This window comes from Impatiens glandulifera, chromosome 3 (assembly GCF_907164915.1).
Source record: "Impatiens glandulifera chromosome 3, dImpGla2.1, whole genome shotgun sequence".
Lineage (NCBI taxonomy): Eukaryota > Viridiplantae > Streptophyta > Magnoliopsida > Ericales > Balsaminaceae > Impatiens > Impatiens glandulifera.
This window is the reverse complement of record NC_061864.1, coordinates 25,892,599-25,964,687: the sequence shown is the minus strand read 5'-3', so window position 1 is coordinate 25,964,687 and position 72,089 is coordinate 25,892,599. Positions and strand designations below refer to the sequence as shown.

Genomic DNA, 72,089 nt, shown 5'->3' with positions numbered 1-72,089 from the left:
CACCGTTTATACTTACAATTGTAGATGACTACTCTAGATGCACTTGACTTTTCTAATTTCTGTTAAAACTGTTATATTTTACAAGATTCAAAATTTTATATAATGATCAAAACTCAATATTCAAAAAACATTAAAATCATTAGTGATAATTGAACTGAATTTGTGAATTCAAAATGCAATATGTTCTTTGAAGAAATGGGCATAATACATCAAAAGACTTGTGTATATTCTCCACAATAAAATGGAGTTGTAGAAAAAAAAATAGATATATAATTGAAGTAGCAATATCTCTTTTAAAATATTCTAACCTACCGATCAAATTTTGGCATGTTTTCTATCATTTCTACAACATATCTAATAAATAGAATGCCAACAAAAGTTTTGAATTGGAAGTCACCATTCTTCATGCTTAATGAGCGTGAAGCTAAATATAATGATTTAAAAAATTTTGGTTTCTTATGTTACATGACAAATATTTTCCCACAAAATCAAAATTTGAAGATAGAGTCATAAAATGTGTCTTTATTGGATATCCTTCAAATCAAAAAGGATATATATATTCTTTATTAGATTGAATCAAATGAAATTGTAGTTTCAAGAGATGTTGTTTTCTTTGAGAATATTCTACCTTTTAAATAAGATATCAATGATCAACCAAAACTCAATAATATTATAGAAATTATAAAAACAAATATCAACCTTGACAAAAATGATCAAAATAATGATTCATCTGAAACAATTCAAAGGAAATGTATAATAACTAAATATGCTCCAAATTGGATGCAACACTTTAGTGCAAATCATGTTAAATCAAAAGAAAAATCTGATCTAGATTATACTCCACAAACTTATCATTTTCATTCTTTGTACAAAGATCAAGAGTATATAAATTTTTTTATCTAACTTTGATCTAACCACAACTCCACTTGATTTTAAACATGCATCTCAAGATCCAGAGTGGATAAAAATAATGAATGATGAACTAAATGCGCTTGAATTAAATCAAACAATGGAAATAACTAAATACCAAAAGGCATGAAAACTATTGGTTGCAAATTGATCTATAAAAGCAAATTAATTTTGATTGGACTTTAAACAAATGCAAAGCGCATTTAGTTGCAAAGGGTTTTAATCAAAAGAATGATATTAATTTCCATCATTATTTTGCACTAGTGGCTAAGAGTGTAACTGTAAGATTGTTAATTTCCTTAGTAGTCTCAAATAGATGGATCTTGAATCACATTGACATAAATAATGCATTTCTTCATGGAAACTAAGAAGAATATATTTTTATAAAACTTCTGCAAGGTCTAAACAATGTTGATAACACAAACATGGTCTGTAAAATAAGAAAAAGTCTTTATGGTTTGAAACAAGCATCAAGACAATGGTATAATGAAATATTTAATTTTTTGATTAATATTGGCTTCAAAAAATCACAACATGATAATTGTTTATATTTTAAAAAAATGGTGTAAATATGATTGGTCTATTAATATATGTTGATGACTTGTTAATAACAGGCGTGACTATAAAGAGATCAAAAAGATCAAACATATGATTGATACTAAATTTCCTATAAAAGATCTTGAAAATGCAAAGTTTTTTTTGTCTTAAAATTGTACAAAATGATCTTTGTATTTATGTAAACCAAAGAAAATATATTCTAGATTTCTTACATGATACGGGTCTAATGGGTTTTAAACCCACAAACACGCCAATGATTAAAAGTATAAAAATTGAAGATGAAACTAAAGATATATTATGTGATTCTTTTAAGTATAGAAGGATAATTGAGAGACTTTTATGTTTTTTTTGGGAAAATAAAAAAAATAATAATATTTTTTAAAAAAAATTAATATTTAAAAAAAATGGGATAATTGAGAGACTTTTATATTTAAACTATACTAGATCAGATATTGCATATATTGTTCAACAATTATCTCAATTAATGTAAAAACCTCTCTTATGTTATTGGAATGTAGCTTTGTACTTAGTTAAATACTTAAAAGGTGTAACATCATTAGGTATTTTTTATCCATATAAAAATGATTCTTCCATAATTGCATATTCTGATTGTGATTGGGATTCTTGTGTTGAAAGAAGAAAATCTATATAACAGATTATTATATATATTTTGGTAAATCAATTATATCTTGGAAAGCCAAGAAATAAGCAACTATTTCTAGATCTTCTGCAGAATCTGAATATCGTAGTTTTGTTGCTACAGTTTGTGAATTTCAATGGTTTTCCTATATTCTTAATGATCTGAATTTTAAATTATAGTTACCAATATCTTTATATTGTGATAATAAAATTGTCATAAACATATCTAAGAATCCAATTTTTCACGAAAGAACGAAATATATCGACATAGATTATCATTTAGTTAGAAATCAATATTTGGCTGGTTTATTCAACTTTTTCATATACAAACAAAGAAACAACTGAACAAGTTACAAATATTTTCACGAAAGCATTAATAATTTTTATTTTCTTATAATTACATATTTAACCGTTATAATTTCAAACAAGACTTTATAAAGTTTATTCACTTTTTTAAGTTGTAATATTAGTTTAAGGACCAATTTGTAATTTTACAATATAGGGATCATGATATGTCCCGATCCCCAATTCTCATATAAGTAATGAAACAGAGACATTGGGTTTTCATTGATCAATAGACACAATTGTTCTTCATATTTATTTCTTGGATTCTTATTTTGATTTCTTGATTAAAGTTCAACCGTTCTTATGGGCTACAATTGATAAATCTTTTGGGATAGTTTGTATGATTTGAAGAACCACTCAATAGTCTATGAAAACAATTTGGGCAATTTATATGGTTTGAAGAGCCACCAGGTGTTTGGGAATTTTAGTTGAACCTTCGTCCATTGTTGCTCGTGAACGGACGAATTGAATGAGAGAGTAATGATACAAGGGGAATTGATATTAGGGTTAAATACAGTGGCGGGAATAAGTGACAGTTATAATATAATAGTATAAATAGAACAGTTAGTTGTGAAGACTGAGAAATGAAATGATTTAGTTAAAAATTCTTGTTCTCTCTCTCATCTTCATTATATTTTTGGGGGAAAATGGTTAATACCATTTCATTAAAAAATTTAAAAGTGGGAGGGTCAAGAATCAAAACTAGATAAACTATAGTTATGATTAAATGTTGATAATCAAAAGACCTTATAGAAACTGATTAGTAGTTTTAGCAAAAACAAACAACAAAAATTACAAATGAAAATAATACAATAAAAAACAGATCATAAGTACCACAATCAGGGTGTTTATTTCCATATAAACATGTTGTTTCATAAGATCTTCTTCCCTTTCCCCTTCTTCTTGCGATGTAAGGAGATTGAATTGAAAAAGATGATAAGGCTTGCTTATTCGCATTATGTAATATTTATTTGTACGAAACCGTGCTAATCTGATAGAAAAAGTTCTTTTTCAGGACTTCAAGATTCTTATGTTTGTTGTCCTCTACTTGAATTTCAGGATTTTGCCTTTGTTTCCTTCAGCATCAACTTTGGTATCCTCTACATCATCTTTGGTATCCTCTGCTTCAACTTGATTAGTTTGAGTATCTTCCTCTTTGGTTTCCTCTACTACAGTTTGACTTATTTGAAAATCAAATTCTTTTTTTTTTCTTAAACATCTGTATCATTACAACATTTATCTTCTTCTTAATGAAAATCTCCTCTACCTTATTTTCTTCAATCACACTGTTTCTTCTTTTTTAGAGTCCTTATTGGCTTCAATTTTCTGCTCTCCCTCCACATTTTGCTCTTTGTTGTTAGACTCCTTTGTTTTATTTTTTTACATTTTTTTTCCTGGTCTTTCAGTATTCCTTTTAGTATTCTCTACTCTTCTTCCTTAGCTTAATGACATTTTGTACTAACACGTTGGAAAATATTACAGAATGAACACATGTATGGCCTCCACTCATAAGTGATTCTCATTATAGTAGATTTTACTTTCCTGTCAACCACTGTCATTTTATCTGGTAATGTGTTTCGAATATGCACCGCAATACTAATTCTAGCAAAGGAAAAATGTTCTCCTCATGCAATAAATTGAGTCCATATATAATGGTATACCCAATAAATCTATAAAATGACTAAGAACTTCTACATTATACATGTGTATAATACATTATTTATCTCTATTATATTCATCTTAGCAGTTATCTATCTCCTTCTTTTGATTTTCACTTCTCGTCTCAATATAATTCTTTTATTTTTAAAATTTATACATAATTCTACTTTAAGGTATAACTAGGTTCATAACCGTACTAATTAAATAATTTAATAAAAATCACAAATTTGACATATTATTTAAAATAAATTAAAATTTTATAAAACTCCATAAAATCCTATGTAAATAAATATATTTATTGTTATTAATTGCATCAATTTCAAAAAAAAAATATAAAGAAGATGAAGAATTGTTATATTATTTATCTTTTTGTTAATGAGTAACATATAATCAAAATGTTCAATTGTAATAATTGAAATGAGAGACCCATGAATTTTGTTTAAATATTTTTTAAATTAATATGGAAATGAATTTTGTTTAAGAGGGTACAACTCCACTTCAATGATGTTCTAAATGAAAATTAAATCGGTGATCTTTATATTCTTAAAATATTTGATTAATTCTATTTAAATATTTTGTTATAAAATAATTAATACTAATTTCGAATTGAAACAAGTAAAATGAACTAAACTAACGCCTTTCAACCAAAGATTTAAAATTCAATTCTCATTTAAAATAAAAGTAACTCAATTCCATCCATATTTAATACAATGATAAAAAATTGTGGCAAAGATAAGTTAAAAATATGAGAGAAACAAACACTACACACTGTATATATGAAATCATCTATTTGTGTTGCAAAAAATACCAAAATTTACCTCTCTATGTACAAGTAGCAATCCCTCGGGTTGTTTTCAATTTGAAGATCTTTCAAATAAATGTCGAGAAATCTTCAAGAAGCTCAAATCCAATGCAGATGGTAACATTAAGGAACCATAAACAAGAAACTGAACATCAAACCGAATCTCTCCAGCAAAAATCCACTTTATGTTTCAGCTATATGTCTGGCCATAGGAAAAGGCTTATGTTCTTTCTGTATCTGGACCACATCAACAAACACTCGATTAAAAAAGAAAAAATTGCGACTTTAATGCGTAACGGGTATAAGAAGGATTTTATTATTGTAATACCTGAGCCTCCAATTCAGTTATTCTCTGCAGAGATATTTGTTCAACTCTAGCCCGCCGTTTACATTCTTCTTCAAGCAAACCGGTGAGATGATATCTTAGTTCTGCCATTTCTTGGGCTAAGTCCTCAGCCTCTTCCTTTGCCTTCAACTTTTCTGATTTAAGTTCTTCCTAACAATCAGTTCCATACGATGATTTTATCAAGATGCTCAATTTCTAGGATTTCATTAACTGAGAATCTACATTTGCTAAAAATCACAATGATCTAGAAAATAATCTCATCCAGAATCTATACCAAATGAAGCAACAAGTGACACTAATTTGGATCATAATGGAGAAAAAATCTTATACCAAACAAATGAAAAGAAAAATTCAATTTCAATTTTAGTTATATGACGATTGATAAAAATTGTGACAAAATACTAGTTTTCAAATAGTCTCAGGGTAATGTGACCTTACCTTAAGTTGCTCCACAAGAATTTTGTATTCATGACATGATAATTTCTCGGACTTATCCATGGATTCTGTGCCAGCAGGAGCTCCTATTATTGTCAGTTTTGAGAGGAGGAGTCCCAGATCATCTCCACAAACACTTCAAAGGAAAAGAAAGAAACCAAGAATAAATTTTTCATTTTGAAAGAAGGTCAAGTTTAATAGAATTAAAAACTCCCAACACAAAGTGCTTTCACTAAACCAATACTGAATGTTAGATTAAGGCCTCATTTGATGTGGGTTATATGAGATTAATTTCAAATAATTCACTATCCATACAACAATCTACTCATCAGTTACCAGTTATGTCATTCAAATCATCTACAAAATACTAAAATACCTTGTATTTGTTTTTAAAATCATTATATATTTACACCCTTAATGTATTTTTACCCAAATAACCTGTTTTTCAATAATATACATAAAAAATATATTTCAAAATAAGCACATGGTTACTCAAATAACCTTGGATCAAGCAAGGCCTAATAGTAATATTTTGATAAGTAACTTTAAATGTAAAGAAAAAGAAGTGATGTTATCCATCCCTAGTTCATTGGATGAGGGTTGGCCTTGTAATTGAGGCAAGCTGACGAATCTTTGTTTAATATTTTGACAAAAGACTTTAGTATTCATTTCTAACCTTTGAAATTTCTCCTTAAATTCTTTATTCTCTTCCCTTAAACGTTCATTGGTCTTTTGTGCCTCCTGAAACAATTCGATCATCCTCGTTTTCTCTTGAACAGCTTCTTCCTGAAGTTTCTTAGCTTCTATTAAATTCCGCTCCAAGTTCAACAGCTCAAGCTTCATACTCTCCGTTTCACACTGATACATAAATGCAAGAGACGATGTTGTTTCCTCGAGTCTTTCTACCAGAGAAGATGATTTTTTCAGCTCTATTTCCTTTCTCTTCAGTTCCTGTTCTAATACAACTCTCTCTGAGTTGCAACTCTTGAGCTCTTCTTTCAAACTGCCAACTTTTTCCTCTAAAATTTTAGTGTCAACAAGTTCTATCTCTAGTCTGTGAACATGTTCCACCAGGGAGTGAACTTCTTCATTCCTTGAATTCAGTTGATCTTGAAGGTAATCTATGAAAAATGTTGACAAGTGTTAAGCTTAAGATTCAGTATAAAATTTTTTAGACCATGTTTTTCTTCCTGGAGGACTGAAGGTTAAGATTCAATATTACCTATCTCTTGAGAGCAGTTCCTCAACTCTCTTTCCAGATCCTGTGCGCGTTTGATACCATCAGTGTGTGTTTGAGATAATGTCTTCACATGTAGCTCCAACTTCTGCAACAAAACCACAAGTTCTTTTTAACTTATTTTTTCCTTGACCCTTTCAAAATTTATGTTGCATTAAGGTGTACGCCATCCTTTAAGTCCTCCCTCAACCACATCTTCATGGGCTTTTCAAAAAGGAATATTAAACTAGTTCTATATTACAAGACAGTAGTTTCTACTAACTCGGATCTACAGAGACTTTGAAGCAAATAAAAGCATTAATACCTATCAAAATAAAGTAAAAGTATCCATGTTCAAGAGTTTAGGAACATGAATACTCTATGTACACGATTTCTCCATCTGGTTTGAGTGACTGATAGCTGGATTGTTTATAAAATGAGAATTCTGTTTAAGTTGATGAGACAAATTGATTAATTGTAACCATAACAACCACTGAAGAAGCCTAGCCTGATCTATGGTCTTTTGAAAGCACTTTTCTAGCTTGAGCATACAATAAATTTGAATGTATCTTATCAATGTGCCCAAAGAAGCAATTAATTTATACTGAGATGAGATTCTAAATATATCTGTCACCTGGATGCAAATATTTACTTAAAAAACTCACTCATAACTTTTTTTGGGGAAAAAAAGGCAAAAGAACAAGGAAATTACTCTTATTAATTGAAAGCTTTGGGTTTTTGACTCTCTCAAAATGTCCTTCTCCCTCCTTAGCTGCATTGACAGACAAAATCAGTACACATATACAAGTTATTTGTACCAAAAAATGACAAATACATAAAAAATAGGCTTTTATAATTGGAGTAGAACACCGACAAGAGTGCAATTTCCCCCAATGAAGTTTCCAGAAAAAGCCGCATCTTAAGAATATATCTCTACTTATTAAAGATTAAAAGGCTCTCTAGAAATAAGACCTGGTATTTTCTTTCTCTGACACCATTAAGATGTGCACAATCAGAAATCATTTGTATCTAGCAATCTTAGAGAATAAAGTTTAGAATAGAAGAGGCACTTGATACAAAATGTTCCCATATCTGATCCAAGTGTATTCAAATGGAGAACTGAGATGTAATCATACCTCTTCACATCTCGTCTGAAACTGTAATAATTCCTCAATATCAAAAGCACTGTCACTACCACTACTGCTGGAGAGACTAGACATCTGCAACAACATTAGAATAAATGGAAATCCATCAAAGAGCAATATGATACAAGTATGCAACTGAAGATAAAAGGGATATACTGAAGTAAAATGTATATGATGTGGTATAAACAGGCAATGTGGAGAAGATACGTCCTTGAAATTATGAAATACCTACTCAAAGAAAGAACTACCTTCAATAAAGCATTTTATCAGAATTCTACGTTTGTATGGATTTTGGTCTGTTTCAGTTACAAGGGGCAATGATTAAGGCTAATATCCAAAGGTTAGTGAAGATTAGTGGTTATGTTGTAGTTATGAAATGAATTAGTTGAAAACTCTTTTAGAATTTTTATCTTTCTCTCGTCTCAATTGTATTATCCCTAGCATCTAGGGTTCTTCTATCTTTCCCAATTGATTCTCAATTCCCTTCACATCTCAAATTCTATTATTGATCATTCTACAATTGAGCCTTGTTGATTCATATTACCAGTATATCAGTTTCATACATAGCCACAAATATCAGCATTATTGCATGGATCATAAGGAAAACACTCCCTCTTTCTTCCACCTATCTGAATATCTACTATCATTTTACCTCAAATCAAATGCAACCCTCAACCATAAGACATTAATCACAACGTAAATCTAATGAAAATCAAAATTTTGTGGCCACATAGTTTGATCAAGTCTAGAACGATTAAGAAATAGAAAATTTAGTGATAAATTCCATAAAAAACTCAAAGAAGAATCCATCTATACACATGCCCCGTCGCGCAAGGAATATAAATGATTCCTCAATATACAAACATGAAAATCAAAACCTAGAGAGAGTGTGGAAGGGCCGGAGAAGATGAGATTACCTCTTTCTAAGACTGCCGGAGAATTTGAATCGGAGAAATTTTGATTCTTTAATCGTCCGGCACCATATTTCGTCTGCAATTTGAAATGCGATGGATTCGAGGTTGGCTGACCGCTGCCGGATGGACCCGGTCCAACCGGTTGGATACTAATCCGAACCAAATAACTTGGTCTTCTAAAAAATAACTTATGTATCAAGTCCTCAAACTATTGATAGTTTTAATTAAATCCTTAAACCTATTTGAAATGCAAATATAAACTCAAAGTTTATATTTCCATACTAATTAGTCAGGCATCATAGAGCCGCAAATGAGTCAAGTTAGTTGTGAGTCGCTCGATCAAAGCTCGACTTGACTTTGACCAAATTCGAGTTGAGCTCAAACCGATTTAATATTCGAGTTAAGCTCGAGTTCATATAATACTTGTTCGATAACTTGTCAAAAGTTTTTCGAGCCTGATAATAAATAATATATATTTTTATTTATTTTAATATTAAAACTTAAAATAAATATTTTTTTTTCACAAATATTTGAAAATTTAATTTTAGTTCAAGTTTTTCAAGTCAAGTCGAGTCGAGCTCGAGCTCAAATTTATAAACTCGTTCGAGCTCGAGTACGAGTTACAAAATCCTTAATCGAGTCGAGTTCGAGCTCAAACTGGCTTGAGCTTGGCTCGACTCGTTTGTCGCCCTAAGCTATTGTAAGAACCTAACAAATATGATAATTACCAAAGTTTTAAAATACGCAGTCCGATCGGCTGTCCAACCGATTCGACCGCAAAACGGTTTAGTGGACGGTTCGGTTATTAACTTTAAACGGTAACCTTGCGAACCGGTCAAAATTCGGTCTGAACGGACGATTCTACCGGAAAATAAAACCAGAAATTTCCGGTTCGAAAGGTATGATGTAGTATTCTTTCATTTTTCTTCTTCTTTTTCAGTGTCTACTCCAATCCTCTTATACCGCAAGCAAAATTTATGTGTAAAGAGAAAGAGAAAACTAAATCGAAGATCTACCAGGATAGAAAGAGAAAATCGTTGGGTGGAAAAATCTTGAAAACGAAGGAGGTCTGTAGCTATCAATGGAGGAAGTATTTTATAGAAAGATAAAATGGTTGGGTGGAAAAATCCAAAAGTTTTAAAATACGCGGTTCGACCAGCAGTCCAACCGGTCCGACCGCGAAACAGTTTAGTGGACGATTCGGTTATTAACTTTAAAACGGTAACCTTATGAACCGGTCAAAATCCGGTCTGACCGGACGATTCTACCGGAAAACCAAACCGGAAATTTTTGGTTCAAAATGTATGATGTAGTATTATTTCTTCTTCTTTTTTAGTGTCTGCTACAATTCTCTTATACCGCAATAAAGATTTATGTGCAAAGAGAAAGTGAAAACTAAATCGGAGATCAGCCAAGATAGAAAGAGAAAATCGTTGGATAGAAAAATCTTGAAAACGAATGAGGTCTGTATCTGTCAATGGAGGAAGTATTTTATAGAAAGAGAAAATGGTTGGGTGAAAAAATCCAAAGTTTTAAAATACGCAGTCTGACCGGCGGTCCATCGATCCGACCGGCCGTCCAACCGGTCCAACCGCGAAACGGTTTAGTGGACGATTCGGTTATTAACTTTAAAACGGTAACCTTGCGAACCGGTCAAAATTCGGTCTGACCGGACGATTCTACCGGAAATTTTCGGTTCGAAAGGTATGATGTAGTATTATTTCATTTTCCTTCTTCTTTTTTAGTGTCTGCTTCAATCCTCTTATACCGCAATCAAGATTTATGTGCAAAGAGAAAGAGAAAACTAAATCGGAGATCTGCTAGGATAGAAAGAGAAAATCGGAAGTATTTTATAGAAAGAGAAAATGGTTGGGTGGAAAAATCCAAAGTTTTAAAATACGCGGTCCGACCGACGGTCTATCGATCCGACCGGCGGTCTATTGGTCCGACCGGCGGTCTAACCGGTCTGACCGCGAAACAGTTTAATGGACGGTTCGGTTATTAACTTTAAAATGGTAACCTTGCGAACCGGTCAAAATCCGGTCATACCGGACGATTCTACCGGAAAACCAAATCGGAAAATTTCGGTTCGAAAGGTATGATGTAGTATTCTTTCATTTTTCTTCTTCTTTTTCAGTGTCTACTTCAATCCTCTTATACCACAATCAAGATTTATGTGCAAAGAGAAAGAGAAAACTTAATCGGAGATCTGCTAAATAGAAAGAGAAAATCGGAAGTATTTTATAGAAAGAGAAAATTGTTGGGTGGAAAAATCCAAAGTTTTAAAATACGCGGTCCAATTGGCTGTCCAACCGCGAAACAGTTTAGTGGACGGTTCGGTTATTAACTTTAAAACGGTAACTTTATGAACCGGTCAAAATCCGGTCTGACCGGACGATTCTACCAAGAAACTAAATTGGAAATTTCCGGTTCAAAAGGTATGGTGTAGTATTTTTTTCATTTTTCTTCTTCTTTTTCAGTGTCTGTTCCAATACTCTTATACCGCAAACAAGATTTATGTGTAAAGAAAAAGAGAAAACTAAATCTGAAATCTGTCAAGATAAAAGGAAAAAATTATTGGATGAAAAAATCTTGAAAACGAAGGTATGAAGCTGTCAATTCCTTTTATTTCTAGGTCCCACTAAGTTTCTTCCTTATTGTTATCTATCTTATATTTTTTTACTTTTAATTGAAAGTTTTGTTTGATATTAATTTAATAGAGAAAATATTTAATTTAATATTTTAATTAATATGTATTTAATTATTATAAATATATATATATATATATATAATTTACATATTAATATAATCATATTTTAAAAATAATTAAAATATGGTTTAACTAGTAGTTTAACCGGTTGGACCGGTCGAACCCATGTACGCTAAAAAAATTGGGTTCGATGACCAAAACGATTTCCAGAATCATGATAATTACATATTAAATTATAGAAAAGAAGAAAAATTATTTATTTTATTTAATGTAAATTGATTTCTTTTAATTTTTGGATAATGTGATTAATATATTATTTTTATATTATTATTTATTTAAAATTAAAATAATTTTGTGAGTGGTAACATTTTAGCAAAAACATTTTTGCAATACTATTTGGACGTTTGCGGATCTATATTAGAGCTCAAGTCTAACTTGTGTGAATTACTTTTTAATTTTTTAATTCTTAAAAATAGACAAAATTTATATTAATGTAGGATGAGGTGGGTTTAAGTTCATCTCAAAAAAAAAATATAATTCTAAAATATAAAATTTATGTTCTTGTATTCGTTTTATTCTTAATTTTCATTTTATTTTTTTCAAATCCATCACAAATTTGATAATAATCATAAAATATGTCTATATATTTTCATAACAATATTATTTGTTTTCATAATTCTAGGAAAGGAAACTTCAGTTTGTGAGTGAATTGTAGGGCTTACCAAAGTGATAATATATATAAATTTACTAGTATATTATAGGCAACTTCAAAGCAAAGAAATTGGCTTCTTCCTCCATAAAATAGGGGAGAAGATCAATAATATAAGAAATTAATGATTACCTAAAATAGTGAATTTTTTCTTTGTATGAATAAACATCATTCATTTGAAAACAAGAAATCTACAAAGAAAGCATAGGTGATATTTTTTTATATTTTATTTTAAATTAAAAAAACAACACAAACTTCTTAGTATGTGTATAACTCATCTTCCATTCGAGTTACACTATTATTCATATATTTAAGATACGGAACAACTTATATACAAATCATAATTTATATATAGAGATAATATATTTTTTTGAATTTAATAAAATTAACACGACTTTCTATAATAATGTGATTCATTACCTTCCATTAACTTTTTAAAACTTGAGACTTGAATTTTAGATATTTGTTCTGAGATCAAAATTTTGTAAGAACAATATTTGTGTATTGTGTATTGTGTATTGTGGGGCACATTTTGCTTTATGAATACTAAAAAAGTAAACCAATTCAATGTAATATGATTATTCCATGTTCACATTAATTAAGTGTTCAAATATCATAACTCAATCCATAAAATGGCTTAATGTGTGACACCATCTTTGGTGGCTAAAGTTTGACATTACTGAGACAAAATGGTATTTATATACTGCCTCAAAACTAATAAATACAATAATAAAAATATTTTTAATTCATTTTTACAATACTATATTTTGTATATTTATATTGAAATAATATTTATTAGTAGAGACAACACAGATTTAATTTATTTGATATAATTCTCAAACAATATAAGTTAAGAGTACGAATAATAATGAGACAGATCGGAACGGAGAATGAACTTACTCTTCCATCTTGTTATAGTTTGAATCGGTTCGAAGAATATCAACATAGCAAATTCAAGAAATCTTCAAGAATATGGTTTATGTTATAGCCGACAAAAATAATATTTTATCAATATAAAATATATTTCAAACTAAAATAATTTATAATATAAATTGTATAATGTATTAAATATTTATCTTTATTTCAAAATTCAAGAAAAAATTATAAGAATATAGGTAATCATATTTGTTACAATAGTAAATTTGTTCAAATAATATTTATTGCGAGACATATTATGTAAATATCATTCCCAATTATTTACTGATCGAATTAAAAAAAATCATCTCAAACTAGATAGCTTGGGGTTAAAACATATCATAGCAACTCATTTTAATTTGGCATCCATATCTTCTCTTTATTATTAACACTTTCTTCTATCATATTTCTTCATTTTCTTTAATTAAATGAATAGTGATTATTATATATAAAATATTATTATAGCTTTAAACATGTCCCTATTTATCTAAAACCTTACATATAAAATGAACTATAATATTAATACATAAATAGAGCTTTAATACATCATATCTTGAAACATAAGAAAATAATCAAATAATTTAATATTATCTTGAGTCAAATTGAGTCTTTTAGCTCTCATTATCTTGTGACATGTAAAAATGCTAAAATGATCATAAACAAACTTCACACGAATCTCTTGTTTAGTCACGTGAAGTTGTATATATATATTTTTTTTATATTACACTTTACACCTAATGAATATAAATAAGTGTTTATTTATAATTACCTAAATAAAAATACAATTATAATTCTCAATATATATATATATATATATATATATATATATATATATATATATATATATATATATATATATAATTGTTTATCTAGTTCATATATATTATTTGTCAATTTGTACTCATAATTGGAATATACATATACCAATGAAAATTGATTGGGCGAGCGAATAAAGTAGCGCAATTTGATTGACTGAAAAAATTAAATAATTTCTATATTTCCTTTCATTTTTTCTTTTTTTAAACTAAGTGATGACACATCATTCATTCTCCTAAATTTCCTATATCACTCCTAGAGATGGCAATGGGTACTCGTATGCCCGATACCCGTGGGTACCGATAGTCGAGTTCGGGTATTTTAAATCGGGTTCGGGGTCGGGGTCGGGCATGGGGAGAGGGAGAAGGTACCCGGTCGGGTACGGGGTCGGGAATGGGGAGTGTGCGAAACCCAAACCCGATACCCGATACCCGGTTATATTAATATTATTGATTTTTTTTATTAAATTTTAATGTGTGACTTTTCAAAAATGCTTCATCATTGCAAATGTATTATAAATATGCTTCATCACTCCTCTATACTAATTTACTAAATAATTTTTTTTAATCGAGGAGAAATAACATCACACTGCCAAATTTTTGAACACTTTAGACGACTCTTTCCACCCTGCCATATTAATTGAGTTAATTTACATATAATTAGAATGAATATAGTCTTGTTTAAATATTTTAAATTTATATCTATTTTTTTTTATTAAAACTGTTATAAGTAAAAGTGTGAAATGATAAAATATTTAAATATTTTAAATCGAATAAAATTAGTGATCTACTTAAAAAAAAATTAAAGATAAAAAATTAGAACTCCTATTTAAGACATTTTAATTGTGACATCTATATTTTTAGGAATAACTTATCATCTTTATCAATTATTAACAAATAATTTTATTTTAAACAAAAAAACATATATTATAAAATAACAATTAAAAATAAAATAATAAATATAACCAATAATTATAAAAAAAATATCATCACAAAACCAAAATTTTAAATCGAATAATTAATAAATCTAAAGATTAAAAACTCCTTTTATTTATTATTATTATTATTATTTTATTTTATTTTATTTATAGTGTTTTTTTTTTGTTTAACATTTATTTATTGTCCTTACTGAATACTATCTATTACAATTTCGGGTTTTATGAGTTCGGATCTCGACTTCCCAAAGTCTCTATCAGTACCTTCTTGATTTCATAAAGCCATTGCCTTTTTGATCAGTGCCTTGTTGATTCTTTGCAAATCCAACGCTAACCTAACTGGTAACAATTTACATCTTTTCACTGCAAAACCTTGATAATGATCCTCAAGTAACATTCATTTACAACTTCTCTGAATAAATTGAAACTTAGGTTTTCAAATTCATCTTCTTCAACGACTCGCTTGTTCCAAATTATATCAATGCTGTTTCTACTTGACTGTTCGTGCTTGCAGGTGGTCTGATCGGTGTGCTTGTGTCTGTAATTGATCTTAATTGAACAGCATGGTGATTATCTGACACCTAGTTATAGAACTGTTTATGTTCATTACTTGTGATTAATTTTCATCTGATAATCCATTTTTGGTTTAACAGAATTATCTTCTTGGAGCTTTCAAACCTGCATGTAATGTTTCAATTACATTTTCAGATGAAAAAATACGTAAGAAGGTTTGTTTGGTTTTAACTCAACTTATGGTGTGTTTATTATCTGTTGAACTTTTTAAATTAGTATTTAAGAATGTCGAACATGATCTGCATTGTTTTTAGTAGTGAAAGAAATATAAGTAAGAAAGAAATATAGCTATGGATGAGACTATTGTCTCAAAGTGTTGGTGAAGTGGCAAGATTTAGGTGTTAGTAGGACAGTTATCGTTTCTGTAACTAGGGATGGCTTCTTTATCAGCTTAATCTTGGAAATCTTAAGTCAAGTAGAAAATGTGGATTAACATTTATGTTTTGCAGTTGAGAATATGAAAAACTGTATTTGTTGAGGAGTTAAGAATAGCTAAATGTTTCATCAATGCCAGGTTCTATTCAAGAAGGAAAATGGTCAAAACTTAATGGTTCCCCTCTTCCAAAGCCAAGAAAATGTTGGCGGCAAGGTTTTTTCCACTTTCTATGTATTGACTTGGAAATCACCTCTTGATGCATTACGTTGCCTCTTGAGTTAGTTGTTTACTTCTCATTGCAGGTCTCTGTAGAACCATTTCAAGGGAAGAATATTGAACATAATGGAATTAAAATTGAGCTCCTTGGTCAGATAGGTGAGTTTTACTTACTATACCCCAATTATACAAATTTTCCAGACTTCCCAAATGTTTTGCATAGCTCAATAATTGTATCAATGATTGTCTTAAAACTCCAAAGTATATATAACATACAAAAAAACTTCAATTTGTTACATGACATTATAGCATTATCTACCAATATTAATGCGAGGCAATAGAATACTCATCCGAATCTTAATTCCAATTAAGAAGATTGATACTTCTCCCCCTGCACGAAAGGTAGAAAAATCATAGTCAGTTTTCCTTGTTTGTATTTCTATGTCCTTGACATTCGGGTGCATATTGATGCTTATTATCTTATAACCATTCTAATTTGGAAAGAAATACAACTATAACAACAAAAATAAAATAAGCAACAGATAACACTATATTGTTTGGGGATACATTTTCGGGAACAAAGGGAGTAAGCATAAATGAAATGAACTAGGTTGTGCATATAGTATGATATAAAATATAATACAAAACTATATTTTAGATATGTATGAGAACTACATGGAAATTATTTTAAATATTATAGACTTAGAAGAAGACTATTGGGTTTCATCTTTTACTAGGTAACAATGTCATAGTATGATAGAAGAATCAGCTTGTAATACAGGATCTATCTACCACATAGATTTCTAACAGGACAGATCAACATGAAATTTTAATATTTGAATCAAATCGATGTTGATGTTAAGATGGTGATGACTTCCTTTGATTGCCTGCTTATGATATTAACATTGTCGTCTTTGTTGTTAAATTTGCTTGCTTTTGAGTTGCTTAACTTAATTCTCCACTTACTGTAATAAGTACCTAGTCTCTGAGATGTTGAGATCTCATTGGAATTGTTTTGATGTATATGATCCAAACACTCAACAGTATATTATTAATTTTTTTTTTCCTTAACATTAGTAACTTATAACTTTTTAGCTCAGCAAACTATGCTCCACTTTTCTTCCAATTATATTATGTCACAACGTTCATAGTAAATAGGATGGTGTATTTGACAATAATTCCATTTAATTTCCCACCAAAAGCTATTGTTTTATTTTTTTAAGATTAACATTTTTGTTGAATTTACGTTGCAGAAATGTACTTTGACAGAGGCAACTTCTATGACTTCACATCCCTTGGTGAGTATCTATGATCTTGAACTTTCATCCTTTTGCTGGAGCATCCTTTTTCTTTTAAGGGGGATATATGTTGTAGCTGTTCCAGCAACAACCAGTGTTATCATTCCTCACAATTGTTCATTTCCATTGTTTGTAGTTCGTGAATTGGATGTTCCTGGGGAGATATATGAAAGGAAAACTTATCCATTTGAATTCTCAACTGTAGAAATGCCATATGAGACATACAATGGTGCAAAAGTAAGGCTCAGGTAAATCTAGTTTCCAGTTGAGGCTTTACCCAATGCTCAGAAAAATATCTTGTTACTTTAAGGAATGAATTGTAACTGATAAGATCAGAAGTAACTGTTAATCAACTCCCCTTTTGACTTCCGTCTATTATTTTTCTGCTAGATGGTATTCTCAGACTGATCTTATCAGTTTTCTTGTGCAAGTGCTACTATAAGTTTTTTCTCAAGTGTAAATTTCGTCAGAATATTGGATTAGTATATCAAATTTTCAAGACTCAAATAATGTTTCTTGTGCACCTGTTTAATTTGGTCTCTCTATTGAGTGCTTGATGCATAAGGGAACAAACCAGTAATACTAAGGAGTAATTGATCATTTCTGTTTTTACAACCTTTCATGAATTTAAAGATTTCTATATTCTAGTGTAAAATGGTAAAATACAAAATTGTTTCAATGAGGTATCTGTCTATCATAGAACATCTTAAAGAGCTCCTCAGGCCCTTCTTTGGATGTTAGAGATGGTGTTCAAAGTAAGCATAAAAGATCTTGTGTGAAAGAAAAAGCAATATTAAGTAATAACCAGAATCTTTTTAAGATTTTCCTTAACATTTAGTTCTATATTCACTTTTACATTCCTCGTGATTATATAATTTCCAGGTATATTCTGAAAGTTACAATCAACCGTGGTTTTGCTGGCAGCATTACAGAATATCAAGATTTTTTGGTACCGTTCTTTTTCCCATTTTTTAAAGTTATTGGAGCACATTTTAGCAAAGTTCCAAGCATTTAGTCACTATCACTGAATAGGAGAATGTTCCATGAATATTAACCGTGTTTGGTGAACCAACATTTATTTAGTTTTTTCTAGTTGAAAGAATACATGTGCTATGTGGCTGCAATATTTATATCTATACCTGAAGTTGGTTTCCTTGCTTTTTCTGTAAGAAAAAGTGCAGTTGAGGATCTCATATGGTATTTTTAATTGACCTTGCAATTGTAGACAATATCTATTCACCATTGGTTTTGTTACTCATAAAGACATACCCGAAAAAGAAAAAAGAAGAAGGTAATCTTAGCTGATCAGAATACTAATGGGTTAGAGTTTAGTGAAAATAACAATTTAGGTAAGTCTCACAAGTTAACTCTTGTATGTATATTAAGTTAACTTGTTTAGCTCTTTTCTTGAAGAAGATCAACTTTTTACTAATATAGGTAAATAAAAGGGGAACGAGAGCATTCAGCTTACAAAGTCATTAGAATAATACAAAGCAATCACTCAAACCGATGAGATCGAAGTAATCTCATCCATTGCAGAATCCTATCTTTAAATTGAAGCGGAAATTTGAAGAAGGAATCCTTTGATTTGTCCGTTCCCTAAACACTTTCCTTGAAAAGTGCTATTTCATTCCTTCCAGATTATTCACCACATGGTTAGATGGATTATCTTTCAATCTTTGCTAATATAGTCACCCGAACACCCACCAGCTAATTGCTCCCAAAAATCTGCGACTTTTTAAAGCATAACCCAATAGAAATGAAGCACCCTCTGAAGGAGGGACCATATGTCACTGGTCCTGGAGCAGTGGAGGAGGAGGTGATTGTCGGCTTCTTCAGCATTATTTGTTTTGCTCTTATCAATATTGTTACTTTACTTTTACTTGTATTATATATGAGATAACCATTCATCAATCTCTCCCCTTTCTCAAATTCTCCATGTTATCTGAGTTTTCAGTCTTGAGCCACAAATCAATCACTACCTGCAGACTCTCTGCCAATGCCCAGAGCCATAAATCAATCATCACCTGCTGACTCAACCAATGGCCGGAGTAGCCTTTGGTGGAGGTTTCCAAAAGTTTATCTCCACAAATACAAATCCAACTATTCTATTTATCTTATAGTGTTTTTCATCCTATTGAAACCAAACATGCCCTTTGTTCGTTATACCTTCGGCAACTACTGTATTTGTCAAACCTGCCAAGAAGAAGATTAGGAGACACTCTCTGTCTTCTCAAAGGCCAATCACTTCACTGGCTAAAAAACATACAGCCACAAACTTTGCATTTAGGCTAGCTACACTTGAGCACAAATTTCTGCCAGTCACCGATGATAAATGTGGACAAATTTCTAGCTGTCTATTGGCCCTTGTCGTCAACAGAAGGGGCACCCTTATCGACAACATTTACCTCACTTGTTTGTTGCTGCGTCGAACAAAGGCCTGCATTTTTGCTTAGGGGACACTGTTTGTTTTCAGTTTTTGGTTCTTCAGCAGAAAAAACACAGGAAATTTGAGATTGTTAGCAGATGCAGAAGAAAACAAGGCACATTTGGGTCGTATCTCATACGAGAGTACAAAACATCTCATTTGAGGCGCCTTTTTTTTATAATTGAGTCGATTATCTAACAACCGAATTTTGCCATCATATTCGTTGATACTCCAATGATGTCACTCTAATAGAAACTCCAACACCGCCCATGTCACTCAAGTTGTCACTACTATGCAGATACTCCACGATACCACTATGCCAGAATCTCAACATCGACCCTATGTTCGACGATTGTCCTAAAATCACTCATTTGTGTTGAAACAAATTCTTTTGGCCTCCTTACTTGGGAAAAAGTCTACCGCCTAAATTGAAAAGGGGCACCCTAGGCATGGGCCTAGCTCACCTTACTCCAGGTCCTGTCCTAGGCGTGGAAATCACATTTTTATAACCCACTAGGGTGCTCAAGTGAAAAGGGTGTTGCCTAAGAGATTAAAGGTCTTGGGTTCAATTCCCATTAAGAACACCCTGATTGATGTGGGATCATGACAGCAGGGGTTGTGCTAGGTTTTCAAAAAAAAAGCTAATTTGTTTCTCTTATCAATGTTACTTCATTACTTGAGGATTTTGATTATAAGTTTCCTTATAATTGTGAGATTATATTAAGGTATGTAATTAACTCACAAGAATAGCTCAAGTAGAAAGAGTCTTGCCTAAGAGATCAAATGTCTAAAATTCGATTCACACTATGAATACTCTGATTTAAGTTGGGGGCCATGACAGTGAGGATCATGATAGCCTCCTCCAGGGAATGAACATTGTTCTAAAAAATATATGTAAAAAAAGTAAGATGTAATTATGATATCATTATATATGAGTAGGATAATGTCGGGTATGTGGTCACTCATGTCATTTTCATTTGAGATGAAACAACAACTGAGAAAGGAACTCTTGTTACCGTCAAGAACCATTTTGAATCATTTTCTTCTGACTTGGGGATTGGGGAATTGTTGGTCTTAATCGTGGGACTAAATTGAGACAAGGAAAAGGCGTTTTTGTTTTTCAATCCTCTGTCATGATCATAAGGATATTTATCTCTGGCTTCTCAACACCTACAAGTGGCTGAAAGCTCCCCATGAATTTACCATGCATTTTGCCATCCTAACATGAGATATCTATAGACAAAATCCTTAGGTTAAACAGAATTGAAAGTTAACTACTAAATAAAGCATAATTACAACACATACATATTGCCACTTCCTTATTGAGCGTTATAGTTGAAAACTTATATCTTATCTGTTGATCTTTTTTCTATTCCTTGAACCAGGTTCGCAATTTCAGTCCTGTTCCTTCAATTAATAACAGTATTAAGGTCAGTTTTAAATGAATCCCATTACTGTATTGAAACATAATTAATTGCCTTCTGTTTTGACAACATTTATATGATCCTGATCACTGAATTTGTGTCTTGCAGATGGAAGTTGGAATTGAAGATTGCCTTCACATAGAGTTTGAATATAACAAAAGCAAGTAAGTTGGAAAAAAGGGAAAAAATCTGTTTCTATGACTTTATTTTTATTATTTTTAATTCAGTTCTACTACATGTCTGAAAATCTATTGGTGACTCTTATGATTTTGATCAGATAGTTGTTGGTTCTTCTGGAAATTTTCAACCCACATCTTATGGATGGAAGTTGGAATTTTCAATCAGTTCTTCGTTTTTCAACTAAAATACCCTTTAATGTTTCTAACATTTAAAAATATAATAAATAATTCAAAATGAACCACTTTTGATTTTGAAATAACCCCAGATCAAACAAGCCTACAATGTTGATGTGTTTACTTACTGGCAGGTACCATATGAAAGATGTGATAATAGGAAAGGTATATTTTCTTCTGGTTAGAATCAAGATTAAAAACATGGATCTTGAGATCAGGCGTAGAGAATCGACTGGATCAGGGTCCAACACCCACGTTGAAACAGAGACACTAGCAAAGTTTGAGGTGATGGATGGTGCTCCTGTTAGAGGTATGTCGAAAAATGATCTTAAGTTGAGTTGATTTAAAAATGGTTATATATTTATGGAATTGGGTTGTGAAACAGGTGAATCGATACCAGTCAGATTATTCCTGAGTCCTTACGAGTTGACACCAACGCATCAAAACATAAACAACAAATTCAGTGTGAAGTATTATTTGAACCTTGTTCTAGTAGATGAAGAAGATCGTCGGTATTTTAAGCAGCAGGAGATCACAATCTATCGACTTGCAGATTCTCCTTCGTCTTCTTCGTAGTGATATAGTTATATTTCCAGTTTACAAAACAAAAACATTTTAAAGAATTCGTTCCTATAGAGGCAGGTCAGTTGTAACTGCTTGTTGTTCACAATTGTTTTTTCTTGTTTTCTCTCTCGCTTAGACAAATTTTACCTTTATTGTGATGATGATATTAATCTGTTTCTTTCATGTAGTATTGTTCTTTTCTCTCTTGGTTAGACAAAAGTTTTAATGATAACATATGATTTGGATTAATATCCATTTCAATTTGAGCACTCTGCTTTCACATTCTACTACTGCAACTCTTGGTAAATCGTTACCTTTTCTGTTTTACGGGTGATTGTTGATCGTATTGGATAGTTTTTAGGATAAATTTAAATTTGGTTCTACACTTGTACTACAGGTCGGGCATGTTATCAAGACCCTATTACCAAATGTATAATCGCTTTGATAATTTTTTGAGTACCGACTATATATCTAATAATTTTTAAACTAATTTTAATTAAATTTGTTATTAACTATAGAAACACATAACATAATAACAATTTCAAACAATTTTTTTTATTAAATAAAAAAAATATTTGTACATTATAATTTTAATTAATATATTTAAAATGTGAATCAGATTATAAGGTTATATAACACCATAATAACAAAACCTTATATCCGATTAATCGGATGTTGCATAACTGTTCGAGAAACAATTTATGCTATAGTTTTTTTTGTTACAATTGGTAATAATGGTGGTGCAACTAGATTAGGTATAAAAATATTTATTTTATTTAAAATTTCTGAGTCTAGAAACATTTCATTTTTTTTCTTTCTATTCTGGCGGTGTCTTTTTCTGTGTTTTCTTTGAACAAGACATTAATCATACTCATGGTATGACCTTAGATAGCTTCTCGTATTCAATTGACAACCATGTCCAATTGAGACATTTGCGTAAATGCGTTTAGAACGAGTTTGAACAATGATAAAATCAACTGCAATAAGAAAATGAAGCCTTAACTTGTTAAGATTTGAGAGGTTTATTGACAATTAGCAACAGGTAGTAGGTCTGACCACTTGATTTTGCAGTTTGAGGAATGTCATAATATATAGAGTAAGATAAGAAAAGAGAAGTTTTGTGACAACCCTCCTGCAGGAAATCGAAAAGTTGAAGAAGACCAGTAACAAAACAAGAGGATGAAGAACTCGTTGTTCAATCTTTGCCCAGTTGTTGGTCTGATGAACAAGAAGAGATTGAGAAATTGAACAACGAACAAGACACATACCTTAGTTTGATAAAAGAAAAATCAACTGCAATTTGCATTTGGAGCCCCATCTGCCCTACCCACAATTTATTAAGAATGGTTTTCAAACATATTATCAGCTAAACAAGCAACTCACAAAGTGTTTCCAAACAAGTCCAATTTATTAATTAGAAAATAAAGCCGAAGAACAACCAATGGAAACAGAAAAAAGGGTTATGATTCATCTGAATAAGTTGTTACACCAAACATAAATATTGAACTATTGTTTGAGAGCAAGGATATAATCAAAAAACTCGATAAATGCAATAATAAAACTCCTAAAAATTTAACTATTCTTCGGTTTAGCAACTCCAAGATAATGGTTCACCAGTCCCATGATAGCAAACCTGAAAATTCATCACACAAGAAAACATACAATCAATCAACCAACCAATTCTTATACTGTAACAAACAAGATCTTCTGGTCTTTCTTTATTAGGGTTTAACCAATCATATTGATTCTGTCATGATTATTCATATACAAAGTTGAGCATCATCATATTCAAAATACCCAATTTACTACTAATCTAGCTTTACCACTAAATGATGATGAATTGAAAAAACCTTACATCATTGCCATGGAGACCTGCTTGAGATCAGTTTCAAAATTCCTCATGTTCACCAATGATTGAGCGCAGCATATGATTGCTAACCAAGAACAAAGCTTGTACTGAACCATTAACAAATAGATAGATAATATTGCAGATTTAGCATATATGACACATAATAACTCAAATTGGAACAATTAACGAATCGATTGAGAGAGAACCTTGAACATGAAGCCGGCAACGCCGAAGATGATCCCGAAAAAACCTGAGTAGTCAATAGGAAGATCTTGAGCAGCGACGACGGGAGCCACATATCGCCTGGCAGCGGCAGGTTGCCGGGGATCATTCACCGGAGACGATGATGAAGTGTTGTGAGACATCTCTCTTTCGATCTATGAAGGTCGGCTGCTGCACAGGGGATCTTCAGATCTGTTTATGTGTGATGTTTTTTTTTTTATTAGTTGATTTTTTTTTTTAGCTATTATTAAAAGTTGAGTTATTGATAAAAATCAAATTAAATTAAAAAAATAATAATAATATTTTAATTAATAATTAATTGATAATATTTAAATAAACGAGTAAGTTATTCAAATAAGATTTAGGTTATGATGATGTTTTTAAGTTTTATTTTTTTGGTTAACTAAAAATACTCATGTTTATTTTAAAATGTAAATAAATAAAAATGGTATCAATTTCTTAAGTGGATCATAAGTGTGATATTTTGTAACATTTATTTTTAATGACACGATTTATTTTTAATGACACGATGCACTCATTAACTATTTTAAATTAACCGTTTTTAATGAAAATCGAATATGAGATTTTTATATTCCGTATAAGGGTCTTATCGTTAAAGTATTCTAATGATTTTTTTAAAACTGAAAATTTATAATAAGTTGATAAAGTAGACCAACATGAAAAAGAAAGCCTATTTTAAAAGAGTCTTAAATAAATTGTTAAACGCATTTGGACTTTATTAACTTTATGTTATTTTTCATTTTGAAGATGTTCTTATTTATGTAAGTTTGGGAAGAATATTATATTTACAACATTTTTTAAAATATTTTTCTTATTTACCATCTAACTTACAATATACTATTTTAACTAGACGGTATTATCTGTTCTCGACATATCTCTGCTTTCCATGTTCTTTCTTACAGGGAAGGGGAAAACAATAACTTTTAAAAAAAAATACGTTTTTACCCCTCCCTTTGAAAGAGAACAAAAAGAGTAGATATCGAGAGCAGAGAATTCTGCCAGTATTTGAACACCTAACTTTTAACATTTTTGTCATATTTACACAAAATGAACAATATTTATATACTCCGTTAATATTTTGCCAGGTGGTGGATACCACAAACTATAATTAATTGTGCCACATCAATATCCACTTTTTTTTAACAAAATTAAAAAATGTAATTTCACTAAAAAAAAAAACAGAGCCTTTAACCTTCTCTTCCCAGTCTTTTTTGTCTCTCATTTTTCTCACTTTAATCGATCATTTCTACTCAAACTTCACATTCCACCATTTCAGGTTTCTTGATGATTGATGATTGATGATGTGAACAATTTTTTTCTATTCCTGCGACATTCGTCACAATTTCTATTCAAACTTCACATTTTTGTTTTAAGTTTCTTGATGATTGATGATGATGTGAACTCTTCCTATTCCCGTGATATTCATCACAATTTTTACTCAAACTTCAAATTTTTGTTTCAGGTTTCTTGATGATGATATGAACTGGTTCTTTCTCTTCCCGTGTCATTTGCCATTTCGCCTAGTTGCATTTTAGGTTGGGTTGTTCTTTATTCTATTTTGATGATTGATGATGATGCTTTTAAATTAAAATATTTTTTGTCACAGTAAATTAGATAATATTTTTCAAATGAGATTTCGTTGTTAGTTGTTGAAATTTGTTTTCGGTCGTAGCTCTAATCCAAGACTTCACCTCAACTAGTAGTCAATATAAACAATGAAGAAAAAATATTTGTCTATATTATTTTTAGATTTTTTTATTACAGAACTGTATATATATAATTGAAAGAACAGTTATGTAATTTTTCTATTATAAAATTGTCGGTACAAATTTGGATTTTAAAATGTTTGTCCTTATTTGTATTTAGAGTTAAAAGTTTTTATAAATTAATCAATTAAGTAATCTAATTTCTATTAATCTACATATTATCATACTTTTATAAATATGTTGTTTTCATAATTGCAAAATGATATTGGACGGAGGTACTTTGATTAGATAATAAAGTTTGAATATGAAAACAATATAAAGAAACTTGAGTTGATGAATGAGTTACAATCGATCTCATTCAAATTGAAGCATTTGGAGAATGAATTGGAGGTGATCTCGAATAAAGTTAATCAATTGGAAAATCACTTATTGAAGATTGAAGTGAAGATGAAATTTGTCAAATATTTATTTATTTGTTTTATGCTAGTATATTTGATGTTTAAAGTGTTCTTAGTACCATAATGGAATAAAAATAGAAATATGCAACATTGTAAGATTTGTGATGAACTCCACATTAGTTAAATTATATGGTCAATAAGATTTGTGATTTGAATTTAATGGTTATTTGTTGGAGTTTATTTTATTACTTTAATATTTATATTAAATGTATTCTAATGTTTGTATTTAATGTATTCTAAGTAAATTATATAGGAAATAAAATAATACAGTTAAAAAATAAGACATTACCCAATATTGAATACTGTTCATGTATTTTTTTTCTCAATTTCATGATTTTAATATTTAGAATATTCATCAATTAACTATATTTTTTTAAATTTTACCTACTTTTCAATACTTTAACAAATACTTCATGCCACAACCAAAACCAATACTTTATCAAACACTTAATCTCTAATCTCCGATTCATTACTTTAACAAATACTTAATGCCACAACAAAACTAATACTTTAACAAACACATCATTCCCGATTCATTAGATTAAATTTTCAATATGTTAACAAATGAGATTTTATAAACTTATTTTATATAATAAACATATAGACACTTATAAAATATAATAATCTAATATTTAGACACTTACATAAACTCCATATGTGACTTACAAAATATAGCAATCTATTTCATCCAACTTAGGATATAATAAAAAGTAATCATCGCTTATAAGTTATTACAAATCCATCAATCAATACTATTTGTATCCAAAAGTTTAACTGCTTTGACCATACAACTTATTTTTCTTCTTATTAACCTTTTCTTGTAAATGTCTAGTTGAGAGTGCTTCGTTACCTCTCCACATAAATCTTGGTGGCTCCTCCGACATAAAAAAAGATCACGAGGTTCCACACCTTGCCTTCTTCAAAATAAAGAGTAGGCATTTCATTATCGTTATCAAGAATTGTAATACCATGTTATAAGTTTTTCGCACCAATTACAACCGTTCACTCTTCTCTACCTCTACCTCCATCTCTTTCGACACCTAGTGAAGTTGTACTTCCTCTTCTAACACTATGTGAGGTATTATTTCCTCTTCCTTTTTCTCGTTTTGACAAGTCTACGGATGTACTTGCACCATTATAATCATGTGTAAATATTCTTATAATTCAACACAAAATATCAGATCAACAAAAATATATTTTCACTACATAACACATATATACTAGTTATTATATAAAATTCTCATTTGTAACCATACAAACAATCATTCTTTCGCAATAAAACCAATTTTAATAGCTATGCAAACAATGCAAATTAAGCTAAACAAGAAAAACCTGTATTTTGTTTTAAGGAGCATTGATTATGCAACCATTTACAATGTCTTGCTCCAATGTATCTGCACATTCATTTTTAGATTAATGCAATAAGGACAAGAAAACTATAGATTAAAACAACAAATGCACATTAAAACAGAACATTTGAAAGTATGAGAATAACAAGAACAACTTTTCACTACATATCAAATAGACCATGCATATATTCATTCTTTCACTATAAAACCAACTATAATAGTTGTACCTCCAACTTCATAGATCCGTGGACATATTCACACCATCGTGACTCTGTATAGATGTGTCTGCACCATTATAGTTCAGTGTAAATGTGTATATACCATCATCATAAGATTAGTATAGTAAGGACAAGAAAAATAAAGATTAAAGTAACAAATGCAGATTAGTTCAAAACAAAATTTGAAAGTATGAAAATCAACAAAAACCTTTTCAATACGTATCACATAAACCATGCAAATATTCATTCTTTCACCATAAAACTAACTTTAATAGTTGTACATGCATTGTCATGGATATGTGTGGATATACCTACACCATCATTACTATGTATAAATGTATTTGCAATATTATAACTGTGTAAATGTTCCAGGTGCATTATTATCAAATTAATATAGTAAGGACAAGAAAATGCCGATTACATAGAAAAAATCATAACATTAAATTAACTGTATTTTTTTTGGCAGAGCATTGGCTATACCACTACCATTTTCCATCCTCTCTGGTTGTGAGCTTCTTGTCCACATTTAGTGCAATGCATAAATATACCTCTTTTAGACATTTTTTCATGAGATTTAGATTCTGTACGAGTATGCCTTCTATTCTTTTTAGGCCTATCAGCCAATCTTCCCACTTTTGACGGTAAATTTTTTAAGTTATGATTAGTATACCAAAACTCGTTCTCTTCAAAGGATTTACGTCAAATGAATATGTTTTCAAGTATGCATATTTCTTGTACCAATGAGAAACATAATCTTCTAGAGTGCCATTATTAGCATGATTAATTGCTAGAACATCATGAACACATGGAATGCCACTTATATTCCATAGTCGACAAGAGCATCTTTCGTTGAAAAGATCAACGGTATGTCTATGGTTACCTTGGGTTATTTCATAACCCTTACTACCACAAAAAAATACGTGACATTCATGATGTTGATATTTACTAACTTCAAGCAATTCTTTGGCCTTGGGTGAGATGTTGTGAGGCCACTTATGCACTAATATGTTATTCTTAATTCTCTTGTTCATGACATTCCTCCTTATCAAATCCAACATAGTGAAAATATATTTATCCATAGCAAAAAAGATATTAGAATTAAAACTTTCACATATATTGTTCTCATCAATATCATATTTCGTTGTCTCATGCTGAAATGCCTTTGTCCATGTTTTTTTATACATAAATAACTTTAGCAGCAAGACCATCCATTAATGTATTCAATTTTAGAAAATTAGATTGGCGTACCAATGCCTTGCAAAAAACTTGTGCTTCGATTCTGGAAAAACAATTTTGACCGCCGCTATTAATCCTTGTAATTATATGAAATCATAAATAATTTAAGAATTAAAAATAAAATGTAAAATAATATTTCTAATTGAAGAAATCAGATCAAAGAATTACCTTTCGCATGTCTGACATAATAGTTAAACCAAAAACATCAAAGAAATTAGATCCAATGTCTTTATATACAAGATAAAAAAAAAACCAACACCATGAGTCTTTGCTCCCGTTTCAACCACAACTCATGTAAGAGGGTACATCCAATTATTCGTATTTCAACCAACTGCAGACAACATTTGACTCTTACAAATAGTTTTCAAAAAATAACCGTCCACTCCAATTATAGGTCTACAAGACTACAACCAGCCAACCAACCAACCCTTCTTCATCACATCAAGCATACATAAATTCTTTGAAATTGTAACTCATTTATTTTTCATCTCTTCTTAATTTCAACTTAGCACTTGAACTAGGATTGCTAGATTTTATCTTCTCAATATAGCTAAATAACTTTTGGTACTATCTCAAACCATCACCTTTAAAGTTTTACAAAACAAGAGTTTTGGCTCTCACAACCTTGGTTTGTGTGACTTCGACATTAAGTTCTATCTTACATAATTCTATGAGAACTTTCAATGTAATTGTATGATATATTTTAATCATCTTCTCAAACTTCAATTCAATGAACTGAGCTGTTATTAAGCCAATTTTGTTATTTGTATAACAAGTATGTTCTGATTGAATAGTCTTGATCATTCAAGTCTTATCAATATTAACCCACATGACCCGTGTGAACTTACCATTATTACATATAGCCTTAATTCTCTTATTGTCAGCATATCTTAACTTTAAAGAAAGTTTTTCTCACAACAATATTCTGTTATTGCAATTTTCACATTTTACTTAGACTTAAAAGTTATGCTAACCATAAATTTGGTATTCCCACTGTCAGTGGACTTATAAATACGTCTTCGATTGTGTTTTCTCATTGGTTCATAAACCAAGTTCTCTAGATTAAAATGTTCATAATAAATATCTTCTTCACCTACTTCATATATAAAGCTTCCACAATCAGAATCATCATAAATATTTTCACTCATATTATCACTTTGTTATTCTTCATTGGGATTTTCGGAATCAGATGGTGGTTTCTCATACATAGAATCTTCATCACTATCTTCTGAAACAAGTTCTTCACGTTCATTGACTTCTTCTTATTAAACTTCTACTTCAGTTTCTTCTTCTTCGACTACTACTTCAACTTCTTCTTCTACTACTATTTTTCTACTACTATTTCAGCTTCTACATCAACTTCTTTTTTCTATATTATAGATCAAACAATGTAATTTTTTATCCCAAAATTTTCTATAATTTCTTGTAAATAAAAATAGATTCTAATTTAAAAACTTTAACTCTAGATACAAATAAGTACAAAATTTTCTTCTTCAATGTCTAATTCTATCTTCATTAAGTCTACATATTAACCTTTCAGTTCGATAATGAATGTTTAAAGTCCAGATTTATTTAAAAAACAACTAGCAATGAATGTTTCCTATATTTAACCTATAACATAAGGATCCTAACTGTAAAATATTTATAAATTAACCAACTGAACACTATGAAATAATATCATTCATATTAATCTACATATTATCACACTCCTATTAATCTGTATAGAGATCCTAACTTTCCTTATTATGTGATAATATTTTATTTTTTAATCTTTGGAAATTCAATTCATTGGAATATTATACAGATTAATAAGAGTATGATAATATGTAGATTAATAGAAATGAGATTACTTCATAGTATTTAATTGGTTAATTTATAAAAACTTCTAACTCTAAATACAAATAAGAATAAACATTTATTAGTTAACATAGAATGAATGTTTAAATCCAAATTTGTACTGAAAGTTTTGTAATAGAAAAATTATATAACTGTTCTTCCAACTCTATTTACATACAGTTCTGTAATAGAAAAATTGTAAAAATAATATAGACATACCTTTTTTCTTCAATGTCCATATTGACTACTAGTTGAGGTGAAATTTTACATTAGGGCTAGGACGGAAAACAAATTTCAACAAATAACAACGAAATCTCCTTTGAAAAGTATTATCTAATTCACTGTCGACAAAAAAATATATTTTAATTTAAAAACATCATCATCAATCACCAAAATAAAATAAAGAACAACGAAACCTAAAATGCAATCAGGCGAAATTGTGAATGTCACGGGAAGAGAAAGAACCACTTTACATAATCATCAATCATCAAGAAACCTGAAACAGAAATGTGAAGTTTGAGTAGAAATGGTGACGAATGTCGCGAGAATATGAAGAATCAGTTCACATCATCATCAATCGTCAAGAAACTAAAACATAAAATGTAAAGTTTGAGTAGAAATGGTGGCGAATGTCGCGGGAATAAGAAAAATATGTTCACATCATCATCCATCATAGAAACCTGAAACGTGAATGTGAAGTTTGAGTATAAATGATGGATTGAAGTGAGAAAAATGAGAGATGATGAGGTTTACAGTTTGAGTTTCTGTTAAAGAGTGGAAGAAAAGACTTTGTTATTTTAGTAAAATTATAATTTTTAATTTTATTAAAAAACATGAATATTGACGTAGCAAAATTAATTATAGGTATCACCTCACAAAACATTATAGGAGTATACAAATTTCGTCCATTTGATGTAAATATGACAAAAATGTTAAAAGTTAAGTGTAAATTGTAAATATGAAAATATTTATAAAGAAAATTGTAAATATGATATTCTTCCCCTTAAGTTTCATGTTCACCTATTGAGCAATAATATATGATTCATGATTCATTTCTTTGGAGTTAATAATGATTTTTATTTGTTTTACATCATTTTGGCACTTTTTTTAGTACCAAATCAATTTGAAAATGTATTTTGTTGTAATTGCCATTAAACACTTCTTCAAATTATTTTTCAAATAGAGTTAACTTGTGAACAAATGATTATTCCATTCGTTTTAAAAATACTCATATTAAGTCTAAATTATATTTATTAAATTCGTAATTCAAATATTATATTGATTAATACGGATTTGATTTCAAATAATATATATTTTTTTATGTTTAATTTTTATTTTTTGTTAATTAATGTTTAATATGTTTACTTTACTTTTCTTTTTTATAAACCACTTTAATTTATAAAAATAGCATTATTTAACTATTATTTAAATATACCTTACAAACAAAGCTTTATGTACTTTATGTCCATGCTGATTTGTTGTGCTAAAATTATTGAAAGCAGATATCTGAACTTCTTGTTGTTGACTGTCCTTTTGATAGGCATTAGAAAGTGTCAAGATGTATTTTATTTTTTTAATATTTAATTTCACATTATCATTATGCCTTGTTTACTTTCAAGCTGACAACTTTCTAGAGATGATAAAATTAAAGATAATAATGATAATAGTTTTGAATTTGTCATTTTGTAATCAGACTGTGGTAGTAATTAATTAAACATGTACAAGTAGAAATATATAAGCTTCTGAAATGAATATAAAAAAGACTATATATAGTTTAAAATAAGCATGAATGCAAATTGCAATAATGTAATAATGTAATATGCAACTTCCAAAAAACACAATATTAGCACTAACTAACACTATTCAAAATCATATGGTTTGTTTAGTTAATGATCAATCTATGTCCCACCTTCTATTCTCTCCAACTTCACATGTTCAAATCCAGGTGGGAAATCACAATTCATGGCAATTGTAGTTGGAAGAGTTGGAGGAAGAAAACTAGTCGACTCCACCACCTGAATCGATGTTGTATTCAGTTCGCTTACAGTTTTATATTTTCTCATTGATCGAAGAACTGCCCACATGAAAGGCCATCGACCCAAATAGTCTGTCAAAACCAACAAACTAGTTACAACTTTCATAGAAAAAGTCTTAAAAAATAACTTCAATTATGGAAACTCACGTTGAGAATCCACTGGAAGAAGCCTCGAACTGAGAACGATCAATTCCACACCATTCATAGTGCTTCTCATTACATAATCATTCGCCCCCATCTGATCCAATATCTGGTGGTATCTGATACATCTAAAATTTAGGAAGAAAAATAAAATTAATATAGACCTTTCAATTATCTCTTATAACCAGAAAGTTAATCAAGAACATACCCAAGATTATGACCGCAGAAGAAATACAACGAAATGTCATCTTTGGTGAACGTATTTATCCCAAAGTTGGATCTAGGAACCATTGTGAGTTTTACTTCTTCTGGCATTTTTAACGAGAACTGATAGATTTTTTTCTTTATTGTTGTTGGAAGATGAGCCTTCAAGTGACACTGAAGATCCATAAAACTTTCATCAAGAATCTTGAACCTTCCTCTAAGACAAAAGAAAATTTATCAGAAGAACAAGCATCATTAAACCACATCCAGTTGTAAATAGAGAACAAATTGTAAAGCTCACTTCCAAGAAAAACATTTAGAAGGGCCCAAAGGAAACTCGACTCGAATTTGGTCAATTCTACTTCCATCCAAATGATCTGCATAATAAGAAAAACTACACTGAATTTGTAGTACATTATAATGTATAAACTTCTTGAATCTAGAGAATTGGAAACAAGGCATATAAGTATGGGATACTGTTATGAGATTATAATATCTTATAATATAATATTAATATAAGTCATACTAGAGTTACAGTATCCTCTAACGTGATTGATGATGGAGTATTAGTTTAATCCAAATAAACCACATCAAACAAACCATTACTACACATGACAGAAACAGACACCACCAACCTTGAGTCTTGATTTGACAGTAATCACATTTCCAATCTTTTGGTGCTTCCATTATGACTTTCTCCATGCAATACCTAAAAGAAATGCAAGAACAATTGATTTTGTAATGTAAGCCCATGGAAATTTGCATTAAACTTTAGTCTTTATCTTACATATGTTCATAAGCATCACAGGAAGAGCAATGAACTAGACAATCATAGCCTTCAACCCCACATATCTGACATACATTAACCTGCAAATCAAGAAGAAAATAAGTCTTTCTTCAATCATCTAACATGCATGTCCTTATAGTTACAGATAATGTTGGTACTTCTAATGGCAGCTGCATAATATCCTTAGATAAATCAGAATGATTAAAGTCTGATTTCGTTTTGTTAATAACGATTCAATCAACATATGTAGATAATCTTTAATCAGGGCTAATCATGCATATATATGAATCGAAAAGAAAGAACTATTGCAATGTAACGAGGTCTACTCTATGAAACCAACAAACCCTATGTAATAGGCTTGCAAATGCGAAGGATTTTAGAGGGTTTTTGTGGAGAAGGGTTTAAAGGGTTTTACCTGGTTGATAATCTGCGCCATTTGCGGGAGGATTGTCGTCGATTCGTTGATGGAACAAGAACAGAAAGAATTCACGGAAAACGAGAAGAGAAGAGACGAGAAGGGTCGGACCTGGTCTGGGACTACTCTCGCCACTGCATTGCTGGGTTGTATTCAAGAATCAGGTTCTTGATAAAGCCCACCCAGTAGGGCCAACTGTACCCTAATTCCAAAAAGTTGAAAAAGAAAGAATTTTTTTCACACCAATTTCCTAGGCAGGAACACTGCCAAAAAAAAAATAAGGTAGCATATCTTAATTTATTTATTCTAATATATTTTTACTTCAATTCAAATTAAAAAATAAATAAATTTTTATTATTCAATATTTTGCAAAATCAAGGTCTTTTTGTTTAGGATTATATAATATTTTCAAACTAATTAATCATATTTATATTTCATTTATTAACTAAAATACTGAGTTAGTTATACCCGATAAACATGTAACATTCATAATTATATTATTCATAAGAGCATAACCTCCGCATGGACAACGTGTAAAAGGCGCGGACAATGTGTAAAAGGGCAGATATTTTTTTATTTTATTTTATGGGTTATATGTAAAAGAAAAGGAAGACAGCGTGTTGAACTCTGATTTTTTTAATTATTATATAATATAATATACTTATAATATATAATATAGGAATATTAGTTATATATTTAATTAATAAATATTTTTTTATTAATATTATAATATACGTGGTCCTATTTTTAAGTGTCTCAACTTTTTAAATTTTTAGGAATATTAGTTATATATTTAATTATAAAAATATTTGTAATATTATAATATATTTTAAATTATAAAAATATTTTATATTTTATTATAATATAAAAATATTAGTGATATGTTTCACACTTCCATAATATCCGTCAAAATGTCAAAATGTTTAAAGTCAAAATGTTTAAAATATTATGTATTTTATTGTACTTGCATTATTCTTGTAATATATATATATATATATAATTATGCTTAATTTTTAAAGTGTTCGGATTGCCGGGTCGAGAGTTGTGGTTAATTTGGATACTTGGGTCGGATTGTGGGTTGACCCGTTTTTAAATTTAAAACGGTTAAAATTAAAATTAAAAATGCGTGGTTAATTTGGATACTTGGGTCGGATTGTGGGTTGACCCGTTTTTAAATTTAAAACGGTTAAAAATAAAATAAAAAATGCTAGAGGTATGTTTCGAACTTGCAACCTAACAAAACAAGTACAACTCTTTAACCAATTAGGCTACAAAGAGTTTATAATTTAAATTCAACACCAAATTTAATAAACGCGGGATGTTTTAATATGAATATAAGTTCAACTTTTTAACTAACTAATCTATATATATATATAATGATGCTAAATTTTTAAAGTGTTCAAATTGCCGGGGGTCGAGAGCTGTGGTTAATTTGGATACTTTGGTTGAATTGTGGGTTGACCCGCCTTTAAATTTAAAACAGTTAAAAATATAATTAAAAATGTTAGAGGTATGGTTCAAACTTGCAACCTAACAAAACAAGTACAACTCTTCAACCAACTAGGCTACTAAGACTTTATATTTTAAATTCAACACCAAATTTGATAAACGCGGGACGTTTTAACATTAATATAAGTTCAACTTTTTAACTAACTAATATATATATATATATATAATGATGCTTAATTTTTAAAGTGTCCGGATTGCCGAGTCGAGATCTGTGGTTAATTTGAATACTTGGGTCGGATTGTGGGTTGACCCACCTTTAAATTTAAAATAGTTAAAAATAAAATTAAAAATGCTAGAGGTATGTTTCGAACTTACAACCTAATAAAACAAGTACAACTCTTTAACCAACTAGACTATTAACACTTTATATTTTATAATCAACACAAAATTTGATAAACGCGAGACCTTTTAATATTAATATAAGTTTAACTTTTTAACTAACTAATATATATATATATATATATAAAATGATGCTTAATTTTTAAAGTGTCCGGATTGTCGCGTCGAGAGTTGTGGTTAATTTGGATATTTGGGTCGGATTGTGGTTGACCAGCCTTAAACTAAAACGGTTAAAAATAAAATTAAAAATGTTAGAGGTATGTTTCGAACTTGCAACATAACAAAAACAAGTACAACCTTTTACCAACTAGGACGTTACTAAAACGGTTAAAAATAAAATTAAAAATGTTAGAGGTATGGTTCGAACTTGCAACCTAACAAAACAAATACAACTCTTTAACCAACTAAGCGACTTTGACTTTATATTTTAAATTCAACACTAAATTTGATAAACGCGAGACGTTTTCACATTAATATAAGTTCAACTTTTTAACTAACTAATCTATATATATATATATAATGATACTTAATTTTTAAAGTGTCCGGATTGTCGGGTCGAGAGCTGTGGTTAATTTGGATACTTGGGTCGGATTGTGGGTTGACCCGCCTTTAAATTTAAAACAGTTAAAAATAAAATTAAAAATACTAGAGGTATGTTTCGAACTTGCAACCTAACAAAACAAGTACAACTCTTTAACCAACTAATTACTAAGACTTTATATTTTGAATTCAACACCAAATTTGATAAACGCGGGACGTTTTAATATTAATATAAGTTCAACTTTTTAACTAACTAATATATATATATATATATATATATATATATATATATATATATATATATATATATATATATATATATATATATATATATATATATATATATATAACGATGCTTAATTTTTAAAGTGTCCGGACTGCCGGGTCGAGAGCTGTGGTTAATTTGGATATTTGGGTCGGATTATGGGTTGACCCGCCTTTAAAAATGATAGAGGTATGTTTCGAACTTGCAACCTAACAAAATAAGTACAACTCTTTAACCAACTAGGCTACTAAGACTTTATATTTTAAATTCAACACCAAATTTGATAAACGCGGGACGTTTTAACATTAATATAAATTTAATTTTTTATCTAACTAATATATATATATATATAATAATGTAAAGTAAATGAATACTTGGGTTGGATTGTGGGTTGACTCACCCATAAACTTAAAACGGTTATAAAAAAAATTAAAAATATTATCCGTAATTTTTTTTCACGATTTTTTATATTTTTAATCGTGTAAATGCACGGGCTAAATGCTAGTGATGCTTAATTTTTAAAGTGTCCAGATTGCCGGGTCGAGAGTTGTGGTTAATTTGGATACTTGGGTCGGATTGTGGGTTGACCCGCCTTAAACTTAAAACGGTTAAAAATAAAATTAAAAATGTTAGAGGTATGTTTCGAACTTGCAACCTAACAAAAACAAATACAACCTTTTACCAACTAGGCTACTAAGACTTTATATTTTAAATTCAACACCAAATTTGATGAACGCGGGACGTTTTAACATTAATATAAATTCAATTTTTAACTAACTAATATATAACGATGCTTAATTTTTAAAGTGTCCGGATTGTCGGGTCGAGAGTTGTGGTTAATTTGGATACTTGGGTCGAATTGTGGGTTGACCCGCCTTAAACTTAAAACAGTTAAAAAAAATAAAAAATGTTAGAGGTATGTTTCGAACTTGCAACCTAACAAAAACAAGTACAACATTTTACCAACTAGGCTACTAAGACTTTATATTTTAAATTCAACACCAAATTTGATGAACGCGAGACGTTTTAACATTAATATAAATTCAATTTTTTAACTAACTAATATATAATGATGTTGAGTAAATGGATACTTGGGTCGGATTGTGGGTTGACCCACCCATAAACTTAAAACGGTTACAAATAAAATTAAAAATGTTATCCGTATTTTTTTTTCACGGTTTTTTATATTATTACTCGTGCAAATGCACGGACTAAATGCTAGTGTTTTTAAAAAATGTAATTTTATAATAATTTTAAAAATGTAATTTTATAATACTTAAAATACTATTAAATAAAAATAACATTTTAATTATTCAGAGAAAAAAGCGAAAGCATTGCAGTGTTTTGATCAAGTATAACATGTGTCACTTTCAGCTGAGGTGAAAGATTGATTTGACAAAATAAAAAAAGCAGAATGCCCGATAATAATCGCCCTTGAAAATGCATAAAAAAAATGTTTCTAGTAAAAAAACATAAATATCAATGCGTCATAAATTTTGAGATCTAGCTCAAAGTTGTCTTTTTTTTTTTTTTTCTCTCCCTCGTTTGTAATGATTGAATGCTTTTTATGTTCTTTTTTTTTATATATATAAAAATTGACATCTAAAAAAATATTACATATATTTTTAATTTATAAATATTATTTTGATAACCGAAAATTTAAAAAACTCACACCGATGATATCATATGGTATTGATAATTTCGGTATCAATATTATACTTTACTGATTTGTTTGATATACCAACAAAATCAATATTTTTAAAATTTTGTCCTACGATCTTTTGATAAATAAAAAATATCAATAATTTTCTCAACCCATTAATACAATTATGTTTAATTAATGCTTGATTTAAAAAAAAAAAACCAACAAACTAAATAATTTTACATTTATCTTATTTGAAAATATATTTTGTATCTAAACTTTAAAAGTACACTTTTGAATCTATTTTTAGTTTTTTTACCAAATATACGTTCAGAATTAATATATATTGATTTTTTTTATTAATTACCTAGACTTATTTTTTAATCACTAAAAATAATTAAATTAATCAATCTAAATTATTTGCAAACTGTTATTCTGTTACAAAGACCAAAGAAATTATTTTTAACTAGAAATTATACATTTTAAATATATGGTTAAAAATGTTACTAATATTTTAAAATACATTAAAGTTTTTCATTTTCATTATATTATATTTTAGTATTTTACAACTCATTTTTGTAATATACTTTATAATATTAACTTAAAGTAAACTCCTACAATTCAATCTCAATATTTAATTTTACTAATATACAAACAACTATTTTAATTGTAAACATTCAATTTTGAGGACATTGCTTCACATTTCAGAATCATGCATAACCCAATTACAAAAAAACAATCATTTTAAAGTTTTGAAAGTTCAAAAATAAACCAACTATAAATAGTCGATTCAAACCTAATAGATAACAAAAATAAGTTTAATTCATCAATCAATCTTCCAATCTTCTGCATCTGGAAACAAAACCAATAAATACATTAGAATTCATGTATAGTTAATCAATAAAATGCAGCATATTAATCTATAATATTTTAATTTTATCTTAAAAGCATCCTAGTGAGAAACATAAAATTAAAAGTTATTCTAAACTACTTCAATTAAAATATACTAATGCCAATGCATCTCCCCCTATTAACAAAAAAAAAAAGAAAATATTTTAATTGAAAAGATACAAACAACTTACCTTTTATCATTGTGATGAACTTGGAAGATTCTGACTCATGAGAATCTTAGAATTATGCAATGCCTCAACAAGGTCTCGAAGCACATCAATCTGCATTTGCAAACTCCCCTTTTCTTTAGTTTCAATCTGTTGTTGTAAATCCTGCACTTTAATTGCATCGCGCTGTTTTTCGAGTACTTCTTTCAGTTTTGCAATTTCTTCATCTTTCTCATCACTTTTCAATTGTAAATCTGCCACTGACTTCTTCATTCTCAAGCCTTCTAAATTATGTTTGCTCGTGGACGAGCCTTGGTCTAACATACGTTTCTTACCCACGTACCCCAAACCTAAAACGCGACCATTTGTGGGTCCACCGGCTGCTTCAACCCACATTTCTTCTTCTGATTTCTTTTCATTTACTACAGTTTCTTGTGTTTTATAGAGTTCTTTAAACGATTTCTGCACACACAACAAAAAATCAATTGTAGAAATTAATATAAGCCACTATTTCATAAGGAAATAGAGAACATTACAAGTCTAAGTTCTTTATATTACTATTAGTGTTACAATAAATGAATTCAAATAATTGATTTGTATGATGACTAATTATTAAAAAATCATTCTACATCTAAACACAATCAAGGTAATTACACATATCACTTTACAATGTATACTAGTTGTATTTTAAGATAATCACAACAATGATAAATATTAACAATAGTAAAGATGAATGATGTTTGTAAACATACAAAACAGATTGGTTAATTTTAAATATCAAAAATAGTAAAGTGAGTTTAATTAAAAAAGATAGCAAAAAAATGAGTTTAATTTGTAACATACCGCTACTTTTGCAGCCATGTCCCCGCTCCAACTCCCATCTTTCTTTTTATGAGTTCTAGTGAATAATTCCAACACGGTTGGTGGTCTTCCAAGTTCCATGGTCTAAAAATTTACCAAATCAATGGTTAATAATTTCAATGATCTGAAAATTAATATTTCAGATGTTAAGAAGTGCAGCATCAAACTTTTATTTGGTGTATTACTAACCAATCTCCGTCGATGTTCGTTTGCGTTTATTGACCCTCCACAATATGAAGCCCCACCATCGATTTTATACTTTTGTCTGTGACCCTGAGCTTTGTTGCATTTTTTAATGTACTTATCATCATCAAAATTAGTTTTCATTACCGCCCAGTCTTCTAGGGTTACATGTGAGGGCCTTTTCAAAAGCTTTTTGGCACGAGTCACAAAATTTCGAATCTTTGCACTAGCTTTTTTCTTAAACATCTTGTTCACATCACCCTCCATTATGGGATTCCAATGAAAGATTTCCTAAAATAATTAATTTAAGTTAATTATAAAATTAACATGCAATTACTAACTACATTAAAATTCATAATAGTCAATTTTAACTTACTACGAAGTGGGCCCACGACGAGTCTTTTATTTGTTGAGGGATTTTGTTCCAGTTTAAAAAAGGCCCCCTCCAATATCTGGTGACAATACTGTTGATTTCTTTTGTAATGTCTGGTTCGAAACTACATAAATAGAGTAAAATATGTATGGAACTGAAAATAAAAAGTATTTTATATCGATCATATACTTGCAATAGTCAAAAAGAAAATACTCACTTGTCCCCCTCGATCCCAATAAATATTTTTGAGTTTGTAGTTTGAGGTTGAATTTCACCATCATCCATTACAACATTTTCTTCTAATAGAGGTTGTGGTTGTGGTTGGGTTAGATGGTGGTCGTCAAAAGTTATTGAAGATGGGGTAATAGATGGTACGTTGGTGGTTTGGTTACCAATTTTCGTATGAAAAAACTTTGATATTAATGGTTGGAAACTTGGTTGAATGTTAGTGGAAGTATTATTCGACTGACAAACTGATGAAGAACGATGGGGGATACTAGTCGAAGATGGTCTACAATTCGATTTTGATGCTTGTTTGGGTGTGTTGTTCAAAACTCTCATGCTTGTTGCAATCTTTCTCGATTTCCTCCATTGTACATGTTCTATCCCTATTTCATCCTACAATAGTTAAACATAATAATCATTATCGAAAAGAATTTATGAATATGTAATGGAAATCTTTTTTTGATGAGTTCTAGTGAAGCTTTCTAAGACTTTCGGAGATCTTCCAAGTTCCATTGTTTAAAAATAATTAAAACAAATAAAATGTTGGTGTCAATGTTTAACGAGTACTATAAATTTGAAATAATAAATTATTACTCACCATTCTCCGACAATGTTCTTTTAAGTTAATTGAGCCTCCACGATAGGTAGCTCCTTTGTTTGTCTTGTGCCGAGTACTTTTAGCCTTTCTGCACTTATCTATATACTTTGGATCACCAAATTTTATTTTCATTATATCCCAATCTTCAACGGTAACGTGTGATGGCCGTTTCTTATGTTCTTTTGCCCTTGAAACAAAATTCCGTATCTTCGCACCAACTTTTTATTAAAAAGTTTATGAACATCCGCCTCGTATATTGTATCCCACTCGAAACGTTCCTATAATCAATCATCAAACTTAATTATACCATTATTGTACAATATTCATTAATGATATGCCTATGAAACTTAAATTTAATCAAACCTTGAAATAACACCACCACATATCTTTAACATTCTGAGGAAATTGATTCCAATTTAGGTAATGTCCCCTCCATAGTGAAGTGACGATTTTGTTTATTGGACGAGTAATGTCTGGATCAAAACTACATAAATACAAGAAAACAAATATGTGGTATAATTAGTTAAGCGATCATAAGATTGCAAAAGTTAACTTATATATAATATATGTAAGAAAATAAATCCCTAACTAATACTCACTACTTCCCATCAGGCACAATACGTATTTTTGGCTCATTAGGCTTCGGGGGAACAACATTAGCGCTTTGTATCGGAGTATTCTCAACATCATCCATTTCGTCTCCATCAATCATAGGTTGTGATGGTGATTGGGTAAGATCAGTGTCGACTATTGGTGATGAAAACAAGATATTTTGTTGTACATTAGAAGATGGTTGGGGCGTAAATTGTGTATCAACAATTTCAAAAGCTGATTGAAAGCTAGGTTGGTTTGCACATGAAGAATTCTCCCTTTCACAAAGGATATCTTTGTTTGTTCTCCTCTAAAACAGTTAAAACAAATAATTATACATCATTCTATTATAACATGTACTCATTTCAAATAAACAGGCAATGCAACAAGATACATACATCATTATCATCATCATCAACATTAACCGATTCATCCCCCGTATGTTCTCGTTTTCTCGCAGAGACTTTAAGCATCTCGTTCCTTCAAAAAAACAATGCCATGATAATTAAATTGTAGATTTATTCATTTAAAATTTGTTTCCCAATCGCAATCAATTAATCCTATATAAATCTTGAAACTTCCCCTAAGACAATAGATGGAAAAAAGACAGGCATCATATAAAACATATTCAATGATTAACATAAATTAGATATCAACAAGTTAAGCCTTAAGAGATCATTCCATCTCCATGAACCCCACTTCAATTAAGGTGCTTTGGGTGAGAACTAAACCTGAGAACAACATTCTTTACACGTAATCATTCATACTATGTTAACTCAAAAGGAAGTAATTCTTGACAAGTGAATATGGTTAACATCTTGAATTAAAGCAAACCAAAATTTCTTTAACAGTGGGGGGTATTGACAACTCTAAAGGTGATGGAGTTCATCTTAAAGTAGATTTAAGCGATTTGAGATCTTTGATCTGATATATAGTTTCACAGATGATACGATATACTGAAATTTCACAATTAGAACTTTCTTTTGATTTACCATAAGTAAAGAATGCATGTAATTAGCAAGAACTTATAACTTGTTGTGTTGAGGCATATGAATGTGGAAGCATAATAGAGAATTACCAAGGACGCTCAACTACACTTTCATCGACTCCCTTCGGAGCCAAATGATCTGCATAAAAAGAAAAGATACCCTGAATTTGAAATCATAATCTAGAAACTTGTTTTAGATTATTGAAAAGAATTATAGAAGTTCTAGGATAAAATACATTTTTACCCTTTTGCCATTCTATAATCTTATTGAAAAATGAATTATTTGGGTAAAAGACACCTAATGATTAAAACAATTTCTTTTAAGAAATAAAGGGTTTTTTGGTAAATGTTTTGAATGACAAAGGGATTGATGAACATTGAAGCCCTAATTGATAGAAACAGAAAACCACCTTGAATCTTTGTGTGACATTCTTCACAGTGCCATTCTTTTGGCACTTCCATTGTTACTTTCACCATGCAATACCTAAAAGAAATGAAAGAACGGTGATTTAATAATCTATTATCATGAAGCAGAAGAAATTTTCATATCTGTAAAGAGACTTGATATAACAGAGTGATCTAAACTTACATATGCTGGTGAGAATCGCAGGAAGAACAAATAACAAGACATTCATTAAAACCTTCATTCCCACATATTTCACAGCATACATAATCCTCCTTCTTTGCATGTGAAAAATAAACAAATTTCTGAGTTACAGAGTAATAATGTTGATCAATAATGAATGACATGAACTTTTTTTTTTGTTCCAATAGTTGTTGAAGAAGGCCGCCATTGTATCTGTTAAGAAATAAGATAAGATTTTTAGGGTTTTACCTGGTTCATCTTTATCGGGACAATACTTTGTGAAGAAGACGATTGAAATCAGAAAGAAGAGAAGATGAACAGTCGGCTCTCTCTCTTTCTTTATAGTTAGTTTCTATGAGTCTTCAAAAATCTTTATATTTTAGGAATTAATTTGATTTTTTATTTTTTATTTTTTATTTTCAATATAGTAAGGAAGCACGACCCTAGCCCCACTTCACCACTAGTTAGTTTTATTTTATATTATTTAAAAAAAAATAACATTAAAAATTTAACATAACAATAAATGCAAAGATAGAAAATTTTAAATATAATTTATATGTATTTAATACTTGATATTTTGATATTTAATATATAACATTATAAAAAATTAATTTAAAATTGAATCTAAATCTATGTAATTGTTAAAAGGAAAATTGACGAAATGACCATAATAATGTACTCTTTATAGGAAATGATCGGCGCTTCATAAACATTGCAAAAATGACCATTTTGGTCTGTGTAATGACAAAATAACCCGTCGCGTCAAGGGACGCTGTGTCGCGTGACGCTAATGAATGACCTGATAATGTTTGCAAAAACGACCTTGTGTGACGCGATATTGTTTGTAAAAATGACCTATAAGACAGCGAGAATGACCGTAGAGAACAAGGCGGGGAAGCTCGCCTACTATTCCAAACCCCAAGAACCCAACCCGTGAAGGCGACATCTCACTACTACCAGTACAACCTTGATTCCACCCCGCCACTCATCTGACGCCCAAAATTCCCATGTCTTTCTGGACCAAGCCAACCGGCCGGCGATTGGAGACAAGTCTTTCCTCCGTAGTCAAAAAATGAACCAAACCTAAAATAGAATGAATCATGCCTCAACGAAACTTAGTAATTTATGAACATGCTACATCGCGTGACGGGAAAGGTGCATCAGACGAGGTCATTTTTACAAATATTATCAGCCATCCCTTTCGCATCACGCGACGCGAAATGATATTATTCGTCTGAAATGGTCATTTTTGCAAACTTTATCCGACCCTAATCATTTCTTAAAATGATGTCATTATTAGGATCATTTGTCAAATTTCCCTTATTATATAATTATAAAAATAATATATTATATATAATAAATTTAATTAAAATCAATAAATATCTATCCAATTATTAGGGTCATTTGAACGGATCAGAATATATATAAAATATTATTTATTTATAAATATTTTAGATAAAATTAAGTTTGATCTTAAACTTAATATTAACATATATTTTATCCCTTTCGACATCCACACTTAACCCCTCAATTGACCCTCATCTTGTGACTCACATTTTTTCATATTCATTTTTTTATCTTTTCGGCAAACCACTCACCAATCTTAGTCGACCTCAATTGATGACACGCCTCCTATATTTCGTCAAACTCAACCATTAACTCTCCAATTGACCTTCATCTTGTGACTCACACTTTTTTATATGCCTCTTTATCCCATCGACAAACCACCATTGACCATAATCTTGTGACTCACACTTTTTCATATGTCTCTATCCCTCGACAATCTACTCACCAATCTTAGTCAACATCTCTTTTACTCACACTTCAACAAATCAACAACCAATCCCAATTGACCACTGACCCCTTATCCAACGTCAAACCAACCACTAACCACCACCCAAAATTCATCTCGTGACCTCACACTTTGAAATGTTCGTCAAATCAACCATTAATTTCAACCTCATACTCGACAAACCACCCACCACCTGACCTCCATCTCATGACCTCACACTTTCAAATGTTTGTCAAATTAACCATTAATTCCAATCTCACACTCGACAAACCTCCCACCACCCGACCTCCATTTCGTGACCTCACACTTTTAAATGCTCGTCAAACCAACCACTAATTCTGACCTCACACTCGACAAATCACCCACCACCCGACCTTCATCTCGTGACCTCACATTTTCAAATGCTCGTCATATCAACCACTAATTCCGACCTCACACTCGATAAACCACCCACCACCCACTACCTGACCTCCATTTCGAGACCTCAAACTTTCAAATGTTCACCAAACCAACCATTAATTCTGCTATCATACTTTCAAATGTCTATCATTTATTTAAAAGTTACGTCACCTTAAAAATATAAATTTGCATGTTTTGGGATTCGCATGAAATGTGAACATTTAACCGTTAGACCACTTATGATTGTTAAAATACTTTTATTATTTTATTTATCCCTTCAGCAAACCACCACTGACCTTAATCTTGTGACTCATACTTTTTTATATGTCTCTATTCCTCTACAATCCACTCACCAATCATAATTGACCACATATCTCTTATCCAACGTCAAACCAACCACTAATTCCGACCTCATACTCGACAAACCACCCACCACCCGACCTTCATCTTGTGACCTCACATTTTCAAATGTTCGTCATACCAACCACTAATTCCGACCTCACACTCGACAAACCACCCACCAAACGACCTCCATCTCGTGACCTCACAATTTCAAATGCTCGTCAAACCAACCATTAATTCCAACCCCACAAGCGACAAACCACCCACCACCCGACCTCCATCTCGTGACGTCACACTTTTAAATGTTTGCCAAACCAACCATTAATTCCGCTCTCACACTTTTAGATGTCTATCATTTGCTTAAAAGTTACACCACTTTGAAAATATAAATTTGCATGTTTTAGGATTTGAACTCTGGTCTTCAGCATGAAATGTGAACACTTAAACCGCTAAACCACTTATAATTGTTAAAATAATTTTATTATTTTATTTATCCCCTCGGCAAACCACCCACTGACCATAATCTTGTGACTCACACTTTTGCATATGTCTATATCCCTCAACAATCCACTCACCAATCTTAGTCATCATCACTTTTACTCATACTTCAACAAATCAACAACCAATCCCAATTGACCACGGACCTCTTATCCAATGTCAAACAATTCATTAACCACCACCCGACATTCATCTTGTGACCTCACACTTTCAAATACTCGTCAAACCAACCATTAATTCCAACCTCACACTCGACATACCACCCACCACCTAACCTCCATCTCGTGACCTCACACTTTCAAATGCTCTCCAAACTAACCACTAATTCCGACATCACACGCGACAAACCACCCACCACCCGATCTCCATCTCGTGACCTCACATTTTCAAATGCTCGTCATACCAACCACTAATTCCGACCTCACACTCGATAAACCACCCACCACACGACCTCCATCTCGTGACCTCACACTTTCAAATGCTCGTCAAACCAACCATTAATTCAAACCATAAACGACAAATCACCCACCACCCGACCTCCATCTCGTGCCATCATCACACTTTCAAATACTCGTCAAACCAACCACTAATTCTGACCACACACTCGACAAACCACCTAGCACCCGACCTCTATCTCGTGAATTCACATTTTCAAATACTCATCATATCAAACCACTAATTCGACCTCACACTCAACAAACTACCCACCACCCGACCTCCATCTCGAGACCTCAAACTTTCAAATGTTTGCCAAACCAACCACTAATTCCACTCTCACTCTTTCAAATGTCTATCATTTGTTTAAAAGTTGCGCCACCTTGAAAATATAAAGTTGCATGTTTTCAGATTCGAATCCTGGTCTTTAGTATGAAATGTGAACACTTGAACCGCTAGATCACTTATAATTGTTGAAATAATTTTATTATTTTGTGTATGTATATATATTTTGCATTTAATATTTATTAGTTAATTTTTATATAAACATATAAAATTAATGATGAAAATAATAATATATTTATATATATATAAAGTAACAAATAAATATAAAATTATGAATATAGGTGCATTTATAAAAAAAATAATTATTTATATATACATATATAAAAATTATGAAGGTGGGTGTATTTATAACAATTTTATTTTTTGTTTATATCTTTAATTAATATTAATATAGATAATTTTTTAGATAATATATGATAAAAAAATATAATATATATATATATATATATATGATAATAGAAAATAAAATTTAATTAAGAAAGAGAGTAGTAGAAAAGAGAGAGAAAAAATTGATGACGTGAATTATATACATTATGCGTGAATTAATGTGGTGCTAGTTCACTTTAAAAATTATTATTATTATTATTATTATATGAGTAAGATAGGGGGAGCGAAAATATTGTAACGAAAGTGTAGCGAATGACGTGTGAAAGTGATTAGGATTGATGACTAAGTCTTCTTTAATATATTTATTTATATCTCCTCCTTTCATTAATAATTTCTCTCTCTTCTCTTTATTTATATTTTTTTTTCTCTTTTTATATATTAATTTATAATTATAAATTTAAATTAATTAATATATATATATATATTTAAAAGTAATAAATGTAAAAATTAATAAACATATATATAAAAAAGAATAAGAAGTTAAATATGAATATGATTAGTTTTTTTAATTTAATTAATTTTTTGCGATTAATAGTTAATTAATTTATTTATGTATTTTTAATATAAATAATACTAAGGAGAACGAATAAATCAAATTAATAAAATATATAAATGCACATATTTTTTAAAATATATATTAAATTTTAAATATAAATATATATATATATATAATAAAAATTAAATATATATATTCATAATTTGAATTATTTCTCTTAAAAAAATATTCATATTAAATTATTATTTCTCTTCTTTAAATCATTCTTATTTCTCTTAAAAAATAAAAAATTTCTTTTTATTTTTATTTAATTTTCTTATAAAATATATATTAAAATTCACCTTCTAAATAATATTATAACTTTCATTTTTATATAACGTTTGTTTATATACATATATTGAAAATTAGTAATTTGAATTTTATTTATTATAAATATTAATAATTTGTATTTTAAGTTAAAATTACAAATTTATTTTTTTTTATTTTAAATTAAGTAAATATTTATAATAATTTTATAATAAAATTAAAGAAGGGAAAATATTAAATAATTTATTTAAATAAAAAAGAATTAAGAGAGATAAATTATTAAATACAATGTGACATGTACAAATTTAAAATGAAAGAGAGAGAAAAATTAATACGCTTCTTATTTATTAGGTGACATGTACAATGCCACATCATTCGCTGCTTCGCTACAATTTTTTCGCTCCCCTATATATATATATATATAAAAGTCTCTAATGACACAATTATTGTATTTATATTTTCAATGTTAATGTTTTAAAAGTATGACAATAAGTAATTTAGATATTTTAAATATTTTCAATGTTAATGTTTTAAAAGTATGACAATAAGTAATTTAGATATTTTAAATCATAAGTTAGGGAGAGAAACTATGTGGTAAATTTGTGAATGGAGAGCGAAATTCCAGTCCAGATCTTTGGCTACTTTATTATTAAATTAGCTTCCAAGTCTGAGAAGCAAAGAATGGAATTAAATGTTTTACATCATGAAGCGTTATTTAGTGAAGTTTGTTCACTTACTCCGCCTCATCAATGTAAATAATTAATATGTTTTATTTATAATTAAATATTAAATATAATTATATATAAAATATATTTATAGTTTTATTTCTGTTGTATTTAAATTAATTTGTATTAATTATGTTACAATTAATATAATTATATATATAAATATAAAAAACATAATTATAAATTAATTTGTGAGATATTTAAATTAATTTATATTAATTATTTTATTTTTGAAATAACATATTAATAATTTTATAAACTATATAATTAAATTTATCGGTGATATATTTAAATTAAATTGTACTTATTATTTCATAATTTATTTAGTTATATATTATATATATTATATATATATATATATATTATATATATATATATTATATATATATATTATATATATATATATTATATATATATATTATATATATATATATATATATATAACAATATATTTTGAAATTTATTTTTAAGATATTTAAATAAATTTATTTTAACTATTTTATAATTTATATAATTATATATTAAATATATATATTAAACATATATAAAACAACATATTCAAACACATTTTGTGTAAGATATTTAAATGATTTTGTAAAATAAAATAGTTTAAATTTATTTATAAGATATTTAAATAAATTTATTTTAATTATTTATATTTTATATAATTATATATTAAATATATATAAACGATTTATGTAAAAAATCACTAAGACATTCATGTAAAAATATTTATGTGCTCTTGTAAAAATATTTATGTCTTCATTCAACACTACAAGAGAATAAAAAATATGAAACAATCGCTACATAGTGAGTCTTGTTTCACTAAGTATATACAACGCTCAAATGAGTGAAACAAGCGCTACATGGTGAGACTTATTTTACTAGGTATTTACAACGCTGATAGAAGTGAAACAAGTGCTACCTGATGAGGCTTGCTTCACTAGGTATTTACAACGTTGATAAGAATGAAACAAATTATACTCAATGAGGCTTGTTTCACTAGGTATTTACAGTACTGATATGAGTGAAATAAGCGCTACTTGGTGAGACTTGCTTCACTAGGTATTTACATTAATCAATCACATATTTGTGTTTGTTTCACTTTTATTTATATTGTTAATAAAAGTGAAAATAGCTTTACTGAAGTAATAATTTAAATAAATAGAATTTTTTCATGATGCACTCCCATTATTCACTTTCTCTCTCATCGATTTTTCAAATCATAACATGAATCTTCTCCGTTATAATCTTCTCGCGAAAATGGCCTTTATTGGGGGTGACGTAGAATGTTCTTTGTGATATTTAGGATGATGCTAATGTAACCTTAGATCCCTTGAAGTGTGTAGCGATTTGCTGTTGAGATATGCGATTTCTCTGTTAGAAATCGTCCGTGAGTTTTTGTCTTCATTACCATTCACTGTAAATCTACCCATCTAAGAAATAATCACTCTCTTTGACTCTCTCTGCCTGCTTCCGATTGTCCAAATTTCGGAATCAGATCTAGTTTTCTTCATGGATGTCGCAAAGACGATGGTTGCTCAACCCTCTTTTCTCAAGAAAATGGGAAACTATGTAAGTTCGAATCTCAAACATACTTTCCTCGCATAACCGACAAAGAGAAGAGAAAAACTCACCATCACAGAAAATAACCTTTTTCAACATCATAATTTTTGCTGCATTCGCCAAATAGTGGTGTCTTCTCAAGAAATACTCATTTATATTTATCTCGGAATTTGTTTTTTCTTCCTTTTATCCAATATATTAAGAAAAGTTTATTCCCTTCAAACATTCTATTCAAATGCAGTTGAATTTTAAGCTAGATTTAGTTTGGATGACAAATTTTTTTTGAGTTGTATAAGACACAAATAAATTTTCATCTTATAAAAACCGTATGTGTAGAGTGTTTTGAGTAATGAATTTGGATTGCAGGTTGAGAAGAATATTTGATTGGTATATGGAGGAGGAAATGTTGGTCGGATGGGTTTAATTTCCCATAAGGTAGTGGTTTCCATGTTATTGGGTTAGTAAGAAATGTAACTGAACATCTAATATCTTCCTTCGATTTTTCTAATCAATTTTTTTTGATATTTATATCTTCAAATTGTGATATATGTAGTGTAATCCATAAAACTCTTGTGCCTCTTGAGGTATCGATTCTATTTTTTATCTTTTGAGTGACAATTTTTATGTCAATAGTAGCCATTAATGACTGACATAGTTTATCATAATAGATATCTGGTGAAACTGTTGGAGAAGTTAGGATTATCCTAGACATGTATGAGCATAAAACTTTAATGGTTAGAGAGTCTATGATTTAATTTCTCTTCTATGTAAGAACATAAATGATAAAAAAATCTATATAATGACCTCTCTAATGGGGTTTTATTTGTTTAAGGAGGATATGGAACAATGGAAGAACTATTGGAGATGGTAACATGGTCCCATCTTGGAATTCATAAAAAACGGTAAAAAGTATCCAACTTTTTTTTACCATGTTGAAGATATATTTGATGGTTAATGGTCTAATTTGTATTGAGTTTTTCTAGACTAGTCTGCTAAATGTTGATGGGTATTATAATAAATTGCTGACATTGTTTGATAATGGTGTTGAAGAGGGTTTCATTAAGCCAGATGCTCGTCGAATTGTCCTTTCTGCTCGAATTGCTAAAGAGATTCTAATGAAGATGGAGGTAATGATAAAATCATACCTTTTTTTTATCTTATTCAAACTAGTAACAAAGAAAGCCACTTATTTGATATTCTTTTTTCTCAAAGAAAGCCAACCTTTTGCTTTTTCTATTTCTCTGTACATTTTTACTCAAAAAATTCAACTAAAGTTTCTAATCAAGCTTATTTGAAGAGGCATTAAAATGAAATGTTTGATCTTGAGCAAAATTGATTATATCCCTTTACCTTAGATGACTAGCACGGCACCTTGATTCCGAGCGTTTTTAGTGAGAATCAAACATGAATATGTTGTTATTGTTAATACATTCTTAATGAAAATGATGCATAACCAAACAATATGACAACTCTCTCAATTACTAAGTCTATTACCCATTGTCATTCTTCTACAAAATTTGGTGTTTCTAAGTCATATCACATATATGTTGATTTTACTTTCAAGTTTTGATGTGTTTTGTCAATTCAAATAGGAATTCATATATAATTATTGAATAATAGTTGTCTAATTATCCTCATTTCTATAAAAATGTCTAATTAACCAAGAAAAGAAGAATAAATTAATTAATTAAAGAAAGAATTAATTAATTAAGGAGAAATGTGTAAATTGATTAAAATAAACTTAGGTAAATAAGAACTAGTTTAATCAATACAACATGATTTTAATGATGTGTTCACATAAAGATTTAAGGATTTATTTGTGAATAAAACTAAGCTGTATAAATTGCCTATGTACAAGTACAGATGCAGTCTGAAGTAAGCGCGATCAGACAAAGTCTGAACTTCAACAGACGGGATGTCTGAAGAAGCGTTAGCAGACGTCTAGGCTTCAACAGACGCTCTAGTCTGAAGAAGCGCTAGCATTCGTCTAGGCTTCAATAGACGCTCCGGTCTGAAGAAGCGCTAGCAGACGTCTAGGCTTCAACAAACGCTCTGGTCTGAAGAAGCGCTAGCATATGTCTATACTTCAATAGAAGACTAAAGCATCGCCCATTTAACTTCCTTGATCATCGTCCAATAAACGGAAGACTATCATATCAACACGCACAATAATCAACGAAATAATGCCACATGTCAATATTTAGAATCGACCGTTGCATTAATTGTCGTGCATCAGTATACAAAGCTTCTAAGAAGCTCAACCGTCACACGCCATTCAAGTAGGGCTATGATTGGGCTACGATACTCAAGTGTGGCTACAACACTCAAGTAGAGCTACGCTACATCAGCATGCAGAGCTCTACAATATGCCACCATTAAATGCAAAGCAGCTGTGAATCTTATATAAGTGGATCTTAATAAAGAAGATTCTCCTCGGTTCTTAAAGCACTCGTTGCCACTTTACTCTCTCACTATCCCAGTTGTAATTCATACTATTTGTACTTTCCATTAAAGATAAGTTGAGAGAGAACTTGTTGTAATATATGTTACAAACATTAATCATTATAAGTTGAACAGAATGTGTCTGTTTATCATAGTGAGAACTAGGAGTTCAGAACATGCATTGTTAAGTCCTGGGTTTCTGACCGAGCTTGTATAGACGCTATACAAGTTAAAGTCTTCTAGTGTATTCTTTTGGAAATAGAAGAAGGGGTGACGTAGGAGTTGTTTATCTCTAAACATTCAGAAACAAATTCGTGTCCATTTCTTACTGTCTGATTCATATTGCATCAATACGCTTTAAATCTAGCGAGTAATTCCGCACTTAAATCCACTTCAAGAGCTCGCAAAGTTTTGTCACGAGAATAGAAACAGGTCTTAACCTCTAACAGGATTAAAGCTGAATTAGAAGTCGATAGTCGTTCAACAATACTCAAACCCCACCGGTTGTTATTTACACTAATCCCAACAAAAAATGACAGCAATATGTGCCTTTTAAAGATTGTATGGCTCCTCATGAGAGCTGGAAGATGGAACCATTATCAGGCTTCAATCTCAATCGATTTGGCCCCAGGTGAACATTAATAATAATAATAATCATTGAATTAATGAATTTTTTTAGAAGAAAATTGAAGACGACTCTATTTGATTTGATCAATTAAGGATTATTTTGCAAAATTTGTTATTCTTTGCGTGGTTTATTCTTAGACATATAATGTACTGCAGAGTTGTGAAACCTTACTATTCTTGTCTTTCAAATTCATGTATGTTTTATAAATTAAGTTAGTTAATCGATACAGGTTCTAACTCTAATAAAGATTAATATATGATAATGCTTCTATTTTGGCCTTATGGTGCAAGGTTGATTTATGAGACGCCACGACAAAGTAATAGAATCGAACCAAATAAAATCTCACTAGAACTAGTTAACTGTCGGATAAGAATCTTTCTCCATCTCAACCAGACTTTTACTGCAACTATGAACAGCAACAGGGGATCTAGCATTGTCCCAAAGCATTATATCTCTTTCATAAGCTCAAAGGGGTTAATCTCAAAGGCCTCATTGATCAATTCATGTAAATCACATGTATTATCATTTGATAACAACAATTTAAATAATATAGTAAACCCTTATGAGATACTTCCAAATTTCAACGGGGTAATAAGAGATATTGGTGAATTTAAGCATTTCATCCAAATCACGAGAAATTCTATGGACATAAGTCGTGTTCCTGATCGTTTTTAAGCAATGGGTAGACTAAGGTAAGATTTTTGATTTTCTACATAATATTCATTTTTCAAGTTTAGTTAATTCTTTCATTTTATTATATATACATCGCGTTGATGCATAAACTAAGCAATGTGAATTTGACATTATTGACATACAAGAAAAAACTAGCATTCTCGATTAACTTATACAACGCTTGCATCATACAGGGTGTAATCTAATGATTGTTACCTAAAAACAAACCCTTTTTTTTTCTGGTCAGGCTACGGTGAACGTAGGAGAGATCTTCTAAATACTTTGGTCATTGAACATTTCATTAAATTAAGGCACAACAGATGAGAAAGAAGTTCTTCTACGGCATGTCTAGGTGTGGGGTACCCGGAGCCAAACGTGACATTTGTCCTTTGCAGGGGAAGCTGGTCTTTGCCGACGGTGAGAATATTTTACTTGAGAGATTTCTAATAGATAGGTGAAATGGTTTTAAAAAAATAAAATAAAAAATTGCGCAGCTACGAGTGTATTTGGATGTTGTAAAATATAATATAAGTTTGTAATTTTATTTCTTATAAATAAAAGTATGATCAACAATAAACTAGCATATACTTATAAGGTTACAACTCAAGGGTGTAAAGTATATCTTAGTTAGAGCATGCCATTTAGTTTTTCAAATATCTATGAACATGTTTTCAGGACTATGTTCTAAGCACATTGATTAAATCATGTGAAATCCATTGTTGCCCTAAATTAAAATTGAACTCGAAAGTGTCGCACATTTCTTTTGAGAAGACGTTATTATTGAGAATTGAAATCAAGATCTAGGTTTATCCACCTGAATCCAAATATGGTATTAAGAGACCAACAACTCACAAAACAATAAAAAGAGAGGAAACTACTTGATGGAAAGAGTAATGACAAAGATAAGTTAATCAATTATCATGTCTTGTTTCATTAATAAACCAGTCCACAACATCACCATTATAGGTGAGATTTTAAAATCAACGAGATTGAATGAAACGATAACAGAAGTTAAATGTCCAAAGTGAGAAAAGAATAGCAAAATTTCTACCAAAAAGTAACAAAATGAATTGGAAATGCACATGTATTGGGAAATTTGATCAAATGACCCTGAAAAGAGGGTCATTCTCAAAACTAACCCTAATAATATTTATTTGCAAATATAACTTTTTTTTTTAAAATTTTAACCATTTTACCCTTACACATTAATTTTTATTTCGTTAACCTCTTTCCCCCTATTTCTCATTTCTTCTTTTTCTCTTCTCCGAAAACCTTTGCTCTCCCTCCCCTTCTCATCTCCCTGACTCTCCTAACTACAATCATCCCCGATGATCGCCATAGGACACGCAACAACAATCGCCAAGCCTTGACGCTTACCCCTCGAGCCCAACTCCCTGACGATCTCCAAGCCCCAGACTGTTCCCCCGCGAGCCCGTCTCCCCGACATTCTCCCGCATTTAGGTTACATTTTATTTTTTTCCGACTACTCCTCTCTTGCATGTTTAGTATTAAAGGTTTTAGGGTTTTAGTGAGTTCTATAGTTTTTGCATGTTGAATGAATGGTTTAAAATGGTGTGAGATATGAGTTCTGTATATTGTGAATGATTTGTGAACATTTTCCCATGGGGTACGCAAATTGGCAAAATGCATTTTGCGTACCCATGCAAAATTCAATTTGCGTGGGTACGCAAATTGTAGTTTTCACTTTGCATCCCCATGCAATTTACATTTTGTATTGGTTTGCGTCTAACATTGTGTATATGACATTAATCTAACCAACTAATTCTTTGAAGATGACACCAACCGAAACCATTATTAATATTTTTACTAGACGTGTTTCATGGAAATCCACCGGCACTAGCTTGACAAAGATACATGAGAGGTTTACTCACCATGATCTTTTGGATAGGTCTTTACAAACCCAATTCCAATATCTATTCACAGCCTTGACAATATTTTTCTCAGGAACCATACTCCATCAGATGCTCATCAAGAAAATCAGCTCAAATTCAAAAGAGATGAGGTTGTTGGTCAATGGTGAGGAGGTATGCTGGGGTATGAAGGATTATACCTTAGTGACATGCCTCAACTTTGACAGATTTCTTTTGATGGAAAACATGGAGGTTGAAGAATGTCCACCCATTATCCGCAAATATTTTAAGGGTAAAATGGATGTTAGAGTGAGAGAGGTTGAATCCATTTTCGTCGAATGCTCTAAAAAGGAGGATTCATGGAAGATGAGGCTCATATTCCTCATTTACTAGTATCTATCGTAGCTGATAATATGAAGAAGGTAAGTTTGAATATATTTCGCATGGTGGAGGACATAGAGATGTTCCTCCAATTTCCATGGGGAAAGGTGTCCTTCAGAGCAACCCTGAAGGGCATTGACAAAGATATGAAACACCTTTGGGGGTTATATCTCGCCAAGAAGAAAACCTGGAAGAAGAAAAACGTTTGTGATGTCGCTTATACTTTACATGGGTTCGCACTAGCCTTCCAAGTGTGGAGCTATGAGCTAATCAATACATTTGTCCCCAAATTTGTGGAAAGGACATGACAAGATCTTACAAGCCCAAGGATATTGCTCTATACATCCTACAAGAGTTATTCCCTCCAGGAGATATTCAATGCCCTCTAGAAGTGCAATGTTCTTAGCAAAATTGATGAGTCCGAGGAGGAGAAGAGGAAGTACTTTGGGGAGGATTTTGAAGATACACGAGGCAACATTTATGATGAATTCTTTGAATTGGATGAGAGGAAGAGAAAGGATAAAGAAGTTGAAAGGACTTCCAAACCGCCGGCCAAGAAGAGGAGACTTATTAGTCCCCAACTTCCCAACCCTAAATTTACCGATGAAGGAGGAAGAGGAGGAGAAAGAGATGAGTGAGGAGAATATTGTTGAGAATGAGGAGGATGAGGAGAAGAAGAGGAGAAGAATACTGTTGAGAATGAGGAGAAGAAGAAGGAGGAGGAGAATACGGTTGAGAATGAGGAGGAGGAGGAGGAGGAGGAGGAGGAGGAGGAGGAGAAGGAGAAGACTGAAGAGAATACTATTGAGAATGAGGAGAAGAAGTAGGAGGAAGATGAGGAGAAGGAGAAGACTGAGGAGAAGACTGTTGAGAATGAGGAGAAGAAGGAGGATGATGAGAAGAATGAGGAGAATGTGAAAGAATTGGCTTCAAAAAAATTTGTTGAAAAACACTTTCGGAGAAAGAAGAAGTCGAAACTATTGGGGGACTACATCGACCCTAATGGAAAAAGGATTTTAACTCAATGATCCGGTAACGGTTAATCCTCTTTTACATTATGACGAGGAAAAGATGAAGGAGTTGAAGAAATGGTTGAAGAGTGAGGATGAAGACTTGAAGGATGTGATTACTTGCGAAGCAAATCGTTGTTTATTTAACAGATTGATCACGCCTCAAAAATGGTTAAACGATGCTGTAAGTATTTTTGTTCATTATTATACTTTGGACTTGCGCCCCATGCAAGGTGCATTTTGCGTGGGACTTTGGACTTGCGTCCCACGTAGGGTTCATTTTACGTGGGACTTTGGACTTGCGTCCCATGCAATGTGCATTTTGCGTGGGACTTTGGACGTGCGTCCCACGCAAGGTGTATTTTGCATGGGACTTTGGACTTGCGCCCCACGCTTAATCCATAACTTTTTTTTGTAGGAGATAAATTCCATATGTTTCATAATGAAACGAAGGGTTACGGAGTTCCCTAATACATATCCAAATAATTTCACAATAGCTGACTGTCATCCCTCTTAGAAGTTCGAGAATCACTAAGATACCTTTATCGCTGATCCTCAAAGCTTCAAGTTCATAACATTCATGGAATATTTAATTTGTGATGCTGGTAGATATTTGACTTCTTGGAATACAGTTGATATAATATATATCCCTATGAACCTGAAATTGATGCACTGGGTCCCGTGTCAGGTTCATCTACAAGATTGGTGTATATACGTATATGACTATGATCATAAAATTTTTCCAAAGGATGTATATTACGACTTCATGAAACCAATGTGTCAAATGTTTCCATACTTGCTTGATTAGGGATTCACCTATATCGAAAAGGCCAATTATCCGCAGTTCCACTTGGAGAATATGTCATATTTTATAACCAAATTCTACAACAAAAACTGACGATTGTGGTATTTTTACTGTTATGTATATGGAATACCATACTGCCTCATTAGATGTATCAAATGTGATCACCAAATACATGACTTTTTAGAGAAAGAAATGGGCAGTAAGGTTATTCCACCAAATAATAGACTCGTAATCTACATTGAATAAATATACATTTTTGTCATGAATAGATATACATTTTGTTATAAAATATTTGTGTATAAAACAATGCGATTTTTGGCTTAGAATAGATATAGATTTATTATGAAATAACCAAGTACAATGACATCCACCAAATTGTTTAAAAATAAAATCAAGAAGCATTCCAACCAATAGGTGAAATTAGGCCAAACCACAAAATATGATCCCTCAAATTACCTTAGAACACTATATGAACACTATACGCCCCACGCCCTAGCCCACGCCCTAGCCCCACACTCCACGCCCTAGTCCACGCCCTAGCCCCAAGTTATCTGAACAAACAATACAATCCAAACAAACAATACAATTGAAATTCAATCCAAACAAACAAACAATACAATTGAGATTTAATCCAAATAATACAATTTAATCAAAAGAAATGTTCTTTAGAGAATGTGCCAAAGGTTGTGCACTAAACTGTGAAGGTTCTAAAGAATGTGACACAAGTTGTCTTACAGTAGATGGTACAGGCATCACTGCTAAACATGTTACCATGTTATGGCCTCGACCGCCACATGAGCTGCACCGTCTTTGTTCCTTACAAGGCTCACCTTGTGATGGCCTACGCTTTGTTGTTGTCTGACCTTTCTTAACTTTGGTAGGGAGGTTTAGGCAAATATTTTCTAGAATATCCCATGAACCTTCATTGCAAACTAGATAATATGTCTCCGCATATGCCATGCACCACGCTTTAGTAGAGTAAAACCTGAAAAATGATATTTAAGTCATATAAATTCAATCTTAGAATTAAACATTCAATCATTCTCTAACCTTGAGCAACACTCATAGGGAACAGATTTTCGGGAACGGGTAGTAGCTAGTGCATGTGTATAAAGAAGACCAGATATATCAAATACCCTACAAGTACAAGTTCAAGTTTGGAAGTCAACTTGAAAATCTCACGGTCATTCACATGAAACTCGAATTAGTTAAGAGGATTAATGTTATAGAATTTGGCCTTCTCGGCTTGTTCACGTATGAACTTTTCATAATATGGAGATAAACGTTCTGTGTGGTTGAAAGCTTTTACTCTTCTATTATGAAACCAATCTTGTAGTGTGAATCATAAATACTCAAGTAATGTTATTATGGGATATTTCCTAGAATTCTTGCTTTAACTATTAAAGATCTCAGCGTAATTACTTGTCATTTGATTGTATCGCAAACTAGTGAAAAAGGCACGACTCCATCTCTCCAATCCTATTTAGTTAGGATCAGGATCGTTGATAGAGGACCGGGGTCCGGCTAAAGGAGACCGCTTAACACACACACACACACACTAGTGGACGCTAATTCGATTAAGAATTAACACCAGTTTTAACACTTCATAGATTGTCACAAACTCTTGAACCGAGTTCAATGACGAAAATGTTTGTTTCAGCCTGAAGCAACACACACGGATTAGTTAAAGAAGAGAGTAGAGAGATATCAGTTGAATTAATTGGAAGTTGGTTCGGTTGGTTAAGTATTAATTTGGTTCGGTTGATAAGATAATATGAAATATGGAAATAACACAAGACAACAGTTTTATGGATGTTCGGAGATAAAGCTTCTACGTCACCGCTTCTTCTCAAATAGTGAGAATGGTATTCACTAGGGAATATTCAACCACACAACAATTCTCACTCGAGTGTTATTTACCACTCGATGTTCACTTTACAATGCTCACACAATATTGCAATACACTTTTACAGATTATGTAAACACACAGATCTCAACAGTTTGTTCTTATCACTCAATATCCACAAGATTCAAAAATGAAAAAGATCAGGTCGCGGGAGAGAGAGAGTAAAACCAGAGAGATTTTCTTCAGCCTTTTTGCTTCCTTTTATAATGAAAATATGACAACGGTCATATTTCTCTCTCTTAGATGATTGGTCGAAAATGATGAGTAATCCGGTAGAAGCTTCCCAAATGATGATGTCGTGCCGGTTTGGAATTAGGTAGCTTGCACGTTTATGTTTTTGTACACTTAGCAACTGTGCAGTGGGCAGCCGCTTGCTTTTGGAGGTTACTTGTAGACTTAGGCAAAGTCAGATAATCATTATCCTGCATGCTGCCTTGTTTTAGAACCTTCTTTTGCATATTCCTAAGGAATATTTGTTTATGTCAACACGTTAACTCCAATATATTCATATTGATGAATAATATGCCCGTTGGAGATATATGATAGCTTTACGATTTTCAAAGGTTGAACCAGCCGAATACTTTCGGTTTGCAATTCAACCGGTCCTAGAGTTAAGTCGATCCGGATTTCTGAGAGGATAGATTAAATAAAGAATTCTGGTTTGAGCTCTTTTAGGAGAATCGGTTTGACTGGTCTAGTTGACGATATGTACATATCAATGGTTTGACCGGTCTAGTTGATGACCTGCACATAAAGTTGAATTTGATTAAGTTCTTTTAGATAGTTAATTATTTACTAATTAACTATCTAGTTTTTCTAACAATTTCTCCCCTTTTGATTTTTTAGAATAAATATTCAAAACTTGTAATCGTTGGCCGGTTTGTAAAAACGGTTTGAGAGAAGGATTTGAAAAAAAATTGCATATCTAACAATTTCTCCCTTTTTGATACTCTTAATATAAGAGTGTCAAAACCAGTAAATTAAAATATTGAAACCGAAATTCTGTATTTTTAAAAATATAATTAATTTCCCAAAATAGACTTAAGTCATATTATATATAGGCTTGAACCGAAATATTATAAATATTATAAGTCAAGATTATAAGATATATAAATATTTGAAATGGAAAGCCTTAAAGAATTCATTCGCCCCTTTTCTCCGGCATGTTGATCATGTGGTGAACCCATCTGTATACGAAGCCCGTTCCCGGAGCAGTGGGATCATCGAAACTGTCACTCGGTTGATCTAAAGGTCCAGCCGACTGTTGATTATGGGCTTGAAGTGGTGAGGATCGGTGACTCTGCATGATTTGTTCAACCACGTGTGCTCTAGTTCCTTGATCTGACTGAGCATTGGAACAGACAAATTGTATTGGAGCTGGTGAGATTGGTGTAAGTGGGATTGCAGCCCGACGCCTTCTTGGATTTAAAGGAGCAGCATCTTCCTCTTCTTCTTCAACGGTTGGGTATATGAAAGGATTTGCACCCGTTTGAGTACCTGTTCGTTCAGTAAGAGCTACAATTTTTGCTGCTTGTGCTCTTTTTCGTTTCTTTGCTTGACCCCTTGTGTTTTTGGCAATCAGGGAGGATGGCTGCCTCCTTTCTTTATTTGCCCCGGCTAGGATTTGCTGAGGATTTTTAGCCGCATCAGTGTTTTCTTGTACAACCGCTTCGGGATTATCTTCCTCGTCTTGAATTTTCTAGGCGAGCTGTGCATCAGTCAACACGATTTCCTTTGCTAGCCGAACTGTTTCCTCCTCATCGGCCAAAATCTTTCTAGCCATTTCTTCATCCCTTCGAATCTATTTTTCATTGGCAGCGACTTTGACTCCTGCGAATTTGGCAATCTGAGCCGACACGGTTTGCACCGTTTTTAGAATTTGGGAAGTGGCCTTTTCGACATTTTCAATTTTAGACTCGGTGGAGGAAGCCCGAGCTTCGAAGGATGCTTGCCACAATGCATCCATAGCATCTAGGGATTCCTGCCACTTATTAGCTTTATCATCCAAGGATGCTTGCCACAAGGCTATGGAATTCTGAACCGTTTTATGGATAAATAATTTCAATTTATCCGGGAGAAAGACAACTTGATTTTGTACCGAAGACCTAGAGTGAACCGATAATGATAGAGTGGGGCCGGTCTGTTTTGAAGTGTTAGGAGACTTACCCTCTAGAGATTTGTCAATATTTCCGGTGGATGGAGAAGCCGTTCTTCCATCTTTTTCTTAGGATGAGGAGGAAGATTCTGGTTGACTTTCTTCAGGTTCATCTCCTGCCGGTCTGGATGACTGACCAATTTCAAAATTCGCCTCCGACAGTTTTTTGTGTCGGTTGGCCTCTTCAACCGGATTGAAGTACATTTCGATATTCCTCTCTGTTTTTTCCTCCATCCGCTTTATATTCAGTGCATCCAACACATTCTTGTCTACCCAGGTTACTCCACCATTAACCATATGATTCTGATAGGCAGTTTCCATTATCGAGGTGAGTACCTTTAGTTTTGCATTTGTTTCTACCAACTTTGTTCTTGACATGGCCAACGGTACTGATGATGTTTTGGCCAACTCGTTCACTTTTCTTTCCAAGCTTATTAGGTTGGCCCACATGTCGGTTTCTGGGCAATCTGGGAGCATGTTCTAAAATAGTATTTCATTCCTTAGTATCGACCATTCATAAAACAAGTTTGATAGAACATCAGCGTTATCCGCAACCATTCTGAGAACGCCATTAAAAATTTCATCGATCGTTTCGTTGGTCATTCTAAAGTTCGGAATCTTAGTTTTTGGAGTGACTATGTTGTTAATCGCCTCCTCATGAGTCAGATTTTGATTAAGTCCGGTTGAGATATTTTCACCCTCAACTGGGCTGATTGGATTTTCACCAGTGTGGGCATTATCCACCAGAGACTATTCATCTAACATCTCTTCTTCGTTTTCTTTAACCGTCTCGTCGGCTTGTTTAATATTTATTTCAGCCGTCTCTTCGGCTTGCTCAATGTTCCTTTCAGCCGTCTCATCGGCTTTCTCAACAATGTCTTCCCGGCCAGTTTCAGTTATCTGATTGGTCTCAGCTTGGTTACTTGTTACCTCAGTTTCAGCCAACCGATTGACATCGTGCACTATATAAATAATCCTGTCTGAGGTCCTTTGTTGAGCCTCTACAACCGTAGGCCCAACAGATTGAGTGGGGGATTTCCTAGGTACATTAGTAGTAGTCGGAGTGAGAGTACTTACCTCATGAGTGGACACTTCTTTTGATTTAGATCGGCCAGTTTTGTTGGCCGACGACTCTACACGAGTAAGAATTTCTGGATTTTGAATATTCTCCTGGTTTTGAACGGGTTCGGCTTGAATGTGAATTTCATTAGCTTGTTTGGAAATAGGAACCTCTTCAGCCGAATTGGGATTAGGAGAGGCCGCGCATTTCGCCGACCCGGAGGGTATCACAAAGGGTGTTCTTTTAGTGTCGGTTGACTAACTAACCGATTTATCAGCCACCGACTTCTTTCCTTTCTTCGCTTTTCCATTGGTTTCTTTAACCTTAGGTTTCTTAGCCTTCGATTCTGTTTCTTTTGGTGCCCTCTCTCTTGGTGCTTTCCCGGCTCTAATTAGGCTTTTCCCGATATTCACGGTATTTACTATTTTGGAGTTTAGGAGAGGAGTACCTGATCCGGTTGGGATGTGAAGATGTTGTAGTATCTTGTCGATCTGCACGGCGTATCCTAGAGACCAGTCTTTCTTTCCGGCCACCATCTCACATAAGTTCTCAAATAATACACCGACCCAGTCGATTTTGTCATCGCGAATGATGACGACCATCATTTTAAACTTGTACCGAGTCAGGTTATCAAAATCACCTCATTTCCCTTGAAGGGATTTTGAGACGATTTCGCATAGCCACCGATATTCGAACTTCAGAGAGCTCTTCTTTCCAGTGAACTCCACCAGTTTATCCGAATTGGAGATTATTTTCTGAATCTTCACAACATCTTCTTCCAGTATGTTTGTCGAAAAGTCGCGCCCTCAGTGGGCAGACGAAGAGCTGCGGCAAATATGTCCTCCGATATCCGGAAATTGGTACCTCTCACCATTGAAGAAATAACCATTTTCTTCAGACTAGTCTTTTCGAAGAACTCCTTAACTTCCTCCTGATGAACCACAAATGGTCCGTCCAACAAAGATTCTAGACCAGAATGTTTCACCAAATCCATCATCTTCTTGATTTCCGCAGTTCCGTTGTCGTTGATATCCTTGAAATCGACCTGCACAATGTGAACAAAAAGTGCACTATCACGTCCCATATTGAGATTTAGAAAGGAGCTTAAAAATATAGAACATATTGATAACAAGAGCAGTTATAATGCAAGAGAGAGAGAGAGTAAGCGTGAATAAATAATGAGCAAACATGTCTTTATATATGACACAATTTTGACGGTTACGTAACTGAACCGTCACGTTCTTCTAAGAAAAGGCGCCAAAATTTCCCTCCAAAACTACTACGGTAACTTTTTAGCGGTAAACTATGGGCGGTAATAAAATGAGCGGTAAACTAAGGGCGGTAACGGCGGTTAGTTTTAAGTGTTAAAGTGAAGTGAACCGAATTATTTGAGATGCACCGAAATATTTGATACTTTAACCGAAATTCTTGAAGTTCACCGAAATTGATAAGTTAACCGAATCTTTTGAGTTAACCGTTTTAAACGTTAAAGTGAATATCCTTTTGAGTTAACTGAGATTTTAAAATAAGCAGTTTAAATTAAATAGATATAACAATCGGTCGTACAACAAAAAGATCGGATTGTTCAAAATGTACAAGTGCGAAAAGTTAAAGATTTAATTCCTAGGTCTTAATCTCTCGATCCAGCTTTCAACCGTTATACCGGTTCTTGATTCTATTCTTTCAATCCAACTTTCCACCGTTTCATCGGTTAGAATATTGGCCGGACTCAGTGGGGTTCTCGGTCCGGGATTTGGGATGATAGAGCGAAGGAATAAGATAATCTGAGGGTTGAAGCCAATCCTTCTTCTAGAAGCATTAATCAACATCTTCAAGTGGTTAAAGATGAGGGAGGCCCAGTTGATGGGCGTGTCTTGTGTTATTGCGATTTTCATTTCATAGACTTGTCGAGTGTAGTTTTGGTTATTCATATGTCCCAGAATGGAACGTTGAATGATGTCATTGAAGATTTTGGATTTGCAGCCATGACAATGAACCGGATTGGGGGTTCCAGAGAGTATGTAAGAGAAATCCACATTCGCCTGGATGAGGAGAGATGGAAAATCCGAAAATCATTCGGATGGTAGATCGAAGAACTCCGCAAATGAATCTTCAAAGATCCAAAGGCGTTTGCAATCTACGTAAGTGCTGATAGTCCCATCATCCCTTACATCAGCATTGTTGAAGAATTCGGTTACTTCCTCATCTAGGATGGAGTCGGATCCTTTAAGAAATTTCCGCAAGCCGAAATGAACAAGAGGGTAGAAAATGACGTCTTTTGCTCTGCAGGATAGGACGGATTTGAAATCGATGATTAGAGAGTTTATGATTTATGGGTTCATCTTAAAAAGTGTTGGATGCAAAAATTTAGCTTAGAGAGAGAGAGACTCAAGGAATGTTGTGATTTGATTTGTGGGTGAAGGGTTCCTTAAATAGTTGAACGATTTTGAAAACATTTATTATCTTCATTTATTGAGGAGATTTTTCCGTTATGAAGAGTCTTTTCAATATCCCCAAATTGAATGATTTTTGGGATTTGAACAATATATTCCTTTTTCAAAAATGTATCTTGGAAAGTGTAAGGTAGATTGTCCTGCCTAGGTTGACCGGTCAAGATTTTGAAAAGCGGTTAAGTGTAGACTTTATTTTAAACATATTCGGTTTTAATCTTTGAGAAGTGGTAGCTTCTCCCTGAGAATGTGCTCGGTTAGAATTTGTCATTTGAAAAGGCAGTAAACCAAAATTTTTAACACTGAGTTTCATTTAACACCAAAACTATTCAACACCTAATTTCATTTAAAAACCGAAAATTTTCATAACCGAAAGACCAACAAAATAGTCGGTTATGAATTTTGAGATACATATTTTGAACCGATGGATCCTAAAACTAGTAGTGAGATGGACCAATAGCCGGAGTCTTTTTAGATTTTGCTTTGTCCATCCGGTTAAGGCATGCTTGGATCCTATCATTTGTCAGCAACTGGTTCGAATAGAGGGTGGTGCTTGGGCCGAGATAGATGTTGAGATCGAAGAACAGACCGCATAGCTGAGGAGCGTATCCGGTTTGTCCTCTTTTGGAGATGATCATCTCTTCAAATTATTGAAAATGATCCGGGACCAATTCACCGAAGTGCCTTCGGTGATGACAACCATCATTTTGAATACTTTCTGGGTATATGGTTGGGTGTTAGTCTTTGCAAGAATGTTTTTGTATAGAAATTCACTCAAAAGTTTGAACTCATTTTGAAGAGAGCTATTGGATCCCTAAGTGTTGATTGGAGTCATAGAGTCAGAAAAGTGATGGCGCATCTCATCGATGACTATTGGAGAGAATGTAAGATTTGTGAAACCTTTTAGAGCAAAATCTATCTCACTGAGAGCAAGGATAATATCCCCTCAATAAACTTGACGGTTCTGAAGAACTCATTGACTATGTTGTAGTAAATAACATATCGGTCCTCCACGAATTTTCGTAGACTGGTACTTTCAAGGGATCGAAATAGACATTGGATTTCAACGCCTTCAGATTGGGAGACTGATTTAAAATCGACGAGAATAACTTTGTTTATAAGAAGGCAAGATATTTTGCTTGATGATTCTCTTAAGTTGGATAGGAGGTGTGATTAAAGATGATAAAAGTTGTGATATTTAAATAGTCAGAAATCGGTTATCATTTCTGGGTGTGTTATCCTTATGGTTAAATATAATTGTTATTTACAAGAGAGGTAATGATGAGGATTAGATATTTGTTATGTTTTCAAGGCATAGATAGAGTGTTGGTCTTTCTCTTAATAGTGATAGACACGTGTCTTCACGTTGTTTGAGATTAAGACTATTTTCTTTTTCAGATTATTTTCAAGCATTCATAACAAACAATGTCCAGCTGTCCCATGTTGGTTGGAAAGTAAACTAACCGAAATTAAGATGTACATAATCGGTTGGTTTTTCATGACCGGTTTTTCGAGATAGATTATTTTAATTTTAAATAAGTACTCGCTGGTTAGGAAGTAGGTATTTAGTTTAGAAAATAATTCCATCTGTTTTATCCGAATCACTTGAACCGCTTGATTTGTGTACAAATAATTTGGTAAGTTGATTTAGTCAATCTCAACCAGAGACAACTGTCCGGTTTAACATACTTGACTCTTTATCCCATTGATTTTTCATGCACATAATGGATAAGGTTCCGATCGGTTTTTAAATAGAATGCAAATTTTTGAAATATGTCCGATCAGTTTTTCAAAGAGTTCTAGGAGCATGATTTGAGAAGCGTGAGCTTCTCCCTGAGACCATACCTTAGTTTTTTTTATGAGAAAACTATTTTTGAAGACATGCAGAAGAATTTAAGACAAAAGTTGACTGATATAAGCAAGTCCTAAAATGTTTCTAAATAAGGAAAACTTAGCTTCGGGTAGTGGCTTGGTGAAGATATCAGATACTTGCTAATCGGTCGAGACGTATTCCAACTGGATGTGCTTCTGCTACACATACTCCCGGATGAAATGATGTCTGATGTCGATATGTTTTGTTCTTGAGTGCAACACTGGATTGTATGTGATAGCTATCACGCTGGTGTTATCACAAAAGATCGGTGATTCTTCAGCAGTTATACCAAAATCTTTCAGTTGCTGTTGGATCTAGAGGAGTTGAGCACAACAGCTTCCGGCTACAAGATATTCTACCTCTGCGGTTGAAGTAGCAACCGAAGTTTGTTTCTTGCTGTACCAAGAGACAAGTCGGTCACCTAGGAATTGGCATGTACCGCTGGTACTCTTTCAATCTATTTTACAGCCTGTATAATCTGCATCAGAATAGCTAATTAGGTTAAAGCTTGAATCATTTGGATACCACAATCCCACATCTTGAGTGCCCTTTAAATATTTTAGGATTTTTTTGCCACTGTATAGTGTGATTGCTCGGGGTTGGCCTGGAATCTTCTACATACTCTGACCGCAAACAATATGTCTAGTCGACTTGCTGTCAGGTACAATAGTGAACCGATAATCCCTCGGTAAACCGTAATGTCTACTCCTTGACCGTCGTCATCTTTGTCTAACTTGATAGATGAGCTCATGGGAGTGGTGGCTGATGAGCAGGTGTCCATTCCGAATTTCTTTAGCAATTCGGTTGTGTACTTGGATTTGTTGATAAATGTTCCTCCCTCGATCTGCCGAACCTGGAGACCTAGAAAAAAGCTCAACTACCCCATTATACTTATTTCAAATTTATCAATCATTAACTTTGAAAATTTTTCACACAAATTAGAATCGGTTGATCTGAAAATTATGTCGTCCACGTAAATTTGAATCAGTAGAATATGTCCCTTTTTCTCAAATTTAAACAAGGTTTTATCTACCGAACCTATGGTAAAATCATGATTGAGCAGAAATTTTGTTAATGTATCATACCATTCTCTAGGAGCTTGTTTCAAACCGTAAAGGGCTTTATCCAGCCAATACACATGACTTATTAATTCTGGTTTTTTTAAAACTAGGAGGTTGTTCAACATAGACCTCTTCACTTAACTCACCATTTAAAAATGCAATTTTAACATCCATTTGAAATACTTTGAAATTTTTGAAAGCCGCAAACGCAAAAAAAATTCTAATGGCTTTAAGTCTAGCCACAGGAGCAAATGATTCTTCAAAATCAATGCCTTCTTCCTATTTATATCCTTGGGTCACTAATCTGGCCTTGTTCCTCATAACCAAACCATTTTCATTGAGTTTATTTCTGAACACCATCATGTTCGTATAACCGATTGATATTTCGGTCTTGGAACTAGATGCTAGACTTTATTTCTCTCAAACTGGTTTAGTTCCTCTTGCATTGCTAAGATCCAATTGGGATCTAACAATGTGTTAGAAAAATTAAGTAGATTAACTTTAGCCGTCCAAAGAACTTAATCAATCTCAATTTTCATGTGCAAGTACAGATCAAGCCGCATCTTACCGGCTAAAGTACATGATCCGGTCATAGTCTGTAAAACCGGATGAACTCTCTCAACCGGATTGGCTAGTAAAAATTTCATTCATCCGGTTGATTCATCCGGTTGACTCATTTTATTATTGAAGATCATAAGCTCAACGAAAAACTTTGAAAAATGATGAATCTGAGAAAATGACATAATATGATGATATAAAGATTTCTCGGAAATATACAAGAAGAAAAGATCCGGATCAAAAGCATGCAATAAAAACAATGATGATTTGTTTATCCAGATCCACAAGCAACATTTAATTTAGGCGACAGACCTGGTGCATGTATGCCATGTGTCCAAAACGCAAGCCGACCTAAGTGCATGATTGACAAGTGTCCAAAATAACAAAGTGTGCACGCAATCCTCTGAACCTGATCAGCACGGCTTCAAATGACCAATCCAGCGGAGAGAGAAAATTATGACCGTTGTCATATTTTCCATATAAATAGAAGCTCACGGTGCCGAAGAAAAATACGCGTGAGATCACTACGAAAAAGCATATACAAGAGAGAAGTAATAGTAACACAAGATCTTACGCACGACCTCGAATAGTAATTGAAATTCCTGAAAGTGTCTTTGTATTGTGGGTATTTTACCAAGTGTAAAAGTATTATATCATTGTGTGAGTGGTGTAACCGACGAGTTGTTACTCGTTCGGATTATGTGTTGTGGTTGAGTAATATTCCTTAGTGAATATTCTTCTCACTGTTTGAGAAGAAGGGGTGACGTAGGAGATTAAACTCCGAACATCCATAAAATCATGTCTCATGTTCTTTACTTTCATATTCTGGCTTACTTACTCAAACCTAACCGAAACATCTAAACCGAACTGAAATAACTAATATCCTCCTAAATCAAACCGGCTTTCTCCTTAAACCGACATCTCCTTCTAAATAACCTCAAAACCGAACTGTGTGTGTTGCTTCAAGCTGAAACAAAGTACTTCCGCACTTGAACCCGGTTCAAGAGGTTTGTGACAGTTTGTGTAGTGTTAAGAAACGGTTCTAGTCTCTAACCGGACTATTACCAGTGAGTGTGTTTGTGTTGTGTAAGCGTTCTCCCTTAGAAGCCGGACCCCTGTCCTCCAAGGGCGATCCCGATCCTAACACAATGCTTAATCCACCTTTTTCGGCTTAATTTGTGATATGAAAGTCGAGTTTTCATATTCTTCCGAAAGTTGATGCCTAGTTCGCGTGGGTGATGAGGGGTTACCTATTATAAGCTTAGGAGGATGATCTCTATTCCTTTTAAGATTCGGTCCAGTTATGTCTCCTAAGTGACCGGTTATCTGATCAAGGATAGACATATCGGGAGGCTGAACATAGTTAAGCCAACCGGTTTCCTTAGTGAACTCTGAGTTGTCAACTTC

The 72,089-nt window shown here is 31.8% G+C and overlaps 5 protein-coding genes and 1 pseudogene across 10 annotated transcripts; 2 read left to right on the top strand and 4 right to left on the bottom strand.

The window, feature by feature from the left end:
• Positions 1-4,761: 4,761 nt before the first annotated feature.
• LOC124931467 (putative autophagy-related protein 11) lies at positions 4,762-9,096 on the bottom strand. Of its 5 annotated transcripts, none has more exons than XR_007098699.1 (8): positions 8,972-9,096; positions 8,046-8,129; positions 7,622-7,681; positions 6,916-7,018; positions 6,370-6,814; positions 5,697-5,829; positions 5,241-5,404; positions 4,762-5,149 (listed from the first exon to the last, which is right to left on the bottom strand). XR_007098699.1 is itself a non-coding variant. In XM_047471933.1 (8 exons), the coding sequence occupies exons 2-8, from the start codon at positions 8,127-8,129 to the stop codon at positions 5,096-5,098; spliced, it is 1,047 nt and encodes a 348-aa protein (XP_047327889.1). In that variant the 5' UTR covers positions 8,972-9,096; the 3' UTR covers positions 4,762-5,095. The 5 variants fall into 5 exon arrangements, 4 of the variants coding, with proteins under 4 accessions (XP_047327889.1, XP_047327890.1, XP_047327892.1 ...); XM_047471933.1 differs by having other exon boundaries at positions 5,241-5,408; XM_047471934.1 differs by having other exon boundaries at positions 5,241-5,408; positions 8,046-8,137; positions 8,971-9,075.
• A 6,170-nt stretch (positions 9,097-15,266) lies between these two features.
• On the top strand, positions 15,267-22,467 carry LOC124932390 (vacuolar protein sorting-associated protein 26A-like). 2 transcript variants are annotated; one of them, XM_047473008.1, is made up of 12 exons: positions 15,267-15,394; positions 15,567-15,618; positions 15,706-15,780; positions 16,140-16,214; positions 16,304-16,376; positions 17,471-17,515; positions 17,652-17,763; positions 18,398-18,464; positions 21,329-21,373; positions 21,476-21,531; positions 21,855-22,030; positions 22,106-22,467. In XM_047473008.1, exons 2-12 carry the CDS (start codon positions 15,616-15,618, stop codon positions 22,294-22,296), a joined length of 918 nt encoding a protein of 305 aa, XP_047328964.1. In that variant the 5' UTR covers positions 15,267-15,394; positions 15,567-15,615; the 3' UTR covers positions 22,297-22,467. The 2 variants fall into 2 exon arrangements, with proteins under 2 accessions (XP_047328964.1, XP_047328963.1); XM_047473007.1 differs by lacking the exon at positions 15,267-15,394 and having other exon boundaries at positions 15,485-15,618.
• A 1,261-nt stretch (positions 22,468-23,728) lies between these two features.
• LOC124932388 (protein Asterix) lies at positions 23,729-24,560 on the bottom strand. The gene is made up of 3 exons (XM_047473005.1): positions 24,340-24,560; positions 24,140-24,240; positions 23,729-23,917 (listed from the first exon to the last, which is right to left on the bottom strand). The coding sequence occupies exons 1-3, from the start codon at positions 24,496-24,498 to the stop codon at positions 23,857-23,859; spliced, it is 321 nt and encodes a 106-aa protein (XP_047328961.1). The 5' UTR covers positions 24,499-24,560; the 3' UTR covers positions 23,729-23,856.
• Positions 24,561-32,957: 8,397 nt separating this feature from the next.
• LOC124928571 lies at positions 32,958-34,994 on the bottom strand. Its single transcript, XM_047468809.1, has 7 exons — positions 34,762-34,994; positions 34,347-34,426; positions 34,195-34,268; positions 33,861-33,936; positions 33,564-33,776; positions 33,362-33,483; positions 32,958-33,286 (listed from the first exon to the last, which is right to left on the bottom strand). Exons 1-7 carry the CDS (start codon positions 34,780-34,782, stop codon positions 33,078-33,080), a joined length of 795 nt encoding a protein of 264 aa, XP_047324765.1. The 5' UTR covers positions 34,783-34,994; the 3' UTR covers positions 32,958-33,077.
• Positions 34,995-40,144: 5,150 nt separating this feature from the next.
• On the bottom strand, positions 40,145-41,425 carry LOC124930080. The gene is made up of 3 exons (XM_047470445.1): positions 41,165-41,425; positions 40,958-41,059; positions 40,145-40,576 (listed from the first exon to the last, which is right to left on the bottom strand). The coding sequence occupies exons 1-3, from the start codon at positions 41,423-41,425 to the stop codon at positions 40,145-40,147; spliced, it is 795 nt and encodes a 264-aa protein (XP_047326401.1).
• Positions 41,426-51,777: 10,352 nt separating this feature from the next.
• LOC124930079 lies at positions 51,778-57,816 on the top strand (annotated as a pseudogene).
• Positions 57,817-72,089: the final 14,273 nt, after the last annotated feature.

Coding starts and splice junctions, on each gene's coding strand:
- LOC124931467 (XM_047471933.1), bottom strand. CDS start 8,129: ATGTCTAGTCTCTCCAGCAGTAGTGGTAGTGACAGTGCTTTTGATATT. Junction 6,815..6,915: donor GAACTGCTCTCAAGAGATAG/GTAATATTGAAT, acceptor CATTTTTCATAG/ATTACCTTCAAGATCAACTG. Junction 5,830..6,369: donor TTTAAGGAGAAATTTCAAAG/GTTAGAAATGAA, acceptor TTTCCTTTGAAG/TGTTTGTGGAGATGATCTGG.
- LOC124932390 (XM_047473008.1), top strand. Junction 16,377..17,470: donor TGAGCTCCTTGGTCAGATAG/GTGAGTTTTACT, acceptor TTTACGTTGCAG/AAATGTACTTTGACAGAGGC. Junction 17,516..17,651: donor CTATGACTTCACATCCCTTG/GTGAGTATCTAT, acceptor CATTGTTTGTAG/TTCGTGAATTGGATGTTCCT.
- LOC124932388 (XM_047473005.1), bottom strand. CDS start 24,498: ATGTCTCACAACACTTCATCATCGTCTCCGGTGAATGATCCCCGGCAA. Junction 24,241..24,339: donor TTGCCGGCTTCATGTTCAAG/GTTCTCTCTCAA, acceptor TTAATGGTTCAG/TACAAGCTTTGTTCTTGGTT. Junction 23,918..24,139: donor CAGGTCTCCATGGCAATGAT/GTAAGGTTTTTT, acceptor ATGAATTTTCAG/GTTTGCTATCATGGGACTGG.
- LOC124928571 (XM_047468809.1), bottom strand. CDS start 34,782: ATGGCGCAGATTATCAACCAG. Junction 33,937..34,194: donor CTGTCAAATCAAGACTCAAG/GTTGGTGGTGTC, acceptor CTTATTATGCAG/ATCATTTGGATGGAAGTAGA. Junction 33,287..33,361: donor TCTTCCAGTGGATTCTCAAC/GTGAGTTTCCAT, acceptor TGGTTTTGACAG/ACTATTTGGGTCGATGGCCT.
- LOC124930080 (XM_047470445.1), bottom strand. CDS start 41,425: ATGGAGGGTGATGTGAACAAGATGTTTAAGAAAAAAGCTAGTGCAAAG. Junction 41,060..41,164: donor ACGAACATCGACGGAGATTG/GTTAGTAATACA, acceptor GTAAATTTTTAG/ACCATGGAACTTGGAAGACC. Junction 40,577..40,957: donor ACATGGCTGCAAAAGTAGCG/GTATGTTACAAA, acceptor TTGTGTGTGCAG/AAATCGTTTAAAGAACTCTA.